We start from the raw sequence: 72089 nt of genomic DNA on the forward strand, positions 1-72089 counted from the left end.
ACAAGAGTTATGTGAAACCTAATTTCTGTGGGTGCTTCCTAAATACAAATATCGGTGTGAATGATATTACCCCTTATCCAATTCTTATATATCTAGATAGCCCATAGTATGTTTGTAACTCATAAACTTTCTATATATATGTACCGCAGATAAATATATCCTGTACTCTGATTCAATGCTTACAAGTTTAGGTAATTACACTGGCTTTTGAATAGGGAAATGCCGTAAGTCTTAGGTTTCTGGGTTATTCTATTCCAGAAGGATTCTGTTATTAGGTACACAAGTGAGACAGTATTAATATGAATAGCTCTATAATACTAAGTTGAACAACTGGTACCTACTGCCTGCAATTAAATAACTGATACCACAAAGCTATGGCTGCTGTCAGCGTAATAATCAACTTATATTGCCCCAACTACTGCCACGAAAATATTTTCCCGTTCTGCTAACAAATTGTTAATTATATAGTCTTAGTATCAGCTACCCGTCGAGCATAATATAGGTCAAAGTTTTGTAGCTATGTTATCGGGTTCGTTATTCCCCAAGTCATCTGCTAATTAAAAGTTTAGCTTACAGCTTAACAACTAAGCCCTGACATGTTTCGCCACCATCGTGGCTTTCTCAAAGGGTACAGGCACGCGTTCGGCGTGGTCTTTTAAAGACCCTCCTTCCTCCCCTTTGAATGACGTCATAGCCAATCGTGATTGGAGATGCTATGAACCAATCCCAATGACTTTCGCTAGTAAAGGGAATGTAATCTTATTGCTCATTGGAGGATTTGTCGGTTTCCAGCTCTAACCTCTTATTGAATATTATTTACTAACTTAAATCTTATAGTTAGTATCGATTGTTGAGATCTATCAGCATCAAGAATTCCATCCACATACTGCCCATATATAACGATGACTTCAAATGTCTAGCAGTGCATACCCTATGATGGAATCATCATTGTATATAATAAGGGAAATTAAGTGTGTATGCAGGTCCACTGATGGAATATATATGTGGATTTACAAAGGTAGTTTATTGCTTAAATATCTGCTGTTTGTCCATGAATAGCAGATCTTGTTTAGGAAATATTATCCAATATTATAAATCTTTATATGGATAATCCAATGATAGTGTGCTGCCTGGATAAACACTTTCTTATTCCTTGCAATATTAGGATATGCCCTAGGCATAATAATTCTAACATTAGGGTTGTGGGCCCAGAAATAATAATTCTGAAATTAGGGTTGTGGATGACTTTTGGGGGATCCCGGTATATATCATGTACCTGGTTGGTAACTCTATAATTAATGAGTCACTTCGATTTATTGTGACCTTTGAATAAAATCTATGCTTAAATGACTATACTTCCACTAATACAAGGGTAATGGTTTGTATATAAACTGATTGGGATATCCATAGTGCAGTCCAGTAAGGTTTTCAACGTGAACTTGTGACAATCTAAAAAACGAAAGAAATAGTGAGGAAAAATCTAACTTGCAAAACCCGTGAGTAGAATTGAAACAGTGAAAAAATGGATATACTACGCTGTGGCTGTAATCATAATAAAATTTAATAAAAAGTAAAAAGTGATATGTTAATCTGGTGTATGGTGGACGAGAGATGATAAGTAAAATATTACACATACCTAATATTGGTGAGATCACTCTAAGATCTGTGTGAAATATTGTGGCATGGCGTGACGTGTGCATACGTAATGCAACAACTAATTTATCTTGTGCTTACACTTACTATTCAGTACTTCGTGTTTACTGGACAGGTGCTAAACCTGTTAAATTAAATCCATTCCTTACTGTGATTATTCAATGGTAATCATACATATCTATTCTTGTGATAGGAGTATTGCTCCCATTTCTGGGGGGTTAAAGTGTATTATGCCCAGTTAATTTGTAGATGTTATCTACATAGAAGTATAGTATATATTCGCTAGGTACTAATTGGTAATTATTGATATATACACATAACAAGAAATTGTATTTAACCATAATTCATTCTATTGGATTCACTTTGGACTGATCATAATTCTTTCACGTCCAGTGGTTATCCTAACTGGAGTTTGATTGGATTTTGATGTACATTTCTATTCTCAATGCTCCATATATAACCTGTGGGGTTTTGCTCTATTCTTCTATTTATAGGTATGAAACAAAATTATTATGTTCATTTAACCCATTTGGTTGAATAGCATTTAAAAAATAGATCCACCTGCTTTCATATTGTAGTAGTAATTTTTCTTTATCTCCACCTCTTATGTCAAAATTAATTTTTTGTACACCAAAGCATTGGAGGTGGTTGGTTTTACCCTGATGGAATTTGTAAAAATGTTGTGCCACTAATGTGATAGTTTTTTTGTTCTGTAAGTCCTTAGCCGCATTTTTGATATTGCGTACATGTTCCTGCAACCGAGTATGCAGTTTACGTGTCGTCATCCCAGCGTAAACTTTCGGGCAACTACATCTTAAGACATATATTACTCCCATGGTTTTGCAGCTGATAAAAGATTTGATATGATGAATCTTGTTGAATCTGTCTTTCACTGTAGTCGTCTTTTTCAGAAATTTGCAGCTTGTGCAGGAACCGCAGGCATATGATCCATTAGGTATATTGCTTCTCTTTGTCTTTTTCTTTTTTTGAACAAACTAAGGAGATCTTTTAAATTCTTTGTCCTTCTGTAGCTCACCTCTATTTTGGGCCCTATTATTTTTTCCCATATATTGTCAGATTATAGAATATGCCAATGTTTTTTGATGATTTTGATTATGTCTTGGCTCTGGGCATTGTATGTTAATACAAGTCTTGTTTTCCCGTCCTTTTGTCATAATTTTGGTTTTAATAGATCCTGTCGATTGGTAATTTTTGCTGTATATTTTGCTTTTTTGATAGAGGCTCTGCTGTACCCTCTCTGGCTGAGACGGCTGGCTACTTCTTTTTTGATACAATTCATCTTCCAAACAATTCCTCCTGGTCCTTAGGAATTCACCCACTGGAAGGGATTTTATTGTGCATGGAGCATGAGCACTTGTACTAAATAGTATTGTGTTGGTGGCCGTCTCTTTTCTAAACAGATCTGTACCAAGCATCCCATTTGCTTTCTTGAACACTCTTAAATCTAAGAATGTTATTTCTGTTTGGCTGCATTCGTATGTTAGTTTGATATTGAGGTTGTTTTTATTTGGGATGTCAAGGAATCTGTTTAGTGTATCTTTCGGTCCCTCCCATATCATCAGAATATCATCTATGTATCTCAGCCAGAGAGGGATATATTTAGTGAATTTGTCATTATCTGCTGAGAAGACTGTATTATGTTCCCACCAGCCTAAGAATAGTTTGTCGTAAGTGGGCGCACAGGCGGTTCCCATAGCCGTTCCTCTACACTGCAAATAAAATTGGTTATTGAACACGAAGTAGTTCTTTTTGAGTATGAATTCTAATAATTTTAGAATAAAAGTATTGTGGTTTTGATCCTCTTCCTTCGTCATGTTCAAATAATATTGTACTGCCTCAAGGCCCAGATCATGAATGCTTGTGTAGACGGCTTCTACATCGGCAGTTACAAGCCACACAGAAGGTCCGAGTTGGATATCTTGGAGTTGTTAAGCTGTAAGCTAAACTTTTAATTAGCAGATGACTTGGGGAATAAATAACCCGATAACATAGCTACAAAACTTTGACCTATATTATGCTCGGCGGGTAGCTGATACTAAGACTATATAATTAACAATTTGTTAGCAAAACGGGGAAAATATTTTCATGGCAGTAGTTGGGGCAATATAAGTTGATTATTACGCTGACAGCAGCCATAGCTTTGTGGTATCAGTTATTTAATTGCAGGCAGTAGGTACCAGTTGCTCAACTTAGTATTATAGAGCTATTCATATTAATACTGTCTCACTTGTGTACCTAATAACAGAATCCTTCTGGAATAGAATAACCCAGAGACCTAAGACTTACGGCATTTCCCTATTCAAAAGCCAGTGTAATTACCTAAACTTGTAAGCATTGAATCAGAGTACAGGATATATTTATCTGTGGCACATATATATATATAGAAAGTTTATGAGTTACAAACATACTAGGGGCTATCTAGATATATAAGAATTGGATAAGGGGTAATATCATTCACACCGATATTTGTATTTAGGAAGCACCCACAGAAATTAGGTTTCACATAACTCTTGTGTCAGCAACAATATATATGATAGTTGTGAATTAAAGTAGAGCTTACCTGATGAAGTTGAATACCCTATATCTATGACAGCGTTACGAGCACATTTGTTACTAATAATATAGTAACCCATCTGACACCTGGCTCTCTAACTAATGTGAATAAATTACCTAAGTAAACTGGAACTTTGATTGTAATCTATAAACACTATCAAGGTATATTACTAACGACAGTAAGCTGAATAATGTGTTCAGTCGCACCAAGCACTTGCATTTACATTCGTTAACACTGCATAGCATGTATCCCATTGTTGGTATTTTTCCACTTTAACTTAGTAATCACACTATTAGTAGAAGTCTGTATTACTATTAATATTAGTAAAAGTTTTACTATAATGCATGTTAAAAACTTGCTGCAAAATAAACAAGATATAAGTACACTCAGGTTTATTTAACTTACAAGAATTAACCCATTATAAGGCTATATTGCAAACACTAATACAAGCCTCCCTAATACAAAAATTGGCTTTATGAACATTTGCATCAGCCTAAACACGTATAATAACCGTGTGTTTTATTATAGAATTCAAGGAGGACTGGAATATTCTTTGTAATCAGCATAGTAACAGATGTATCAATGACATCAATAGCAACTTTCAATTAAAAAGAGAATACAGGGGGGCGGAGCCTACAGTTGCAGAGACAGGACGTGTTTTGTGGGAGCTCCTGATTCCACTGCAGTGTTTCACACAATATTTTATTGTTTTTATTTACAAAAGTTTCTAACCCTGTAGATGGGGGCCGGAGGGATACTACAAGATTCAAGAAATTGACAGTCCTGGGGGAAACTCTCTGGATTGACCGCTCTGTCTATGTTTTGCAGCTAGGCCTCAAGGCTGCCGCATCTATAGCGTGTCTGGCAGTTTTTGGAGCCGGGGCTTTCGCATATTCCCCCCCCTGGGAGACTGGGGTTACGAGTAGTACTACTTACTACACAACATTCAGTGCATAGCCACTGCTAATTCTAAAAGAAACAAAAGGAGAATAACCTGATACATATCTCCTGACACTGGAAATACTACAATCTAAAGGGAAAAGAGACATAACGTATCTGCACAGAACTCACGCACTGTTCTTTCAATATGGCGCTGGAACCTAAACTGATCGGCCGAGACGTTACAGCCATTCTGGAATCCCACTTCAGTAAGCTGTGCACAATGCTGGGTGGGGAATTTGCCTCCCTAAAAGGCATATGTGCAAGATTTAAGGGAGAGTTGCATGTGCCGCAGGAGTTACAAGCCAAATCCCTAAGGCACCCGATCCAAACGCCTGCTGGGATTTTAACTACCAAGCACCCGCTAAGCTCACTCCATGCTGAAAACTTCCCAAACAGTGACATAACCACTGTGTGTCAGCCGCCCGGCGAACTGATGGGGAACCCGATTAGTTTGGAGAAGAGACCCACATCCCTAAATGGAGTCGAGAGGAGGGGGGAGAACGCTGCGGAGGATTTTATGAGGTCGGCATCGCAGCAGAGTGTGAGCTGCAGCCTAGACCCACAAGCAATCTTACTGTCCGGTATCATCAAGGGACCTGTTTTCAACACTTGCGACCAGAAACCGGCAAATATACACTTCCAGCCATGTTTCACTACTCCGGAGGTTCCAGCTGTGACCTATGGGTCTCCCTCACGAGAGACAGCTTCGCATGGGAAGGTACTTACGCTGATGAGGCTTAGCAGTGAAGGCTGCATTTTTCAAACTTCTGGAAGGAGATTAATTAAAGTTACGTTCCTAACCCCTCTGCAGCGTTACCCCTACTTGCTCACTATCATGCCGGTAAGACTTTATATCTCTTTCACCATGAGGGGGGGACATCGACTAAATATGCTGGTACGACTATTTATTTCACCAGGGAGAGTGGGCATAGGCTAGAGAGCCGGTACTAGCTGTTACTCTCTTTCTGTAAGGGGAAAGAAGGTATGAAGTGTGTAAAAGAAGATGCCCCTTGCAAACTCTTGATGCTGCCCGCTGAGCCTCATAATGGAGCTACCCCATTAACCTGAAAACTCTATACCAGGGGCTCTAATGCGTGGCCGTAATTTATGGCTATCTGATCCCTAATCACCTTGATTCTTAAATGGGTCTGCTCTAGAGTTGTCATCTGGACTTTTCTGAGACTGTATCGAGTGGAGTCATCGGCAACTGTATGTGCCGAGATACCATGAGCAAACTATCTTATTTGGTTCTAAGGGATAGCTGGACTCTCCTTAAGTTAAGGATCTTATACAGAGACTGTATTAAAATAGTTGGTTTTGTATGTTTTTTGCTGCCTAAAGTCTAAGCACTTAACTGTGATGATTCTTGTCATATGGGGGATTGATACGCTTGAAAACTTGGGTGCGGTAGCATAGGTCTCATATATATATGTATATATATGTATGTGTATATATATATGTATATATACACACTACCTTGGGGATGTCCAACTAGATAAGAAATAAAAATGTTGTTCCTTGTGCACTTGAGGTTTCGGGATGGTTCATATGGCAACGTTGTTTAATAGTGTTTACCTTAATTTTTATGCACCTAAACTCCCATAGCTCCATAAGCACAATAGGTGGCTAGAGTAAAGCAGACTATAAATCAATTTACACTCTCAGATTGAGCCCAAAGATCAGCTTGCATGAATGAGAAGTCTGTCATTCACAGGGGGTTACCCATTACTTTTCTAAACTGCAGCATTGAAAGCTTTATATTTTCTACTTTATTTTATCAAGCCATAATAGGGAGTTTTGTAAATCTATACTACAATTGTTTAATGGTTAATAGACTGTGTCAAGGCATTAAGTTTATATATCAGGTCTAGCTCTGGTCCCAGCGTTGGGACCATAACTTACTTATATCACACTTGTAATGTTCTTTTATGTAAGATATTGATTTCCTTTGTCCTTATATTATCATATCTCCTGGACTTTAACTAATTCACTTGAAAGGTCCAAGAGTGACCTAACATATCAAATATGGAGCAGACAAATGAGGTCTTTAAATCAAACTATTTTCAATTGGTGTGATCAGAAGATATTATCTTGTATGTTATCTATAACTGTTGTATGTTTTTTGTCCTTAATAAAAAATTAAAAAAAAAAAAAATAAAAAAAAAAAAAAAAAAAAAAAAGAGAATACAACAGTGTATCAGCTATTTAAACCTTTATTCAAGAACACTCAGTTGCTGTAGAATATAAGGAGGATTGGATCTTCCTTCTCATCCAGCTCTGCAATAGATGTATCAATAATACTAACAGCTACTGTTTGCCTAATACATGATATCAAAAGTAAGAACACAGTAGTATACTAACTATTGGAACTCCCATTAAAGAGTAGTTGGTTGCCTCAACAGACTTGAATACTACATATTAGGTGGATGGCACACCTTAGGAATCCTAAGGTACCATACACTATTTCCTCACGGTGGGAACATATTCTGGACTAGGGATCATTCTTCCTAGGTTTATGAATTAAAAACAGCAATAACACTTTACGTCAAAAACACACTGCACACGATACTCCCCATTTCATCTGTGTTTTTAATTTAAGTATTTATGTTTGTTCTTGGACTATTATTTTAATATAAATCTTAATAAAGGTTAAATTTTAATTTATTATGGCTCAGACCGCCCCTCTCCACACCTGAGAACCTGTGTTCCTACTTAGAGCCCCCCTATCTCAGGCAAGAGTGCTTCCTAAGTGTACAATATTTTCAATCCTAGGATTGAAATTTCCTTCTCTTTTTGTGAAACTACAAAGTACACAGCACCAGACTCTACCAGTATTTGTAAAGAGATTCATACAATCTCAATTGACCACAGAGTATCCTGAGTTGATTCAATAGTAGTGCCATTAGTTTTGTTTCTTTCTTGTGTTGAGTTTAAAAATCTTGTAATTATGTTTTTATTTTCTGTAATTTAGTGTTTGTTTTAGTGTTTGTTTTTTTCGTACTTTAGTTTATTTTATTTAATTGTAGTTAGTTTATGTAATTAATTTAATGATAGTGTAGTGTTAGGTGGAATTGTAATTTAGGTTAGGATTTATTTTACAGGTAAATTTGTAGTTATTTTAACTAGGTAGCTATTAAATAGTTAATAACTATTTAATAACTATTTTACCTAGTTAAAATAAATACAAAGTTGCCTGTAAAATAAAAATAAATCCGAAGCTAGCTACAAATGTAACTATTAGTTATATTTTAGCGTTTATTTTATAGGTATTTAGTTTTAAATAGGATTAATTTATTTAATTGTAGTAATTTTATTTCGTTTTATTTAAATTATATTTAAGTTAGAGGGGGGTTAGACTTAGGGTTAGACTTAGGTTTAGGGGTTAATAAATTTAATATAGTAGCGGCGACATTGGGGAGGCAGATTAGGGGTTAATAAATGTAGATAGGTGTCGGCGATGTTAGGGATGGCAGATTAGGGGTTAATAAAATGTAACTAATGTTTGCGAGGTGGGAGTGCTGCAGTTTAGGGGTTAATATATTTATTACAGTGGCGGCGGTCAGCAGATTAGGGGTTAAAAACTTTATTTAAGTGTTTGCGATGTGGGGGGGCCTCGGTTTAGGGGTTAATAGGTAGTTTATGGGTGTTAGTGTACTTTTTAGCACTTTAGTTAAGAGTTTTATTTTACGGCGTTAGCCCATAAAACTATTAACTACTGACTTTTAAATGCCGTAGGAGTCTGGACAGGAGAGGGTCTACCGCTCACTTCTTCCAAGACTCGTAATACTGGCGTTAGGCAAATCCCATGGAAAAGATAGGATACGCAATTGACGAAAGGGGATTTGCTGTAAGCTCGAGTTGCGGAAGAAAAGTGAGCGGTATACCTGTACCTGTCAGACTCGTAATACCAGCGGGCGTTAAAAAGCAGCGTTGGACCTCTCAACGCTGCTTTTTAAGGCTAACGCAAGACTCGTAATCTAGCAGTTTGTCTTTTGTTTCTTTTCTGTTCATGAAAAATTTGTTGTCATATCATGATTATTACTAGAAACCCAAAAGTTCTCAGCCAGATGGGAGAAATATTCTCCTTTAGTTTTGATGTCTCATTTAACCCTTCCTGACACATAAAGTGGAAACTGTATTGTTGGTTTGTTTTTTGTCATTTTTCTTTTTAATTATATTTTTATTTTTAGCCAACTGTACCCAGAGTCCAAAGAGGGGAAGTAGGAAATGTTGACAAACTTGCCTAACCTAGCTCCTTATAAAGAAAACTATTATGGGTAGAGACACTCAAAAAGACCTCATTATTCTTACCCAAAACACAAAAGGTTTTTTTTTTGTTGTTTTTTTTTTGTTGTTTTTTTTTGTTTAAATAGTTTTTTATTGAGGTTTATGATAAAATGACATGCAAATACAAATACAAGCGAAACTCATGTAACAACGGGAAACATCATCATACAATAAGAGCTCAGTAGCTATCAGTTACAGGTCACTAGTAGCATATTTATACAATAGTTTCCAATGACAGGATAAAAGTAGACAATATTATGTCATGCGTAGAGTTCCAAAATTAGGCAAACCTCATACATTTTTTTACTTTTGTAGCACTTAACACAATGGTTCATTAACAGTCAATAGACAACGATATATAATATAGACATAAATTAACGAGTTGTTTATTAATATCAAGCGAGAAAAAGAGCAACTCAGAAATGTATAGCAAGTAGTATAAGGAAAGGGAAGAGGGGAAGGAAGGGAAAGACAAAAAAAAAAAAAGGGGGGGGGAGGGGGAAGGGTGGAGGGTGAGAGGGGTAGGTGAGGGGTGACTCCCACCTCTGGTTCTAATTGTCCCTATATCTTTGAATCTCTACAGGTAAACACAAAAGGTTTAAACTGCCCAAATAAACGTAGAATGGCTATACTAGACTTACAAAGGAAGGGAGGACATATTCTTATGTTACAAGAGACGCATTTCAAGACTAAACATATACCTAAATTTTTCTCATCGAATTATCCACAACACTTCCACAGCTCTAACTCTTCCAAGAAAATAAATGGTGTTAATATATTAATACATAAATCCATTCCTTTCACTAAAACACATGTAGAACACGATAGAGACGGGAGATTCTTTTGCATCACAGGTCTCCTTTTTGGCAAACCAATTACACTAGTGAATGTATACACTCCAAATAAATTTCAAAGCAAATGTATTAATTCTATTACCAATACCATCATTGCCCACACTAAAGGCGCCTTGATTCTGGCAGGTGACCTTAACATCCCTCTTAACCCCTTAATTGATTGCACCAACCCAGATACAAGACATAAAGTACCCAATATTCAAAACATCTGGCAAAATCTTAAATTGCTAGGGATCCATGACACATGGAGATACTTAAATCCTCAAAGGAAAGATTTTACCTTTTTCTCAAATCCAAATAGATGCTACTCTAGACTAGATTATATTTTTGTGGATCATTTGGTCCTTTCCTATTTGAAAGCAGCTGACATCTCACATGCCACCTGGTCAGATCATTCACTAGCCTCTTGTAGGATTACCTGGCCCTCAGCCCCTTTTAAAACTTTTCAATGGAGAATGGATGAGTCACTACTAAAAGGGAAAAAAACTGGTAAAAATCTTAGATAAACAAATAAAATTCCGATTATCCTAGTATGTGAAGGTATAATCTAGATTTTATTAAAGACACAGAGACGAGTATTTTTTTTATGCATTACTCTTTCTTTACTACTCAATGCAGCCTTTTAAAGAACAAGATATATAAGATAATATAACATACACATAATAAGAACATAACATAGACTTATTATAGTGAGAAAAAACAGCCAATCAGCACAGAGCATAGACTATAAACAGAGCACCCAATTAGCATACTTCCTCTTTCTAGTTGATGCTCAAAAGGAATAAAATATTAAACATCATAAGAAAACCAAAAAGTCCAAAACAACAGAGGGTAATAAATGCCAACTTCTTGTAGAAATGATGGACGAAATCCCATATAAGATAACGTAGATGTCCAGGATTCAGTGAATGAAGGTTGAGATTTCTGAATTGACGGGAAGAATCCAGAGGATGAGAAAGGATTGGATTCACATGGATACTGTTAAAAAATATAAGAGTTAGTAACATATAATGACGGTTATTAGGGTGGGAAAAAACACCATTATCTATGTGAGGAGGGAAAATACTCGTCTCTGTGTCTTTAATAAAATCTAGATTATACCTTCACATACTAGGATAATCGGAATTTTATTACAAGACCAGAGACTCCTATTTTTATGCAAGTTTAAAGTAGTTAGGAGAATAAATTAAGCGAGGCATGTTGAATGGGTCTGAAATAAAATTGTTTGAAGATGGAATCTGAAGACCAGTCTGCAGCATTTAAAATCTGTTGGAGAGGAGCCGCTTTTAAAAAGGCTTTCGAAGCAGCGGAACCTCTGACAGAATGAGCTGTGAAAGAAATGTTAATACCGGCTTCTTTCATGACCCATTTAACCCACCTAGCGATAGAGGTAGAAGTGATAGGAGCATAGGGGGGAACAAAAGAAATAAGCAGTTGATTATGGATAGGTTTCCTAAATATCAGAGTTCTAGATTCGTATGACTTTAAGCATTCGACCACACACAAAGAGGGTTCAGAAGACAGATAAGGATAAAAGATGGAAGTAGATAAAGTTTTTGTTCTGCGAGAAAGGAAGAAGGTGACTCCTTCAGGGGAGAAACGTTTAGAGTTCCAATCTAATGCTTTTACATCCGATACCCTTCTGAAAGAAATAAGGCATAGAAGGGTAGCGAGTTTAGCGGAAAGTTGTTTTAGAGTCAACAAGTTATTGGCTGGCCAGGATTTGAAAAGAGAGAAAACTAAGTCTACATCCCAGAAAAATTCGTGTTTGGGAACAGGAGGACGTTTTAATCTAATGGCTTTAAGAACTCTACAAACTAAAGGGTGTTTACCGATAGGTGAATTATTGATTAGACTATGTCTGGCAGAGATAGCCGATCTATGGACATTAATTGTTCTGTAAGCAAGGCCTGAATCAAAGAGATGTGACAGATAATTAATGATTTCAGTTAAATCCGCAGAAAAGGGATCCAAATCCCTTTGCAAGCACCAGCTAGACCATTTTGACCATGCGGCAAAATAACATCTGCGGGTACCTGGAGCCCAAGAGTCTTGAATGAGGGATCTAGCTCTCTCCGAAAGGCCTCGGAGAGACCAGGGTCCCCTGAAATTGTCCAAGCTATCAGAAAAAGAGAGCCTTGGAGAATTAGACTGTGAAATTCGCCCTCCGGATTGACTAATAGGTGAGGAAGTGGAGGAAGAAGAATTGGAAGACTGGTGGACATCTCCAAGAGGGAGGGATACCAAGATTGGGTTGGCCAAAGGGGAGTCACTATAGTTAGACATAGGAGATCCCTGCGGACTGTTGAAATTGTCCTCGGGATCATAGAGAAAGGAGGGAAGGCATAAGCTTTCTTGGGGGGCCATGGTTGCAGGAAAGCATCTATGGCCGCAGCTTCTGGATCTGGGCGCCAGCTGAAGTATGGATAAATCTGGAAGTTGGTCCTGGATGCAAAAAGATCCAGGCAAAAGGGACCTCTGAGAGATTGGAGGATTAAAAACATTTTCCTGTCTAATTTCCAATCGCTCGAATCTGTCAGATGACGAGATCCCCAATCTGCAGCTGTATTTGATAGACCTGGAATATATTCTGCTTTGATAGAAATATTCCTGTCTAAGCAAAGGTGAATAAACTCCTTGGTAATGTTGGACAAATTCCTTGATTTGGTGCCTCCTAAACGATTGAGATATCGTACTGCTGAAATATTGTCCATGCGAAGGAGAATAGAAACTGGAGAAGAAAATTTGGCAAAACTTTTGACTGCAAACGAGCCAGCCAATAATTCCAAACAATTGATGTGGAAACGTTTCTCCTCCAGTGTCCATTTGCCACCGGTGATGGAAGGACCGCAGCGTGCACCCCAGCCTGATAGACTGGCATCGGATTCTATAATGAAATCCGGAGTTCTGCCAAAGATGGCTCTCCCATTCCAGGCTTCTAAATGAGAGATCCACCAAGACAATTCTTCTTTGGCTTCTAGGGACAAAGGAATCAAATGAGAATAAGAAAAACCTTTCCTCAAATGAAGAATATTTAGTCTCTGAAGTTCTCGGTAGTGTAAAGGGGCAGGAAAAATAGCCTGAATAGAGGATGATAGTAACCCTACTATTCTGGCTATGGTTCTGATGGGAACTAAATCTTTGGATAAAGTTTTGGTAATTTCTTTTTTGATATTCTTTACCTTGTCTGAAGGAAGACTCAGAGTAGAGAGTATTGAGTTGATTTTGAAGCCTAAGAAAATCAAAGACTTTGTGGGTAAGAGAACTGATTTCTGTTTGTTCACAATAAAACCTAATGATTCTAATAAAGAAATTGTGGTAAATAGATGATTCTGAAGGGATTGGAAATCTTGGTCCATAATCAAAATATCGTCCAAATAAATTATTAGACGAATTCCTCGGAGTCTCAGCCAGGCCACTACAGGTTTCAGTAGCTTGGTGAAAATCCAAGGAGCAGAGGACAGATCAAAGGGAAGGCAAGTGAAATTCCAAAACTGGTCTTCCCAACGGAAAGTCAAGAATTTCCAATGTTCTTGGGCGATTGGAACGGTTAGATAGGCGTCTGTGAGATCCAATCGAACCAACCAATCGTTTCCTCTTAGACATTCTCTTAATAAGTGAATACCTTCCATTTTGAAATGATGGTAAACTTTTTTTTTTTTTTTTATGTTGGGGATAGTAATGAGACCTGGATAAGAAGGTTTGGCGGCCGGGAAAGCGGCCTCTGCCTCTCCCGGCCCTGTCGGAGAAACCCTGGTTGGGGTAAAAAAATTTCTTAACGGATGTTTTCACTTTATTTAGGTTAGAGAAAGTATTTACGTATTGGCTTAAGTCCTTTAAGTAAGAGTCTCCAAACAAAAGACCCTTGTTGTCTGAAGCAATATTACTTGAGGAAAAATCAGAAATTTTCGGGTCTATTTTCCTCAAGATATTACGTCTTCTTTCTCCAGACATTGCGCAATTCGTATTCCCAATAAAACACAGGAGTCTTTGAACCCATTCTCTGACCACATAGGGGTCCAAAGGGCAATTTTCGGCTACGCCTTGTTCAGATAATTCGAATAACTTAGTGAGGGGACCAATTGAATCTAAAAGTTTATCTTGGCAAATTTTCCAGGACCTATCTATTCCTTTTTTCAATTTATATCCTGGAGAACCAATGAATTTTAAAATTTTGGGGTCAACTTCAGGGGTGATGGAAGCGTTCTTTGGTAACAGGGGACGAGGACATTCGGCTTTCATTTTGTTGCGGGTTTGCTTTTTTAGGGGTTTACGTAATTGGTGGTCAATAAATTTAGCTAAATCCAGGGGGGGACACCACTCGGCGGACCGGGGATGGTGTAAGTCGTCAGGTTTAAACCTAGGGTTACCCAAACAATCTAAAAAGTCCTCTTCATCCTCACTGTATTCAAAAGATTTTCTAGCTTTCTTTTTTGTTTTTTTAGCGGCCGGGGAGCCATCGGAATTATCCGAATCATTGAGATTGTCTGAATTGATATCAGTGTATTCGTCACCATCTGATTCCTCAGAATCTGAAGATGGATTATCAATATTAGCTTTTGACTTAAATTTTATTTTTTTGCATACATGAGTATCCCCTGTTTGGTTACCCTCAGGGTGCAGGGTTCTACTAACAGCGGTTTTTCTTCCTTTGCTGTGAGGAATATTAGTCTCAGTTAAACATTGGCGAGACTTTTCGATAAGTTTTTTGCTTGCTTTATAAGCAATAGATGGGTTCTTTCTTTTTAAAGATATTTTTCTTTGTTTCTCTCCCATCAAAGAGGTCATTTTATTAAATAAATTATTCATAGAGGAGTCAATCATCGATTGTACTGTATGTAAGGTCAAGGGAGGTTATTTAGATTGAGCTTCAGACATTGTTTATAATGTTTTGTGAAAAAACAATGTGAAGTAAAATTACAAATATTAAATAAATTGAATATCAAATCTCCCTTATAAGTAAAATTTATGTATAAACTTTGAAATATATATAATTGAAAGGGCCTGGCAAAACAGACTATTGAGAAGGCAAGCAAAATATTTTTTCCTGAGGTAAAATATTTGGTTCAATTAGTTAACCTTAGTACGTTTAGTACAGAAAATATACAATGTAATTGTAATGTATAATAACTGCCAGAAGATGGCCACAGAAGCTGAGGAGAAAACTTCTATAGTAAAATGCAGGAAATGTCAGGACCGAGTGGAAAAGATACAAAGTTACCACTCGGTTCACAGAGTGTACCTCTCGGTTCGCAGAGGTACAGCTGACAGGAGGCAGGTTTATTACGTCGGCGGTAGTGGGCGGGAGGGACGGCCCACAAAATGGCGAACGGACTGGGAGAAGAAAAACATGCAGATGGGGAGGAAAACACTGAGCGAACAACGGAGAAGCAAGTTTGAAGCAGAATGACAGTAGGTGATAAGTTAAAGGCTCAATAGAGGTATAAAATATAAGTAAAAGGGAAAAAGAAAAACCGGAAGAAAATACACATGTAAGGGAAAAGTTATAGTTACAAAAGGAGTAAACAGAAAAACGGAAAAATGATAAAGGGATAAAATATCTATAAAGACAATAATGATAACGTTTATTAATAATATTATGACTGCACTACTTATCTGAGTGAGCAGCAAAAAGAAAGAGGCAGTATGCTAATTGGGTGCTCTGTTTATAGTCTATGCTCTGTGCTGATTGGCTGTTTTTTCTCACTATAATAAGTCTATGTTATGTTCTTATTATGTGTATGTTATATTATCTTATATATCTTGTTCTTTAAAAGGCTGCATTGAGTAGTAAAGAAAGAGTAATGCATAAAAAAAATAGGAGTCTCTGGTCTTGTAATAAAATCCTACTTCGCTTTAAACAACACCCCTGATGTTCATGTTACAACCTTGTGGGAAGCTCACAAAAGCACAATTAGGGGAGAACTTATTAAAGCTCAAAAATATACAAGATGTCAGTTGCTGCAATTAAAATAAAAAGTCTCTTTATTTAGAAATATTTAAAATACAGAGGGAACATACCCTACTAGAAAAGAAAACAACAGACTAACATGTTTCGGCTTGCGCCGTACTCATAGTCCTAAAACATCATACAGACACTCCTGCTTAAGAACCCTATACTAGGGTTTGATTGGTAGAAATCTTAATTATCAATTAGGGTTTTTAAAGGTGCAGTACATAGTACTCTTTTTTAGCAATGGGATAGATTATATATACACATCAATTCATACAATTTAGAGTATACACTTGTACAGTACCCTAAGTTCACACATATCTAACATTTACTTTGTGCCTCAATCTCATATTTCTTTTGTTGGAGATGGATTAAACTGAAAATGGAAATCTTACATTTTGAATTTCAAACTTTAAATTTTACATTTTAAAGTTTTAAATGGGAAAAAGTAGAGTTGAGTAACATATACAAAACAGTAAGTGCACTGAGTATACAGATATGTGGTGGGCTTTAAGAGAGGAAAGACTGATTTTTTTTATATATAGATTTCATATCAAATTTTATACAACTTTTCATATAGATTTTATCTCTAAAGGGGCTGCAATGATTTACCTAATTCTTGTAGTAAAAACTATAGAAGCTTAATAGTAGATTAAACCTTGTAATGGATTAAGTAAAAGGACAAATGGATGTAACATATAACGTATAACTTATATGTTTTTGTGTAACTCTAAGTGTGTTATCTCCATAACCAAGGTTAGGAAAAAATATATTTTTATATATATACTAGTCATCTACACACATAAGTGCTGTTGACCAATATATAATTGGGAACTTACATGAGACAATTATTTATTGGTGTCTAGGTTTCAAGGGCCTTTGGAAGCTCTAAGGCTTTAAAACTTTAAAAAGCCTTCAAAGGGACCTGAAGGAGGGGGGATGACGTAATCAATTCCAATGATTGATAAAGTCATACTCAGAGTTCAGACCAAAAGGAACCTTGGTCTGAAGTCTGAATATCCAGTACATCTCCTGTCTGGATAGAATTTGGAATTTATCTCCACCCCTCCCTCGGGCCTGAACTTTCTCAATTACCATCCATCTGAGGCTTGCACAATCTTTATCGTGTGTATTAACAAAATGATTAACTACGGGGGTGGTGCTCTTACCTACTCTAATGGTTGATAAATGCTCACGTATCCGTGAGCGTACCTCTCTTGTTGTTAAACCTATGTATTGGAGGTTACAAACTGTGCACCACAAGAGATAGATGCAATAGGTGGATCTACAGTTCACACAGGCTGCTACTTCAAAACTTTCCCCTGTGGTGCAGGATTGAAATGATGAGCCTATGTGGACATGTTCACATGCTTTGCATTGATTGTTCCCACATCTATATGTGCCCCTATGTCTAAGCCAGGAAGATTGTATAGCTGGAGCCGTTTTTTTAAGTTGTGAGGGAGACAGGATGCTACCCACAGATTTATTCCGCCGATAGGGTTATCTGAATAGCGCAAAATATATATATATAAAAAGTTAAAATATTAACGGAGGCGCTTGATAACCTATTGTTTATTGTCTATAGAGAGAGGGGAGCACAGCATACCATGCTTGTTATTACTGTCACTATTTTGAAGTAAAAAGTAAAAAGGAACTATAGCTCAAAGCCTGTTCGGACATTACTATATAGCAGTTACTTTGCTTTGTTGCAATAAACCATTTCTTTTTCTCATGAGAACTTATTAAAACCAAACCACATATAACAAAGATGAGAAGGGAAGAATTTACCTCACTGGCCAAAGAAATAACTGACCTGGACTACTTACATAAGCACTCTCCAGATAATGTCTTAATCCTAGAAAAACTTATTGCTAAAAAAGATCAATTAAATAGATTGCTCCAGATGAACACCCAAAGACAATTACTGTCCTTTCAGTAGACGTTCTACAGGGAGGAAAATAAACTTGGCAAATGGTTAGCAAAGCTTTAAAAAAGAGACAGCAACACACATATACACTTGGTTAAAAGCGAGTCAGGTAGACAGGTAGAAGATACTCATAAAATTGCTGAAGAATTTAAAGCCTTCTATCATAAACTTTATAATCTGTTCCCGGATAGGAACACCCAGGCCCACCTTTATAAATGTCAACAATATTTAGACCAAGTAAAAGTTCCACAATTAAGTGCAGAACAAAAAGAGATCCTAGATCAACCCTTCAACATCAAAGAGGTGATAGATGCAATAAATACTTTAAAACCGAACAAGGCGCCGGGTCCGGATGGATTTTCGGGCCTTTATTATAAAACTTTCTCAAAATACCTAGCCCCACATTTAACCTCTCTATTTAACTTTGTTGCGGAAAGTTCTACTTTCCCAGACACCATGCTGCAGGCTTTCATTACAGTATTAGAAAAAAACAGGCAAAATCCCAGATAAACCAGCCAATTTCAGACCAATTTCTTTGCTTAACACCGACTTGAAATTATATGCCAAGATTTTAGCTTCTCGAATAAATAAAATTCTCCCAAAATTAATTCACCAAGATCAGGCAGGCTTTGTACCTTCCAGGGAGGCAAAAGATAACACTGTAAAAGTTCTTAATCTTATAGACTATGTTTCCACGACAGATATCCCAGCCCTATTCCTATCCACCGACACTGAGAAGGCATTTGACAGACTTGACTGGACATACCTACAGACGGCCCTTAGACAGTACAATTTTCCCATTCAGTTCATACAAAAAATAATGGCTCTGTATGCTAACCCAACAGCACAGGTAAGAGTGAATGGATCATTATCTGGGGCTTTCGAAATAAGAAACGGGTCTAGGCAGAGATGCCCCCTTTCTCCCCTATTATTCATTTTATCCCTAGAACCTCTTGCAATTAAGATTAGGGCAAACCACCATATTCAAGGCATTCAAGTAGGACTCAGACATCATAAACTAGCTATTTATGCTGATGATTTATTACTGACATTGACTGACCCATGCCATGATGGAACTAACCTCTTTTGGAAAGGTTTCTAATTTTTCAGTTAACATGTCAAAATCAGAATTTTTGCCGGTTAAGGTACCACAACAGATGCTAGAAGACATTAGAGCTCATTGCCCTCTCAAAGCGCAAACCAAATATCTTAAATACCTGGGTACTTATCTAACACCAGGTAGACAATCCACGCGTAAGCATAATTATGGGAAGTTGATCAAAAAATTCCACTCTCTGACTTCCTCTTGGTTATTAAAAAACATCTCTTGGTTAGGCAGGATTCAGGCTGCTAAGATGGTGTTATTACCCAAAGCACTGTATATTCTTCAAACTGTACCCATTCAGCATATTTCCAGAGAGATAGACATTTTACAAAAGATAATGAACAGTTACATTTGGCGACGCGGACCACCAAGCATTAATAAAAGCATGATATATAAATTGCCAGCACAGGGGGGCCTGGGTGTGCCTCACCTTAGTTCATATAAGCTAGCTATATCTCTTCAAAGAGTACTGGATTGGTGTGGATACGAGGGAGAACAGTCTAAAGGGTGGGTGTGTATTTGTGTTTAATTTTTCAGTTAACATGTCAAAATCAGAATTTTTGCCGGTTAAGGTACCACAACAGATGCTAGAAGACATTAGAGCTCATTGCCCTCTCAAAGCGCAAACCAAATATCTTAAATACCTGGGTACTTATCTAACACCAGGTAGACAATCCACGCATAAGCATAATTATGGGGAGTTGATCAAAAAATTCCACTCTCTGACTTCCTCTTGGTTATTAAAAAACATCTCTTGGTTAGGCAGGATTCAGGCTGCTAAGATGGTGTTATTACCCAAAGCACTGTATATTCTTCAAACTGTACCCATTCAGCATATTTCCAGAGAGATAGACATTTTACAAAAGATAATGAACAGTTACATTTGGCGACGCGGACCACCAAGCATTAATAAAAGCATGATATATAAATTGCCAGCACAGGGGGGCCTGGGTGTGCCTCACCTTAGTTCATATAAGCTAGCTATATCTCTTCAAAGAGTACTGGATTGGTGTGGATACGAGGGAGAACAGTCTAAAGGGTGGGTGCAAATAGAAACATATCTGTCAGTCACAAATCACTTGGGCAATAAATGTTGGAACCCAATGGCCCTGAAAAACCCAATATTATCCCAATCATATATCACTAATGAAACTTGGAGGGACTGGTTGTTCGTTCTTAAGTCATATCGAAAAATTTCTACAAAATACTCCCCACTTACAAATTTATTATTAAACCCTGAATTCCCCCCAGGGCTTAAAGCAGAAAGGTGAGTAGACCCCTCTTTCTCATCTTTGATCCAGATACACACATTACTGGACAAAGACAAGCTAAAAACAAAACAGCGAATTGACTTATTGTCCTTCCCCTTTTTCGCCTCATGGTTTAATTATCACCAAGCTAGACATTTCATTCTCTCACACGGATGTAAAGCTGACCTTATACGTCCCCTCACACAGTTTGAGCAGGCATGCTTGAACAACTTGAAATCTCTCAAATCGGTTTCAACACTATATAAATTAGTACTAGAAAACAGATTTTCAAAATTACCATCTTACACGTTAGGTTGGGATAAGGAAATGGCCTCAAATACACCACCCAATGAATGGCTTGCCAGATTTAGAAGGCTAGCGCAGTCTGCTCACTCCTCAGGAGCAAAAAAAACAAATATTAAAATCTGCATGCGGTGGTATCTGACCACCGCAAAAATTAAACATATCTATAAAAGAAGCTCAGGCACATGTTGGAGAGGATGCGAACAGGTGGGGCATATGAAACATATCTGATGGGATTGTGCAACTATAAAAGATTTCTGGTTTGAGATCTTTAGGGATATCAACCTGGTATTACACACACAACTGAGTCCAAACCCGGAGCTGATTCTTCTCCAAAAGCCCCACAGATAGCGTGTAAAATACGTAGACAATTATTTCAAACACAGCAAAACAAATGATACCCAGACAATGGAAATCAACCAAAATACCCAACATTAGTGAATGGAGGAGACTAGTCAACTCAGATCTTATATTGGAAAGATTTCACTACCTCCAAGTAGGCAATTTAGACTTCTTTGACAATATGCTTTTGCTTTGGGAGTCCTTTAAATACAGGTTTCACCAAGATAGAATTCCTTAGGAACTGGATGGGCATAGCTTTAATACTTCTTTAATACTACTTCCCTACACAGTCGCATATGAGTTCAGTGGAAAACCCAACTTACGCCCGAGTACACTTGGTTTATGTGGTTTATATTTCTTTATACTCTAATAATTGGGACTTTGTTATTGTTATATTCTTTTGTATAGATTACTCCATGGAGTTTTGTGTATGTATTTTTTTTCATTTGCATTGTGGCGTTAAGGCTACAGTTATCTGTTCCATTGTTAAAGACTGGTATGTCTACAAATTACAGTCTTGCATTCAAAAGAATTGGCATCCAACATTAAGCGAACTGTAAGATTTACCCATAAGGAAGGATTGCAGAGGACTATAGCACAAATTAAAAGATTGTGCATCACATAGACTGGCCTCTTGTGTACTGGGAGTCATTGCAATTTTTAGCACTAACTCTGTATTTATCAACAAGTCTTTGAATTAATGTAAATGTGCCTTTTACCATTTTTGTTATGTAAAATTTAAATAAAAAGAAAATATATAAAAAAACAAAACAAAAAACATACCCCTCAATATTTACCATGCATGTATGTAATTATTTTTAAGATGGGGTGGTGGTGTAAGGGAGAGTGTCTTGGGGGTAATCACTATTCAATGTCCAATTAAGGACTGTGGCCTCTCCACAGCTCTGTCATTGCTATGTGTACTTCTACATTACCCCTTGGCATTTTTCCAATAACAAAAGGTCCATCACTTGGATGGGCCATTCATCAGGCGTGGGGGTGGTTGGGGTCTTTCATTTTTTAGGGATACGTTTCTTAGCACTATTGAGCATTATAGTTAACAGGGAATGTTTAATGTTATCTTTACTTTTTGGGAGGAATTGAAAGAAGAGGATTTCAGACGTGTTTGGGATGAGAACGCCCAGTTTGTCCGAGATCACTCCAATCACTTTGTTTCAATAGGTTTGAATTCTTGGACATGACCACCAGATATGCAGTAGATTTCCCTGCTCCCCACATCCTCTCCAGCAGCGATCGCTTACAGAGGGTAGCAATCTATTGCGTCTCTGCAGGGTGAGGTACCAGAGACATTGGAATTTTAGTAGCATCTCTTGTGTGACCGATGATGCTGATGCTTATTTTGTTATAACAAAGGTTTTCAACCAAGTCATGGTATCCTCAGTCGATCCCAGCTCCCTCTGGCATGTTTTTATGTATGTTGGTAAAGAAGTTTTGTTGGGGGCCAGGAGTATACTGTAAATGAGTGATATAATGTGCTTAGGGGTTATTGACATGGTGCATAATTGCTTGAATGGGGTCAAACTTCTATATATGGCTTTTTTATTCATTTGTTTGGAAAGAAAGTGGGAGAGCTGTTGGTACTTAAACCATGATAGTTCAAGGTCAGGGTGTAGCTCTTGTAGCTATTCCCGTGTGAGTAATTTATTCCCTTCTAGGGTGAAATGTAGGGAACCCGACAGAAGTGGATAACGGCTCCCGATGAAGGGTCTTAGTATTGGTATGGTAGTTTCGGGTGTTCTTTTATGGGGAGGAGTGGGGATGGTATTGATGAGACGTGTGTATTTGTGTTTAAGGTTTTATCCCATTATTGTTTTTGGGCAGGATTGAGGGGGAAGCTATGCTATTGTTCATGTTAAATATGTATGCATCAAGTCGATCCCAAGCTTTGTGCTCTGTATTGTGGCACCACTCCACCAGACATTGGAGTAATATGGCTCGTCTGTAAGAGGCTAGGTCTGGTACTCCCAGTCCGCCTTTATCCCTTGGGAGATACATAGTACATCTTTTGATTCTTGGTTTTGCCCTGGCCCAGATATAGTTGTCTATTAACTTTTGTAAGGAAGGTACATAGTCTGAGGGAAAATGTATTGGAACCGTTTGAAACATCTATAAGACTTGAGGGAGAATATTCATTTTAATTATGCCTATTCTACCTAGCCAATTTAAGGGTTTGTTTTTCCAGGAAGAGAGGCGATTTCTTCTCTCAATGTTATATAATTGTATTTATATATGTTGTGAGGGTTTGCTGTAAGGTGGATACCAAGATATTTCAGTTTATACAGTGCAATGGTGATGTTGTAATCTGATTTGAGTTTGTGAATGATATGTGGAGGGGCTGATATGTTCAATAGTTCTGATTTAGAAAGATTTAGGTGGAAGTTCGAAACCTGACATATTCTTCTAGTTCTTGAAGTAATTCCGGAACCAACAATTCAAGGTTGGTGAGGGTAAATAGAACGTTGTCCGCATATAAGTCCTGTTTAAATTTTATGATGAACGGAGATATATATAACAGCGCTTAGACTTAAAATACTTTTGCCTCTCTCTGTAAACCCCCTTCCTGGTCACGAATTTGAGATAATTTGTAGTTGAGAGTGGCGCTACTAAAAGCTAAAAAGTATTAAAAACTAGGAGAGAAAATTTATTTGTTACCTACTGAATATGTTTTATATAATATATACTTTAACTAAAATATATAGAAAATTAAATATCTATAGGAATAAGTATACCTCTATTGTTTTGATATACTGAAGTAAATCAAATCTTAAAATAACTGTTACTAGAATAATAGATAGGAATATAAATTGAGGATGAATAAATGTATTCTATTCATATAAATTTCAAATGCATTTTAATACAATCATAAGTATTTATTATATTACAATCATTTGAAGAGAAAAAAATATATAAAATTTACAGCTGTATATCTATACAGATAAAATATTTCACTAATGACTCACAAAATAAAAACAGATATTAATAAAATAAAATATTAATGCGAGAGCCCAGATGATTTTGAGTCTTTCCTAGTAAAGTAACGATGTCCACAAATATTACTAAGAAGTGTGGTCTGTATATTGAAACAACAAATTTGTTATATTGTTGGATAGATTCTCTTAGTAACAAAATTGTTTCAAACAGTTCATATAATATCCAAGTTCAATTGATAGAATACCAATGTTCAAATGGATGTAAAAAATCCAGTCTGTTTAGCAGAGCGACAATCTTGCTAGTGTGTTATTTGCAGTAAATTTAAATGGCACTTTTTGAGGTATATCTGACCCGCTATATAAGTGGTCTTACCTCCTTCTTCATGTGTTAACCCCGCTTCGTAGGTGGTCTTACCTCTTTTTGAATGCGGTTGAAGTCTCAAGGCTTACTGGTCTTTTAAGCTTGGGTAAACGTAGCGGTGCAGCGATTCGGTTTTCTTCAACTTGCGCAAGCTCTCCTATAAACCGATGGCTTCTTTACCTGCTCTTAGTACTCAGGTGTACGCAGGTGTAGATCTGTGTGAGGTCCGTCGGTATTCCTGCACTTAGTACTCCTTGTACGCAGGTTACAAACAGGTAACTGATTTCTTTAGCTCCGACCATTATAATAGTGAACCTTTTTGGAATGGGTTCCACAGTCTGGGTTGGCAAAGGGATTCCTTGCAATACAGCTTTCTATCACAGTTTCTACGCGTTTCACCCGCGTTCTCGGACTTCGATTCCAGTGATACTATTGTTCAATCTGACTTTATGGTCCAGCACTTCAATAGAAAGGGCAAAGAGTAGGGGAGACAAGGGGCACCCTTGTCGTGTCCCGTTGTGTATGGAAAAGGATTTTAATAGGACTCCATTAGTCCAAACTCTAGTGTTTGGGTGGGAATACAGGGAAAAGATTAGATTGATAAATATCTGGCCAAAGACCATTTTTTCTAGAGTCCGACACAGGAAGAACCAGTCGACCCTTCTCTGCGTTGGTCGAAAAGAGAGCCAATGGGAGGCCTCGTTGTTTTGCCAGTGTGATCAATTGAAGCACCTTTGTGGGGCTGTCCCTGGCTTCGCTGCCAGGGACAAACCCCACCTGGTATGTAGCTATTAGTTTAGGGAGTAGTCCACTCAGTCTGTTGGCCAGAACTTTTGTCAGTATCTTGACATCTGTATTTAGTAGTGATATGGGCCTATAATTACTGGTTTTAGTTACCAGTTTACCTGGTTTAGGGATCAAGACAACGTGGGCTTCCAGCATGTTTTTTTTTTATATATATTTTATTTATAACCAACACAAGGTACAATGGTAAACTGTGTATCTGTGAAACACCACGCAGGGTGTAATAAGAAATTACAAAGTTGATGAAGCAATATAGTAAAATGTGACTGCCTACAATATCAGATACATTAAAACTTGATGTTCACAGTTACAGTGGAGGCTGCAGCAATCTTCTACAGATAAGAGAACAGTCTAGTATATATGCATATGTACCTTAATATTGGGGTTTTATTATTTTGTAAACTAAAACAACTAAACTAAACATCTACAAAAACAAAATAGAGCTAAAACTAGTATACTCTCTCATAGGAATAGGCATCACTCTATAAGAAAAATATGGAGACCCTTTTTGATTTAGGTTAATGGGTTAGCAATAATGTGTCAATACCTTGGAGGTGTTAAGTATTATGGGTTTTAATGTGGCTTACGAAGGGAGGTTTGAATTAAATTAGAAGGTGTTAGTTGTATAGGGTAGCCAATCCTTGAGATAACATAGGTAGATTGTTATAGGAGCCTTCCTATTGCTAGGTTCACAGTCAGGCCAAGAGGATTGTTGTCTGAGCAAAGTGTCTCCATAGGTTAAGCAAAAGGCGGTAAGTCTTAGTGCAGAAAGTCATAGACTGAGGGTTACGCATGTAGAAGTACAATCCTAGGTAGAGTTGCTTATTTTAATCAATAATTCCCAAGGGGAGCTAGTAAAGTTTTAATCTATCAAGTTAATGGGAGACTATGAAGGAAATAAACACCAAACTCAACTTCTGCATGAGGTGTCTATCCCGTCTAACAGAGTTAGCAGTAGAACTATCCCAATATGAGTGATAATGTCACGGGTCAGAGTTCTCCAAACAGGCTAACTGAAGAATTAAACAAATAAAACAGAAAAACAAAAAAAACTCGGCTAATCTAAACTACGAAAACATAAACAGTATCTGTCCTGCTCTACATTTTCCAGTAGAGTTGGTGCGTTAGCTTGATCCCTCACCGCCATTAGAGACTGAGTATCATAGAAAGCATATCAGCAGTGACATAAAATAACCAAGTAAACCTTAGCTTAGGACAAGTGATACCATGATTTAAATATAAAGATTATACATTCTGCGGAATTAATACATGAAATCAAACAGTGTTAACACTTCATTGCGGTGTAGATCTTTTTTTAAAAACCAGCATGCTGTCTAGCATGCTGTCTATAAAATGAGCAGACCTAGAGAACAGAGTTAGCAGCATACTACTAATCAGGTATATAACAAGTTATAGAAGGATTACATATCGTTAGCTGTATTACTTGTGCTGTCGATTGTAGATATGATACAAGAAGATAGAAACAAACATATTAGTGCTAATATCAGGTCCAACAGACATCCAGACTCGGGCATATTGACATAACAATATTATATGCAGTCTATTTAGAGGATATATTCAAACCACAGAAATTAAATATTATTAGTGTTGTGCAACGATATACATAAACTTCTTTAGCTGAATTAGTGGGGCCTGACAATGCTGATACAAAGGAAAGGCTTAAAGTTCAGCCAATACTCGTAGCTAAGTGGTTCCTACACTGCTTCTAGCAGTGGTGCATCTTGTGAGTACAGCAACGAAGTGAACTCCGCCAGTCCGTGTCCTGCTTCTTAATTGTGAGTCTCTTGTCCACATTAACAGACCTGTCCAGTTTAAGTTTGATATCTAGCTGTGCAGGCATGATCTCAACACCAAATGTATGGTGATCATGTGAGTCCCCACATATAATGAAGCGCAAATATTGTGAGCTGAGAGATACCTCCTCCGCCACCGCTGGATTAAAGGTGATGTTGGCAGTTTTCTCTTCAATTCTGGATCTGAGGTCCACGTCTAGTGCAGTCGCCAGAGAAGACATGGGTATTATGACAGGCTCCAACAGATTCAAGCATGCGGGAGTTATCCCAGTCTCCGATGTCGTCGCCTCCTCACCATTCTGTGAGGGAGCTGAGGTCGTGAGGCTGTTGTCTGACCCCCCGGCATAGGATATGGTAGTGGTTGCCAAAAACTGTGAGGTAGGTCCATGCCGACTGGGTACAAATTTCTTGAGGCAGGAAGATTGCTCCAGTATCCTCACCATTGTGCAGAGATCCATGCAGGAGGATAGAAGTCTGTCCAGCTTGGGCAAGAGCATGACCTTTATTTCAGCAAGGATGTAGTTGTCGGCCCTTGCTTCTTTACTGATGGACAGTTCCATTGCGTAGGGTCAGGAAGGAGGATAATAATATGTGGATACAAAACTATATACAGCATGGCAGCAGAACACACGCCACGGCGCCAGATGGCCTTCTTAGTTTTATGCTGTGACCGGGGGCTAGTGCTGATGGAGCGCCCTACACAATTGAAGTATCAACTGGCGATGACCAGAGCAGGGTCTCCCAGTAAGATGTATGATGTGGGGGTGTGGATGGTCTCTGCTTCCAGCATGTTACTGGATAATGAGGGGGAGTCGCGTAACTAATTGAAGAGTTGTATGAGGTGTGGTATCAAGATGGTATGATAAAGTTTATAATATTTTGGGGTAAATCCATCTGGACCTGGCGATTTCCCAGCAGGAAGGATTTTGATAACAGTTTTAATCTCTTCTGCAGTAATGGGGGAGTCAATACTATCTGCTTCTTGTTTGGTTAGTGAAGGGAGTGTCATATTGTTAAAATATGAGTGTAGAAGTGATTTTTCAGAGTAATGTGTGTCTACAGAGTTTGTTTCAGGGTTTTGATTATGGATGTTATAAAGTAAGCCATAATAGTCATGGAACACGTTAGCTATTTGTTCGCTGTCTTTCAGTGGTTGGTTTTCATCAGTGGAGATGGTGTGAACGTGGATTCTCAGTTGTTTCTTGCATGTTGTTCTGGCAAGTAACTTGCCCGGTTTGTTTCCCTCTTAGTAATATTGCTGTTTGAGATATAAGGCCTGTCTTAAGTGTTTTTCTGTTAGATGTTGATGGAGGTCTAGTTTAGTTTGGTTTAGAGAATGTAGTATGTCTAGGTTCTGGGGGTGCTATTTGTGCTGTGTTTCTAACTCTTGGAGCTTTTGCATTATTGTGTTGTATTACTCCCTGTATTCTCTGTTTAGTTTAGACTTTTGCTTAATGAGCCCTCCTCTAATGACAATGTTGTGTGCTTCCCATATATTTGCTGTTGATGTGGTAAGAGAGTTATTAAGTGTGAAATATTCTTGTAAAGTATTTTGGATCTCTAATTTGAATAGTGGATGATCTAAAAGTGTATTATCTAATCTCCAGATGTAAGCTGATGGAGGTATATCTGGCCAATTGATTGAACATGTCACCGGAGCGACCAGGTTATGTTACCGATAGTGCAAAAGGGGATCAGCGACAGTGAATATGTAATCAAGGCTGGTGTGAGTCACATGGCAGTCATGCCACGATTATCCTGTTTTGCCGTTTTATGCAGCCTGTCTGTGAGTTACATGATGAACGCGCTGCAGTTATTCTGATGCTCCTCTCAGCCAGGTGTCTTAGAATGAGCTGTCTGTCCCACTGAGTGGTTTATCTGCTGCCGATCTGTCTCCTCTGAGCAGCGGGCTTCGATCTGCCCCTGAGTGCTGGCTGTGGGATGTCTGCCCTGAGGGCCTGTCTGTCTGGGGTGCTTTATTCAGTGAAGCTGAACTGTGAGTCAGGCGGCAATCATGCCATGATTATCCTGTTTCTTCTCTCGGCTGGGTGTTTGAGGTTGTGCCGTCCTCTCAACAGAGCAGTCTGACGAGCTGTCTGGGGAAGTTTGATGGGGGTGCCTGTATTTTCTGAGCCAAGGGTAGGGAATTGAGGGCTATATCATGCATTTTAGTATATAATAACTGTCTTGGGGATGAGGAGCTGTACTAGTGTGCGGTGATCTGCCAGCATGGCCAAACTCCGCCCCCCAAAATTTTATTTTAATCCATAAATACATAATGAAGGTTTACAATAAATGGCAATAATAAAAGAAAAAATAATAACAAATTACAAACAGGCAGCATCAGGCAGCATTGTCAATTATACATATAGATTGCAATAATAAGTATTTACTTGCAGTTTTTTGTATCAGAGTTTACAGGATTCAAATAATGTTATTGCTATGATTGAGAGAAGATTCATGTACTGTATATATGAGTTGTAGTGTTCTTTTAGGGAGTAAGTCTTTAATTTACGTATCTTCTATTAAAGTTTGTGTCTCATTGGTGATTAAGGGGTAATAGGCAATAATGTTGTAAAGGGTTATGTTACCTCAGATGTGAATTATGTGCTTTGGATGGGTTTATCCGTTCATATATTCCTCCCACAGGAAACATATAGAGTGGTATTCCTCCATGCATTTAGTCCGTGTGTATTGGTATTTTTCGAATAATTGAAGTGTGTGTGATACCGTGGATTTCCATATCGATATTGACGGAAGATCTACTTTTTTCCAATTTAGTGAGATTAGTTTTTTGGCCGAATTGAGCATAATGGTGAGCATTGCTACTCTCAGTTTGCTTTAATCTTAGGGACTCTCTTATAAAGAAATAGCCAATGATTAAAAGGGAGGTCTATGCTTAGGACGATTTCCATCTCTTTTTGTATGGAAATCCAATATGTTTTAACAATTGGGCATGTCCACCATATATGCAGGAGAGTTTCTATTTCACTACAATGTCTCCAACATTCTGCTGTGTTGGTAGGGAATAATTGGAGCAAGCCTGCTGGTGTATAATACCACCTGCTTAAAAGTTTGGTGTTCATTTCAAGTATCGAAATGGAAGGTATTGATTTAGCCATTTGTTTATATATTGTGTCCCATTCTTTATGGGTGAGTGAGTCGTTAATTTAGTTTTCCCATTTTTAGACATACTGTATCTAGGGGGTGTTGTATAGAGTGATTGTTGTATTTGTTTGTGAGTTATTGATAATATTCCTTTATTAGGATTCAGGTTGAAGCACAGGGATTCAAAACCTGTCAAGGGGCGTTTTAGTTGGGACCTGAAGGGGTGTGTTTGGAAATAATGTGTTAGTTGCATTTATGCGTACCAATTTTGGAATTTGGGTCCTAGTAGGGTTATGATTTCTTCATGTGTCTTAAATTTACCATCCTGATGTAGGATATAATATGGTAGAGAGGCCTGTATACTAGGTAGTGTTGGAGATGGAAGGAGGCTAAATGAAGGGTTACTTCCTAGGGGGGTCAGAGGTGAATATGGGGTGGAAATAGAAGGGTATTTTTTTAAATTTGTATTGCATATTTTTTTTTTTTATTATTTTTATTGATTGAAGGAATGCATGATGTAGCATTATTACAAAGACAGTTGTTTTCCTATTCACCATAGGAGAGGAGGTATATCAGTAATATGATATTTCTTATAAATTGGTATGATACATAGTTTCCAGTGATATACAGTAAGGAGGCTATATCTTTGAGTCTCATAGTAATGAAAAGGTATATATATCTGTTTTCCTTTCCACGCATCCCTCTGTACTTTTTTTTTTTTTACAAATGTTTAACACGTTAAACCATTAAATAAATATACTAACAGTAAATAATAACTTAGCAATCTAATGTGAATAACTTTAAATACAATAATTTAAAAATACAATATTCCATTCCCCCCTGAGCTGTGCCTCCATGAAGATCTCGTGGTGCTGAAAGGGCTTTAGTACCTGCTGCTGTTGACCCAGGGTAAGGCTCAGTATAAAGGTCTGCCATTTGTTTAGAAAGTGTCTCAGTCTACGTTTAGTGTCCAAGGTAGTGTCAAATTGTTCAATAAATAATTGTCTAGACATTCTATGTTTGAACTGGGTCAGGGTGGGTGGTTTTTTAGAAATCCACTGCGTTAGGATACACTGTCTTGCTATTAAAGTGCTGAGTGTAAGCATAGAACATAGTGATTTATTTTGTATTTCCCATGTAAGTAAAAATACAAGTTTAGGGTCAAAGCAAATATCCACCTGAAAGGTAAGTTTTACCCAATATTGTATGCGTTTCCAAAATTGGTTTACATATGGGCACTCATAGAAGTAGTGTTTAAGTGTGGGATTCAGTAGTGAACATTTAATGCATTGGTTTGGCAAACCCTGATTCCAATGAGAACGGCGTGCTGGTGTGATATAATCTTTATTGAGCATTCTGGGCTGCATTTCCCTAATCTGGACCGCACGACTAGTGGTTTTTGTTCTGTCTAAACTAGTTAGTATGTCATTAGATGATATCTCTCCCAACTCCTCCCTCTGTAATCTGGTTAAGACTCGTTCCACAGTACTCTGCGAGGCCTGCACTATCAATTGGCGATATATGGGTGACATAGAGAAATCTCCCATGGTGTAATCGACATGAGTTTGAGAAAAGGGGGAGAGCTGCCAGAAGTCAGTCTGCTGAGTCATTAGCGTATTTATATAATGCCGGACCTGGAGATATGCGTAGATTGGTTTGGTAGGTGATATTGACTCTTGAGGTCCTGATAAGTCCTGACCGTGTGTGACAGAGGGTCCAGAAGGGCACCCACCGATGTGTTTTCCCGTGACTTCCATTCCCGGAAAGGAGCCATTTCATCACCCGCCGGGAAGTTCTTATTTTCTATTAATGGGATGTGTTTGGGTGTAGGTGATCTGTTTCCCAAGAATTTAAATGCAAGCTTCCAAGCTCGCAGTGCATCTCTGTACATGAGGTTGCATTTAAGACTCGGGGGTAGGTCAGTAAGTGGCATATATGGCAAATAAGCCAATGAATGTGGAAAAACAACAGCCGTCTCCGGAACTGGATCATGAAAGTAGTTTGTGTTAAGTTGCCAGTCTATCACTAACCTGATCAAAGCTGCCCAATTGTAAAACTTAAAATTAGGGAGCGCCAGGCCCCCTCTAAGGTATGGTTGCTGCAGGGTTGTCGCTGATATACATGATTTCCTGCCATTCCAGATAAAAAGTGGAATTGCTCTATTAAGGTTTGCTAAGTCTGACTTAGTGAGCAGGAAGGGGAGCATCAGAAGTGGGTAGATAAGCTTAGGTAATATTGACATTTTAAGAAGGTTAATCCGCCCGGTTAGCCCCAGCGGGAGTTTAGCCCAGGCTTGTAATTGTAAGGGTAATTGTATACACTGTTTCGTGATGTTGAGTTCATATAGTTTATGGGGGTTTCTATGAATGATGATACCCAAGTAGGTTAGAGTATGAGGTTGCATAACAAAGGGGTAATCCATTTGGTCTGCATCATGATCAGCAAGCCAGAGGATTTCTGACTTAGCCATGTTTATTTTGTACCCTGAGACGTCTCCAGGGTATCAATGATTTTCAGGATATATAGGGCGGGGTTGCTGACGAAGAGTAGCATATCATCAGCATACAGGGCCATATGAATGCTGGCATCTCCCATGGTCATTCCAGGCAAAATTTGCTTCAGCTTTAGGGTGAGTGGTTCCAGGGCAAGATCAAATAATAAGGGGGAGAGTGGGCAGCCCTGACACGTGCCTCTCTCCAGGGGAAAATTTGGGGAGTGGAGACCATTGACCAAGATGCTTGTGGTGGGAGTATAGTATATTTTATGAATAAAGTCGAGGAATGGGCCCTCAAAATGGAATTGTTGCAGGGTATGAAAAAGGTGAGGCCATTTGACTTATTCCAGTAATGATTAAGGGCATGAAGAACCTTTCTCATATTAACTACAGATGATCTCCCTTGCACGAATCCCGATTGATCGGGATGCACCAGAAAGGGGAGAATTCCCTTCAGACGGTTAGCTAATATTTTTATAAGGAGCTTGTAGTCTATTTAATAGCGATATGGGGCGGTATGATTCAGGGAGGGCATGGTCCTTCCCTGGTTTTGGGATTAAGGTAATGTGGGCAGTTGTGAAGGATTCTGAGGGTCGCCCCTCACAGATAAACATATCATTGAATAAATGAAGGAGGGTTGGTGATACTTGAGATAGTAGTAACCGATAAAATTCTACGGGGAGGCCATCCAGGCCCGCTGCTTTCCCTAGGGACAGGAACTTAATAGTGCATTGGATTTCCTCTAAGGATATTGGGGCATTCAAGATATCAATTTGGTCCCAAGTAAGATAGGGGAGGGTAAGCAATTGCCAAAAGTTATGGAGGGAGTCTTGCACCCTTGGTGGTTGTTTCCTATATAAAGTCGAAAAATAGTATGACATGCAGTCAGCTACCTCTGAAGGTGTCCGGAATACCCTTCCTTTATATTTTAATGCAGCTATATCTCTCTTTGCTGTCCGTGCCTTCACCAACACGGCCAATAATTTGCCTGATTTGTTCCCAAAGCTGTAAAATTTACCAACTGACCTCAGAAGGCCAGTAGCTGCCTGTTGTTGGGTAAAAGTGTCTATTTCTGTTTTTGCAGACCTCATATGCAGGGCGGGTTTTTAAGGTACAATACTTAAAGTAAGCTTGTCCCAGGCTCTCCTGTAACCTATCATATCGGTATTGGAGATTACGTTTCAGGGTGGCCATGTAGGAGATTATATGTCCCGTAAGGACTGTCTTAGCAGTCTCCCAGAACAGCTGTGGGTTAGAGGAGTGCAGGAGGTTATCCGTGCAAAAGCCAGTCCAAGAATGGACAAGGTATTTCTGAAACGGTTCAGAGGTAAGGAGGTAGGAGAGGAAACGCAGGACATTTCTGTTTGGTTTTACAGGAGAGACCCCTACAACAAGCTCCACAGGCGCATGATCCGAGATGAATATGTTATGGATTTTGTCAGAGGAGACCTGGGAGACCAGCGCATCAGAGATAAGGAAAAGATCCAGTCTGGAGAGGAATGCATTAGATTTAGAGAGACATGTAAAATCCCTATCATCTGGGTGTCGTCTACGCCAAATGTCACACACGGCCAGGGTATCATAAAGAAGGCCAAAAACTTTTAGCTCAAACCTTCCTTTATAGCGAAGGATTCTTTTGTTAGGTCTTCAGATGGCCAAAATCTGTCCAGGGCTGGGTGCGGGGTAAGGTTAAATTTTCCTCCCAGAATAAATTTAGTGCCTATAAAAGGAGACAGGGCCTGAACCAGGGATTCCCAGTAAGGTAAATAATGGCTATTGGGAGCATATATGTTGCACAGTGTGGTGAACCTTATTGATAGAGACCTGTACCACCAAGAACTTACCATCAGGGTCTGAAACTGTATTCAGTATCTCTACTTGGAGTCTTTTGCCAAATAAGATGGCCAGTCCTCTACTATTGCTTTGGTAGGATAAGTAAGCAATGTGTCCCACCCAGTCACTACGTAATTTTTCATGTTCCACATCCGTTAGGTGAGTCTCCTGTAGCAGAGCAATATCTGCATTAAAGGTACACTCAGGTTAAATTAAATTTTCATGATTCAGATACAGCATGTAATTTTTTTTTTTTAATTTTATTTTTATTTATTTAACAGAAGAAAAAATAATTTCCAACAAAAATACACCGTACATACATTTTCCCATTTATGGTCTTACAATTTCGACCGCTACAAACTATTGCGTCACGCAGGACGCAGTTTAAATATTTTGAACAGTGGAAAAAAAAAAAAAATTATATTCATACTTGAACATTTTGTTAGTTTTGAACTTATACAACCTATCTGAGGTAAAAGATAATAAAAGAAGGGGAAAGAGAAGGGAAAAGAAAAGAAAGAAAAAAAAAAAAAAGGGGGGGGAAAGAGGGAATCCTCCTCCTTGACAAGTCACTCCCCCCGCCCATCCGGAGACTATGCTTGGCAAGATCTATGACAGGTGTCTCAAAAATAGAGTGGATCGACGTTCTCATCTGAGTTTCTACCAGGCCCCCAAGAGGACCAGTTCAGAGTTCCTGAATGGAAAAATTAGATCATTTATCTCCATGTCCGGGAGTGATCTAATGAATACTGACCATTTGTTGAAAAATTGTATAACATCATCTTCGTTATCTAAGTTGGTGTCTCTTTGTTCTAACAGGCATTGTTTTTTTAAACAGTTTTTAATCTCTGGGATGGATGGCGTTGCTCTTAGCTTCCATTTTTTCAAAATAAGATACCTGGTGGCTAATATGGAAAGGAGGACAATGTTATCATTTATTTGATGTTCAGAATGGTTTGGGAGCCCAAATACAATTTGTACCTGTGTAAGGCCTGTTATAGGGATTTTAAGAGTTTTGGTAAGCCAGAATTCTAGCTTCCACCACAGGTGTCTGATTTTAGGGCATTCCCATATCATATGGATTAAATTTGCTGCTGTCTGTGCGCATTTTGGACACTTATTAAACCCACAATTACGGATCCTATTCCCTTTGTTGGGGGTAAAGTAGGAATTGTGTATTAGTCTGATGTGTGACTCACGCCAGGTGGCTGACAAAGTGACCTGAGCTATTTTCTGGATTGATAAGCAAATTAATTTAGTGTCAATAGTGTGATGGAGGGTCATCTGGTTCCATAGTAGAGCAAGTTTCTGGGTCACCAAATCCGCTTTAATGGAATTGATTAGTTGATAGCATGGGGAAATGGATCTGTGATCACTTTTATACAGTGCTAGCCAGCCTTCCAGTTTTCCCAAAGACCATGTCCAGGCTGAGTCTGTCATAAGCCCTGTGGCAAAATGTCTACTTTGTAGATATGCGAAAAAATCCTTATTATTGATGTTGAATTCTCTTTTTAGTTCTTCAAATGATTTAACGCATTTTCTATCTGTATCTATTAGACTTATCACTGTATCCAGACCTTTATTATGCCAGATTTTAAATAAAGTTGACCTCATTCCTGCTGGGAATTTCGGATTGCCACGAAGTGGTAAATATTGTGAAACTTTACAGTTTAGAGATAGGAGTTCCCCTGCTTTCCACCATGCTTTTATTGGATTGGAAAGGGATTTAAACATTTTAATTTCTTTAGGTAGTTCTTTAGGAGGACAATGAATTAATGCTGACAAAATGTACGGATGACTTATGGCACCCTCTAATAGATTGTTAGTTACATAGTTACTGTTAGAGATCCAATCAGCTATTACTCGCATCAGGAAAGCATAATTGTAAAGACGAATATTAGGCAGGGCAAGGCCTCCATTTTCTTTTGAAAGTGATAGTTTCTTTAGGGATATCCTAGGTCTTCTCCCCTGCCAGACAAACTTGCTGAGTGCGCTGTTAAGTAGACGCACATCCCTCTCCAGTAATAATATTGGGGTATTCTGTAATACATAAAGGAGTTTTGGTAGTAAAACCATTTTAAAAAGAGCTATCCGACCAGACATAGATAATGGGAGGCCCTGCCAGTTTTTAAGTTATTTAGAATTGGGGTAATATTACGATCGTAGAGCTCCGTTGGATTCGAGGCAATAGAAATTCCCAGATAACGGAAGGAATCTGTTGCCAGGCTAAAAGGGATATTGGGAAGAGAGTTTTTATTCTTCCTTAGCCATAATAACTCAGATTTTGCTTGGTTAATCTTGTAGCCTGAGAAAGATCCAAATCTGATAGAGATATCTAAGAATTTTGGAATACTAAACTGGGTGTCTGAAAGATAAAGTAAAACATCGTCTGCATAAAGGGCTATTTTTATGACTTGATCACCAATTTTAATTCCGGGCAGTTGTTGTCTGACCATAATCGCCAAGGGCTCTATTGAGACGTCGAAGAGCAGGGGGGAAAGGGGGCACCCCTGTCGGGTCCCTCTTCCGAGGGTTATCTGTGGAGAGATATTGTTATTGACAATTAATCTTGTATATGGGTCTTTGTATAGATTTTTAATAAATCTTATAAATTCGCCCTTGAATCCAAATTTATCCAGGGAAGTGAAAAGATGATCAAAATGAATGGAGTCAAAGGCTTTCTCTGCGTCGATTGAAACAATAGCTAAGTCAGGAACCTCACTGTCCCCCCGGCCCTCCGACGTCCTGACTAATTTGAAATATTCAGTTACAACCAAATTAAAGCTTCTCTAATTTTTGCCGATGAATTTCTTTTAAATAAGAATCCGGCCTGGTCTGGATGTATAATTTTAGTGAGTGGTTGCTGTAGGCGATTGGCAAGAATAGAAGCTAGGATTTTATAGTCAACATTTAAGAGGGCTATCGGTCTATATGACTCTTTGAGTGAAGGATCCTTTCCCCCTTTCAAAATTAAGATTGTATTGGAAGCAGTGAAGGAAGTGGCAACTTGCTCTCCCTTAACATAGATACTATTATAAAGATTGTTAAGATAGGGGGCTAGCTTGTCTTTCATGATTTTGTAGAACTCATTGGGCAGGCCATCTGGACCTGGTGTTTTGTTAGGGGGGAGATCTGAGATAATTTTTACTATCTCAGACTCCTGTATTGGGGCATTGAGATTTTCAAGTAGATCAGATGTGATTTTAGGATAAGAGATTTTCTGCCAAAACTGCCTCTCATTAAGCTGATCCGAGCTCTTATGTGAGTAAAGGTCCTGGTAATAAGTAGTAAACGCTTGGGCAATTTCTTCAGGTTTCTTTAAAAGACTCCCTTCTTGTTGTATAGTTTCTATTCCAGATGATTTTTTTTCTTTTTTTACTAGATTGGCAAGCAGTTTGCCCGATTTGTTCCCAAATCTGTATAACCTGGCTTGGAGTTTTAGGTCCCTCTGTGTCTCCCGAAAGACAGCAAAGGCGTCGCCAGTGTTCTTGGCTCTAATATATTTTGCCCAATTCCTGGGCGAGTTATTCAAGAGATAAGAGTTGTAGGAATTAATTATTGAATTGGTGATTTCTTTTTCTCTCAATCTTATTTTCCTCACTCTCATTGCACTGTAAGCTATTATTTCACCTCTGAGGACTGCCTTAGCTGCCTCCCAGAAGAGCAGAGGGGAGTCCATACAATAGGAATTATGTTGGACATATTCGTCGAATTTAGTTTTAAGCCAATTTTTAAATTTTAAGTCCGTTGTGAGGAATGAGGGAAAAATAAAGCGAATAGGTTTGTTTGTAAACTGACTCAGTTGAAACTCCAATTGTGTTGGACCATGATCTGAAAGAAAGATGGGGAGGATGCCTGTTTTTACTTCAAATTTACATAGAGAATCGCTAATAAGAAATAGGTCAATTCTGGACATAGTCTTGTAGGCTCTGGAGAGGCAGGTAAAATTTCTAACATCTGGGTTTTGACATCTCCAAATGTCCTTTACTGCGAGGTTCTGCTTAATTGATTTAAAAAATTTTGCTTCTAGATTATCTCTTTTTTGTTTGAGCAGTTTTGTTGGGTGTCTCATTCTATCCAACGGGCAGTCAGGAGCCATATTGAAGTCTCCACCCAGAACCAGATGACCCTCTTGCACGGAAAGAATCTTGGCCTGTATTTTAGACCAGAAAGCTGGGGCCAGTTTGTTGGGGGCATAAATGTTGCAAAGAGTAAAAATCTCTTTACCAATCTTTATCTTTAACAGAACAAACCTGCCCTGAGAGTCAGCCTCATTGTAAATGACCTCTAAATCTATTTGTTTTCCGATTAATATAGCCACCCCTCTCCTCCTTCGAACACCTGGGGAAAAAAAGATTTCCCTCACCCACGTGGATTTGAGTTTTAAGGACTCTTCTGGAGTCAGGTGGGTCTCTTGAAGGAATGCTATGTTGGTTTTTAATTTTCTCAAGTGCGTAAGGATGGATTTTCTTTTAATGGGGGTGGAAATCCCACCCACATTCCATGACACCAAATTAAAATTTGCCATTAAAGTTTAGGAAGGTAAAATGCTGCCTACAAAAGGTGGGCGAGGAGAGTGAAGATGCGAAGGGGAGGAAGCAAGACGGGGAGAGAGAGAGAGAGAGAGAGGGAAAAAAAAAAAAAAAAAGAAAATTTTTTTTTTTCTCTTCTCTTTTCTCCTCCTTCAACAGTCCAATTACTATTGGTACAGAGAGAAAAAGGAAGAGGAGAAGGAAACCAAAAAGGAAAAAGAAATAAAACATCACAGCACATAAGTTAATTTTAGAAGGAGCTATTGAGCTACTTTACTCAGATGATTGTTTATCTAACAGGTTTGATTCTTTCAAGAAATGTTCAGCCTCTGGTAAAGAATTAAAGACATGGGTATTTGTGCCTAGTGTCAATTTTAATTTTGCTGGGTAGATAATAGTGGCCTGATATCCTTGCTGAATAAGTTTGGAGCATGTTGGGGCAAGGGCTCTCCTCCTGGAGGACGTCTCAAAAGAGAAGTCCTGGAAGAGGAGAATCGCCGATTCATTAAAGGATATAGGTTGGTTTTTACGAAAAAGTTGTAGCAATGTGACTTTATCCTGAAAATTCAGGAGTTTCGCTATTACCGGCCTAGGCCTGTCATTCCCTTTGTTGTCTAGCCTGAGCTTACCTAGCCTATGGACTCTTTCAACTATGATCCTTGGGTAATTTGGTGGGAGTGAGAAGTTGTGGCATTGTTTCTGAAACAAACATAGCTAGGTCCTCGTGAGGCCCGTTCTCTGGTATGCCAATTATCCTTATATTATTCCTACGGGCACGGTTCTCAAGGTCTTCTAATTTAGTTTGCATTGTGGTGATAGATCGGTTTACTGCATCTAAGTTAGTGGTATGTAGTGTAGTTAAGTCTTCCAAATCTGAGACCCTCTGTTCAACTTCGCCGATTCTGATGGCGAATTGCCTGATTTCTTGTGAGAGTGATGCAAGGTCTTGCTTAATCTCAGCCTTAAGTAGATCAAAGTTTGGCGCCAGCGCCTCTAAGATTTTGGTGACCAGAGTTTGCATGTTGTAGGTGTCAGGTACAGGAGGTGATATGGCGGATGCTTGAGACTCAGGCAGAGTGTCTGCGGTATTTTTTGCTTTTCTGTCTCTTTGTCTTGCTGCCATCGTTGGCGAGGGAGTCTTAGGGTGAAGGTGAAAAAATTTATCCATGTGCCAATATGTGCGCAAGAAAAGGGAAAATAGTGAAGGAGGGGGAGAGTGATATTAGGGAGGTTCCTGCCCGTGTCTATTATGTGAATGTTATCATAGGGAAGTGAAAGTGAGAAGTGAGGGAAGTGAAACAGTGATATCAGTGAAACAATCTCTTATCAGTGTGCAAGGGGAGAGAGAGAAAAAAAAAAAAAAAAAAAAAAGGGGGGGGGTGAATTAGGGGGGCTAGCCCAGTGAAGTGAATATGGCTCGGTCGCACAAGCGATGGCGGCGGAAAGAAAAGAGGGGCAGAGTCAAGGAGTTGTTTTAAATCAATATAGAGCCTGAGAAAAGATAAAGCCCAGAAAACCCATAAATGCAAACTATGCATCGATCACCGTCTATAGCAGGAAAGAGAGAAAAAAGAAAAAGAATGCTTTTCTCTTTCCCTTCCCTCCCCCTCCTCGTTTAGCCGAACTCCCTGCTGTTTTAGGTAGATAAGCTAAGTTTGTCTAATGGCCTCTATTGGGCGGGAGACCAAGAGTGAGGCTTCCCTTAGTCCTAAAACGTAGAATTTATAGGTTTTACCCTAAGATTAGTAAGTGTAGTAATAACAAAAAATAAAGTAGGATTGAGGTGAGAGCCGTTTGTGGCAAATAGATTGTGTAATAGATTATATACAAGTGAAAGACATATTTAGTCAGTATAGTAAGTGGCCTGATTTATTCTAGGAGGGCCATATACAATATGTGATGAGGAAAATTATTAAAGATTGAGAATCGAAGGGTAGAGGGTTTCAAGAAGTGTGGTTTGACTGAATTCTAAGTTTATGCTTGTTGGAGGGGGTGAAAATATTTGAAGTTAATCTGAGAAGTCCAGAATTTAACAGAGAGCTTTGAATAACTTCGTCAGAAGATAGATATGTTGTAGGCAGTCAAAAGGTACTTTAAATATAAATCCTCTTTCTTAACCTGCTCATGCTCAAATGTACCCTTTCTCAATTTACTTCCACTTCGCTCCCTCCTCTCGCCTTCCACTTTCCCTTTAATAAGGGCTTTAAATTGCCCAGTAAGTTAAACCTTAGTACAAATATGTTAAATAGACCTTTGGAACATCAGTTGTTCCAACAGAACAATAATAACAAGCGCTGGGGGTGTGAAGGAGAGAAAAAAACAGGGAATAATTGTCAGAAGTACAATAAAGACAATAATATTTTGGAAGCCAGCAATATTCAGACAAAAAAGAGAATCTGTAACAGGAGAATTGGGTCAAAACAGGTAAGGAGGCTTTTTCCAAGGACCTCTGAACTTAATGGCTGAAAAAATAAACATCAGTTCATCCAGGCTTCTAAATCTGCAACCAGAAAATTAGGTCAAAACAGGTAAGGAGGCTTTTTCCAAGGGCCTCGGAACTTAATGGCTGAAAAAATAAACAACAGTTCATCCAGGCTTCTAATAATTAGCCTTTGACAGTCTTTACGTTTTAACTGATAATGATCCTTATATGAATAAAGGATAAGTTGTCTCTTAGTTTACTGAGAAGGCCCTTATTACTGTCAGTACCTGCTTCCCAATCACTTATTTCATTTAGCTCTTCGTCAGGCAGGCTGACTCAAACTCACCCCCTCCTGCAGTAGCTTTAGGTTGGTCTCGCTCCGTGTGTGCTTCCCACTTGCTGTGTTTGCTGAACCAGGCCAGCAAAGACGTCATCCGATGAAAACGACCTCCAGGTCAAGAGCCGCGCTCAGCTCCCCCCTCGCAGCACCGGTGGGGGGGGAGTGGGCGGCGCCGCGCCGAGCGGCCGTCACAACGCGAGGAAAAGATGCACAGCTGGGCCACACAGGTATACAAGCCCGTCTCCCCCGCGCAGCACCGGTGGGGAGGGAGAGGGACAAGCTCGCCACTACAAGACCCGCCGAGCGGGCCGCGGCCAAAGGCAGACAGACCGATACGTTGCTCGCTGGGAGAGGTAACAGAGAGGTGCAGAGAGGGGGGAGGGTCAAAAGTCCGTTAGAGTTCTTGGTACTGCAGACGGAAGCAGGCTGACAGAGTAGGGCTGTCCGTAGGAAAATATAGAATTGGGTCTATTAATGAGTAAGCAGACACCAAGTTAGTGCTTATGTGAGACAAGAAAAAGTAAGAGTAAAAAAAAAAAAAAAGAAAGTAGCTTAGGATTAAAGCGGTGGGATGGTAGACCACTGCTTAGGGTTCCGGAGTAGGTGATGTGACTGTCAAAGGTAAACCCCAAAGCAGGGGGTTAGCGCGAAGGAATCACCGCCAATTTCCAACAGACTGGAGAACCAAACTGAGCTACTGCTGTGTAGCTCCTCCTCCACCGGAACCGGATCAGGGCATGTCAGAGCCTACAGCATGTAATTTTAAACAACTTTCCAATTTACTTCCATTAAAAAAAATATGCACAGTCTTTTATATTTACAATATTTGAGTCACCAGATCCTACTGAGCATGTGCAAGAATTCACAGACTATACGTATATGCATTTGTGATTGGCTGATTGCTATCACATGGTACAAGGGGAGTGGAAATAGACATAACTTTGAAATTTGTTATAAAAAAATCTACTACTCATTTGAAGTTCAGACTAAGTGCTATTGCATTGTATTGTTATCTTGCATTTGTTGATTATGCAAATCTAATGTGTTGACTGGTCCTTTAAGTCTACGAAGGTGAGTCAGGATGGATTTCCATTTAATGGGGGAAATAACTCCTCCCACATTCCAAGCAAACAGTCTAAGGGTCATCGGTGTTCCCTATGGGGGTCTGAACACAGTGGACAACATGAATGTACTTGAAAATATAGGGTGTGTTACCTAGGTGGCTTTTAGAATGATACTGTGCTAGTGTCAGATTGTATCCAGTCCCAACAAAACGAGATCCCCGCAGTACAAGAGTAGAACAGACATATATAGTGATGGGACTTAAGGTCACTGATATGGTAAAAAGCAGATGAGTAAAGTTTTGGTACAGGGTGGTAATTTCCGCTAAAGCAAGAATATCACAAAACATGTTAAGGCTAGACCAATATTCTAGGTGTGCTAAGAAATAGACATTGTGAGGCCCACACATTGCGACAACCCTAGTCAAAAGCATCAACAACCCATATATGAGCACATAGATCGTTCCCATATCACCTCCCCCCTCAACTCCACAACAGCAGGCATGGTCAGTTCCATGTGTAAAGCACAATGGGTAGGATATGAGGGAGTCTGGATATTGTTGGTATTTAAATGGGGGATGGATAGGTAAAGCTAACCATACATAATGTTTACAGCCCCAGCGTGCCTGGTGTTTGTAGTCAAAAAGATAATAATTTATAATTATGGGTTTTTGGGGTAGGGGCTGTAGGAGACATGTAACAATTCAATTCAAATACCCCAGCAGACTAGAAATACAAATAGGGTTCTTGGTCCTTGTTAAGTTACTCGGGGAGTGTGGGCAATATCCAGGGGGACTGGGTAATAAGAACTTCAGTTGTCTGATACCTAATGTATTAATTGTAGACATGAGAAGTTGATCGCTAGGTTCTAAATAAACAACTTTCATAACATTAAGAACAAATAAACAAACTAAAACAATGATCAGTTTTGTTACTTCCATAAGGTAGGTAGGGGGCAAGATCTTAAAGGGCCAGAAGGTGGAGAGCTCCACTGGTTAAAACCCCCATGTTAATTCTAGACGATGGAAAGTAATCGTCAGTCCTAAGGTTAGTGCTGCGGAATCTGTTGGCGCTCTACAAATAACCGATAATAATAATAATAATAAGGTGGGCAACATTCATAACATTTAACATCATTAAACAATTAAGAACAATAACTGGTTTCTTCTTCAACCTGTAAAGGGTAGTAGACATTACATTTAACATCATTAAACAATTAAGAATAATAACTGGTTTCTTCTTCAACCTGTAAAGGGTAGTAGACATTAATGCACCAACAAAAAACATAATAAGAGTAATGGCTGTTTTCTTCTTCAACCTGTAAAGGGTAGTAGACATTAATGCATCAACAAAAAACATCAATTTTATCACAAACATGGTATACATATCTGTCCATGTAGCCTGGAGTGTCCACAGGATAGGGCAAAGTCCCAAGATGTAGTGTCTTCAGACACTCAAGTGACTGCAGGGTTCTTTTTCTGCAGACAAGTAGGCTTCCAGTGCCTGTGGGGAGCTAAAATATTTGGGGCCAGAGGCTGTTATCAGCCAGAGCTTGGCCGGATATAGCAAAGTCACTTGCCTACCCTGTTCATGTAGCCTCATACAGTGCGGAGCAAAGTCCTTACGCCTTTTGATGACTTCCATCAAGTAGTCTTGGAACAGGAACAGGCGTTGGGAGTCATATTTCACCTCCTTTTGTGTGCGGTAGGCTTGGAGTATCAGGATCTTCACTTGGAAATTTAAGCATTTGAAAATTACTTGTCTAGGATTGCTACTGGTGTTTGGGAGGGTTTCAGGGCCTACCCTGTGGGCTCTCTCCACATCTATAGGGAGACGGTCAGCGTGGACTCCTAGCAGTTTGGGGAAGGTCAGGGCCATGAATTTCATGAGAGCTTTGCCTTTAATCATTTCGGGGATGCAAACAATATGGAGATTATTGCAGAAGCTCCGATTCTCAAGGTCTTCAACCCTGTCCAGTAGATGTTGGTTTTGCCTAAGAAGTTGTTTAATTGAGACATCCGCACTAGACTGTTGGTCTTCCACATCTGAAATGTGATTCTCTGCAGCTGTAAGGCGGGAGGAGAAGTGTCTCACCTCACTGGTTAGATTGTCCACCCCTGCCTGCAAGGAGTCTATCTTGGGTAGGAAAAAGGATTTTAAGTCTTGCATAAGGCCTGAGTGGTCCACACCTTGCGAGCTAGAGGGGTCAGGATATTGGGAGATTTCTGAGTGTATTTCCGCCGTGTGGCAGGTTCTTTTGTCCACTGCTTTAGATTTGTGGGTCATTTTATTATCTCGGGTGGTATGTAGCTTCTGATCCACTTTCATGTGATTGGTAGAGATAGGAGATGACGCTACTCTGAGTAGCCCCACTGAAAGTATATTAGTGACGTGTGCATAGGCTAAAGAGGTGCTTTAGTAGTGTTAATAAAGATCAAGCTATATGCAGGTATTATATGTACAGTTCAAGTATCATGTAATAACAACAGCGGCCCACACAGAGCAATGTAACATATATCTTGCCTTATAGTGGTGGCACTAAATGGGTGGCTGTCAGCAGTATCCAGGCTATCTGATGTACTCCCACTAGTATTTGAAGTCACTGTATAATTGTATGTCTGGTCTTGTCTGGCACACTTTCGGGTAGTAATACATTACCTTATCAATGTCCACATGGCAGCATTCTGCAGCCCGCAAGGCCTGTCAGGTGGGATTGTAGAAGGTGTTCCTCAAGCAAGCCCTGGTATTGCTGCGTGTTGAGTGAGATCAGTTATTTCTAATGCTCCAAGATTCCAGAGGGGTTTCAGACCGCGTTGCAGCCCTGTCGCCACCCACGTGGCTAGTAGAGATAGTTATTAGCCAGGGCCTGATACCATACAGCGCAGGCAGTATTAGCCAGGGTCTGATACCATACAGCGCAGGCAGTAACTTTTTTGTGTTAGTAAAGTATTGTTCAGGCCGGAAACAGGGGCCGGCGTTTGTGTAAGGCAGGCTGAGCAGCTGCCTTAGGGTGCCTCAGCAAAGCAGCTTGATTAGTGAAAAATGTATGTGCACACAACGCACGGCACACTGTTCATTGACTGTCACTCAGGACACTGTCCAGACACTTCACACTTCACTTGCAGAAGTTCCAGGCAGCATTATGCATGGGCAGGGTCAGGAGGGCGTGTGTGGGCATTGGGCAGTTTAGAGAGCTCACTTGCGCATCGGCACAGCACTCTGCGTAACGGCCGTATATCTGGGGTCTGACTGTGCGTCACTCATATTTACAGAGTCTGTCTCTGTCAGTCAGTAAGTGTGGTGAGAGGCTGGAAGTGGAGGCGGCGAACAGCGGTGGAACTGTGAGAGGGAAACAAACGTGAGGATGCTGGCGCCTTATGACTGTTGTCACACTATGCGATTTTGACATTGAGTCTGAACCACAGACCTGAGGGACGCCCACCCCCAGATGGCCAGAGAGACCGGTGCCACTGCACTGTACTGAAGACAGTGAGAGAGGTTGACGTAGGTGGGTTGGCGTCTTATTTAATTTATAGGAATTCCTGGCTGTGGTGTGGCTGTATTATTATTTTGAATCATTACCATATTAAAGCTAATGCTATATAACACAGACCAGCCACAGTTTCCTTTTTTATATATATATATATATATATTTAATTTTAAAATCTAACAGCACCACTTTTTTCCCAACAACACTAGCACTTCTACACATCAGTCTGAGTCCCTATAGAACCTATGCATAATGCACATGATCACCTATGTGAAGAAGAACCCAGGTGTAATTTCTGGGTGGGGGGAGTGAGCTGCTATGGCTATGGTTGCTGCTTGCTGCTGGGAAAAAACATCAGTTCTGCATTAAATCATGGAGTGACATGGATTATGGTTAATACATTAAATAACAACTATAATATATATATATATATATATATATATATATATATATATATATATATATATATATATATATATATATATATATATATATATATATATATATATATATATATATATATACAGGAACAACAAAAAATGAAGACTTTCAGGATCGATTTCAACCAAGTGGTTTATTCAGGCATGGGTGATAGAACACTCAGTGGTATACAAGTTGAGGTGTTATTGACCTGACGCGTTTCGCGCATGTGCAATGCGCTTCATCAGAGATCATAGAGGTGTGTTCCACAGGTAAGGTAATAAACATTGTGTTGACCAATCAGGAGCATTTAAAATACATTTGACCAGGTGCTAGTGCTATTAAGCATATTTTTTGTGACAAGTAAATAAATAAAGTGGTTTAGTTTGTGCTAAAGTGCAAATATTTGGAATATTGTTTTCAAAGTGCATACTTATTAATACCAGCTTACATAACATTCCTTATCAAAAAATGATAATCTAAGAAAGAAAATATATATATATATATAAATTGTGAAAAAATGTAAAGAAAACAACCTAATAGGAATATGAATTAAGAAAAAATGGCGTAGATGTCTCTAATAGTGCCGCTGGGGTAAAGATTAAATATTTGAAAGTAAATAAATAACTGACTTAAAAATAAACAATAATGAAAAGTAAAATTGTTAATTAATATTAGTAACAATGACTAAGGGCTAATAGTAAATGTCAATCTTAATAGTTGGTAATGGGAGAAAAAGTTTACTATTTGAAGGCGGCCTATGCATAATGCACATGATCACCTATGTGAAGAAGAACCCAGGTGTAATTTCTGGGTGGGGGGAGTGAGCTGCTATGGCTATGGTTGCTGCTTGCTGCTGGGAAAAAACATCAGTTCTGCATTAAATCATGGAGTGACATGGATTATGGTTAATATATTAAATAACAACTATATACATATATAATATATATATATATATATATATATATATATATATATATATATATATATATATATATATGTATTATATATATATATATATATATATATGTATATATATATAAATTATATATATATATATATATATATATATATATATATATATATATATAGTACATATATATACTATGTGTGTATGTATGTGGGTATGTATGTCGGGTGGTATTGTCGGGGGTTTTTAAGGTGTCGCGGTGCAGCTTCGCCTGTGTAGACAAAAATCCTTGCACCGGCCCTGGCCTGAAAGATTCTTCAGCAACTTTAATGAAGTTCAAGTTCTCTGCCGTTATCTTATATATAGTTCAGGTACCATGCAGCAATAGAAGCCAATATCTAACAGCATAATACCAGCATCGCCTGTCTGGGTTGTCGATATTTAATTGATGGTGTGTAGTTATCGGCACTGTATGAATGGCGGTTGTATTCCCATTAAGATATGAGTCTATTATGTAATCTGTACAGTACCTCGTGGACGTCTAGTCTTAGACACCCTGCAGTCTATGATACAAGATTAGACAGGCTTGCAAGATATGTGTCTCTGTACTGTATCATCGAGTAAGTCCATGTAGTACTATGAGTAGAGCGAGGTCAGTCACTCCGCCTGCCTGCAGGTTCCGGAGAGGGTTTTAGGCCATGCTGCGGTCCTGCTGCCATCCACATGGCCAGTAAAGGTAATTATTATCCCAGACCCGCCACCGGGCAGCCCAAGCCATTACCTCTTGTCCCTCACAGAGGTAAATATTGAATACTCTCTTGTAGTAGCATAGCAGGAACTTGGTTGAGTCTCTTGCGGCGTGGCAGCCGCATGGTCAGTAAGTCGCATTGTACAACTGGGGACTAGGGTGGATGGAGAGCCCTTTACAGCAAGTGTGTCGGCTAGCGATGACCAGGTGTGTCTCCTAGCAAGACGGTGATCTGTGGGGGGCTGACTGGCAGTGGGATTGAGTGAAAAAATAACTTTTAGTTAGTAGAAGGCACGGAGCTCTTGCTATCCACCGCCAGTCAGCTGTCCCGCCCACCGGAAGTCATCTGTATCACATATTTTTAATGTTTCTGTAGTAGTTAGAGAAGTTGTGATGGAGAGAAGTCTTTGATTTAGTGGAATCCAACAACTACCTCCTAGACTGTTGTTGTGTGAAAGTGAGTGTTCCAGTAGTACCCATTCTTGATTTGATGTGTGTTTACACCAGTCTACAATTCTTGTGAGAAAAGTAGCCTGTCTGTAGTTTAGCAAGTTAGGGGCTCCTATACCTCTCATTTCCTTAGGGCGATATAGAGTGTTTGTGGCTACTCTAGGTCTTTTATGTGACCATATATGAAGGAGTTTAGCAATTTTTGTAAGCTAAGTACAGTATTGTCTGGGAGGAGAATAGGTAATGTTTGAAAATGTATAAGATCTTTGGGAGTAGGATCATTTTGATCGCTTTGACTTTCCTTAACCATGAAATCGGTTTAGATCCCCAAGTCCGTATCATGTTTTGTACAATGTTTTTTAGTGAAGTGTAATTTAGGGAAATTTTATCTTCCAAGGCAGGTGAAACATGTACCACCAGGTATTTAATGGATTTAGTTTGGGTACGGAAGCAGGATTTACATTGGATTGATTCCATTATATGAGATGGGAGGTTAATGCTTAGTAATTCTTATTTGTCAATATTAATGCTAAAATTAGATAGATTTCCATAGATTGACCTGTTGGGGACTTGGGGTTAGTCAGAGTCAAGAAGATATCATCAGCATATAACGAAATTTTATGTTCCCTGGGACCGATTTTGAAGCCTGAAATCTCAGTATTGTGTCTAACCTATGAGACTAGCGTTTCCATCACCATCATGAATAACAGGGGTGATAAGGGACAGCCCTGCCTTGTACCGTTGGCAATAGTAAACGCATCTGAGATGGAATCATTTAATCTAATTTTTGCTGTAGGGTTACTATATAGAGGGTAGATTTTACCTGTAGAGAATGTTGTAAAAATTGCCAGTCCAATCTATCAAAGGCTTTTTCTGTGTCCGTTGATAGGAACATGGAGGGGATTTGTTGGTTTTGTGCATATTCCATAAGGGTGATAATTTTCGTGGTGCTGTCTAAGGTGTCTCTTGATTTTGTGAATCTAGCTTGATTTATATGTATGATCGAGGGAAGAATGAAATTCATGCAAGATACCAATATTTTTGCGAATAGTTTGATGTCAACGTTTAAAAGGGAAATGGGACGAAAGTTGGCAGGGGTGGTAGATGGTTTGCCTGGTTTGGGGAGCACCACTACATGTGCCTCCAACATTGATGGAGGAAATGGTTTATCGTTAGATGCTTCATTAAATATTTGTGTAAGATGAGGAGCTAGTATAGTAGAAAATATGTGGTAGTATTTGATCATTAGTCCGTCTGGGCCCGGGCTCTTACCATTTTTTAAGGTCTTAATAGCTGATACCGTCTCTCTCAGGGATATTGATTCATTCAAGGAATCTGACTGTTCTGTGGATAAAGTGAGTAGTTGACATTCGTCAATATATTTTATTAAGTTATTTAAGTGTTCTGGTGTGTGAAGATTAGTTCTGAGGTTATATAGCGTTGTATAGTATTCATGGAACAATTTGAGTATATCTTTTGTAGTGTTCAGGGGTTTATTGTTTTGTTGACGCAGTTCTTATATGTAGGATTTAAATCTTTTTTTCTTTAGTGCACAAGCTTATAGTTTCCCGGCCCTATTGTTTTCGAAATAAAACATGCTATTTGTCTTTTAGCGAATAGCTTTGAGTTTGATCAGTTCTCCTCTTAGAACACATTTGTGTGCTTCCCATATTGTGCTGTTGTTGGTAAAGGAATGGGCATTCAGATCAAAATATTCTTTGATGGTATTGGACAATTTAAGTATTGTGTCAGGGTGGTCTAAAAGGGAGTCATCTAATTCCCATATGTATGGAGATAAAGGTGTGTCTGGCCAAGAGAACTTAAGTTTGACAGCCGAGTGGTCTGACCATGGAGTTGGGGAGATATCACATTGATGAATGTATGAAAGGACTTTTTGGTCTGTAAAGATGTAGTCTAATCTGCTATAGGATTTATTGAGATGGGAGAAGAAGGTGAAGTCTTTACTGTCAGGGTGTATGAACTTCCATGTATCATATAGATTGAGATCTCTCAATCCATTCCATTGTATCGTGGTGTTTTTTTGGGGGGACTTGGATTTTTGGATTCATACTGTATTTTTTAGGGGTTACCAGTGTGTTAAAGTCTCCTGCTAGATACATTGTCCTTTGGCTAGATCTAGGATTTTTTTGAACATGGATTGGAAGAATTGGGTCTGGGTGGTGTTGGGAGCATAAATATGAATTTGTGTTATGGGTCTGCCAAATAGTAGGCCTGGTAAACCTAAGAATATTCCCTCTTTGTCTGTAAGACAGTGGTGTAGAGTGAAAAGAAGCGATTTCTTAATTAATATACTCACACTGTTTTTCTTTGTTGGGCCAGAGCTGTGGTAGTGGGTTGTATATATTTTACCGAAATATCTAGGCTCTTTATGGCATTTAAAATGTGTCTCCTGTAGGAAGAGTATATCAGCCTGTCATTTTGTTAGGTCTGATATGGCCTTGGATGTTTTTTGGGGTGAGTTTAATCCTTTTGCGTTTTGAGTTATCAGAATTAAGTGTCTTTCATTGGTTAGTTTAGTGTACGTCGTAAAAAAGTGTAGGTTTTAGCTAGTAATGGTGGTGAAGAGTGAGAATTGTTATATATATACTAGTTACAAGGATAAATTACTGGCACTAGTCTTGAGGTAATAGGAATTAATGGAATAGTGTTGTTAAACACTTTCCGGTGCTACCCCCCAAAAAATATGATTAAAACGGGGATTTAGGGAAGAACCTGAAGTGGGGGTTTAATATTAGCACTCTTCCTATGTGATAAGTTAAAAAGTAACTTACTTTATTTAGCTTTAATAGTAAAATAGGAGAATAACAAATCCTTAAAGTACCAAAATTAGTCAAACAATTAGTACTTATAAATTATTATGTTATATCACCCCCCTGTTTCCTGGCCGATATCAGCAGGCCTCGGCTTCAGATGACAGGGGTGACTAACATATACATTTTAAAACAGTGCTAAAAGCACTATAGACACAAATGCGTTTCGGATGACTATGCAGCCTTTCTCAATGTGAAAATACAGACAAACCGAAGCCTTTGTGCTGCCCCTTTATATACATTTGACCTAAAAAATTACTATCCAATAAGATCTTTACATTCACTCAACGCCCCTAGTGTGGCTAATCATCGCCATGTTATGCGTCACTAGATGGGCGTGTAGTTCAGTCGACCATTGATTGGATATCGGCTTGTGACGTATTCTGTTTATGTTTATCCCGGGGTGGATTGACTGATTAGCGATCTAGCCGTAGCTGTCAAAGTTTTATATCCCGGTTAATGTGAATACATCTCACATTAGTGTAGATTGATGTTATGTCTAAGTCATCTTATAATACTTAGGTGGTCTACAATAATAGTGTTCAATGTGTACAACATCTATCTGTTGGATCATACGATCGCTATGTACCCTCGTATAGATATGCTTGTGGGTCAAACGCTCATTACATCTCAACATGTAGATATGCTTGCGACTGCCTTAATCGCTTTAGCATATATAATGGCCAGTAGTTAACTGTAATTGGTAGATAATGATTGTATCATACTCTAAATACAAGGTAAGACATCATGTAATAGGTTGATCTCTGCAACATTTGCGGCATCACTTTAACATATATGATGGCCAGTAGATAACTGTAATTGATAGATGATGATTATATCATATTCTACATGCAAGGTTAGATGTCATGTGACAGGTTGATCTCTTCGACATTTGTATTTTATAGTGGGTAATTACACTTGCCGTTTAATAAATTGCAACTAGGATACATAACGATTGGGGCGATTTTCTTTATTATCTTTACTTTGTGACATATATATAGCCCAAATAGTTCAATATGTACTAACTATTCATCCTATGACTTAGCCTTGCCCTCCTAGAGCAAAATTGATTCCAATAATGTTGTTAATTAACCCCATTATATCTTACCTGCAACTTAAACATGGAACGTGAATGCAATATTTGTCCACAATAACTGTGGTCTAATACAGGATGCTTGTGTATTCATTATTGTTTATGGGCAGAACATTAGTGGTGAATCTATGAATTATATACTGTGCTCCGTAATGTAATCATATATACCCATGTTGTAAAATTTGTGTATATAGGGCTGGAATTTAAAGATTAGTATTTCCAATTCAAGTCAACCCCAGTAATTCTGGTACAGATCGAAAAGAGTTAAAGATGAGAGATTAAAATCAATTCCACATACTCAACAAATTACAACTTTTATTAAATCATACCCATTGTTCCTCAGTGATTTATTACATTGTATGTCCAATTTGGTCTGGTTTTGTCAGTCGCTGATAATGAATATTGGTATTATAGGACAAAGCTATTCCAATATCTGGGTATTTTTTGGGTTATTCAGTAATATAGGTAAAACAGAATGATTTACTTATGCTATTGAGGTAAATATATCTTAAGCACTACTATTTCCAATACAGGTTCTAGTAAAAAGAAAGAACTTAGTTTATTTAATTATTCTTAAGAAAATCCTCTAAATCTAGCTTAGTCAAATTTAGCCTAAATTAGGCTGGTATACATGTGCGTTCCTCATTACTTGCATTAGTACACCACATCAAAGATACAAAATATTTATATTCTCTCCGATTAAAGTTCTTCCAATGATAGAAACACTTTTTTATAGATAGACCCAATAGTTATTTGCTTCATTCATTCCATTGGGCATAACTGTGTTAAGTTTAAAATTCCAATTAGTCTCTTTTTGGAGTAAGGTTTTTTCACAGTTACCTCCTCTGCTTAACAGAGGACCTAAGTAACATTCGTAATGCACAAAAAGATGTAGACAAAGGGAAACAGATAACCAGCATGGCCAGACACTTCCTTAAGTACCACGCAAGCAAAACAACATCCCTTAAATGTTGGGGTTTAGAGCAAGCTAGGTCAGGAATCAGAGGAGGTAACTGTGAAAAAACCTTACTCCAAAAAGAAACTAATTGGATTTTTAAACTTAACACAGTTATGCCCAATGGAATGAATGAAGCAAATAACTATTGGGTCTATCTATAAAAGAGTGTTTCTATCATTGGAATAAATTGAGCATATGAGTTGGTTGTTTGCACAAATAATATATATAATTTCTGATGTTTTAAATTAGAGTTATATAGGATCAATTGTAGGCTAAGTAGTTTAGTTGTACTGGTCTGAAAGTTAGTGGCTCATACTTTGATTTGGGAGATTATTGTGAGTAAAGTTAATTGTAAAGGTATATTTGATTTGCTTTGTAAAGAATATTGTAACAACATAAGTGTGTATCATTTGATTCATAATCTGGTTTCTATAAATATAATTCAATGTGTCTATAACTTTAACTTATTGTAAAGAACCTAGAAATAAATATTGTTTAATTGTTTCGTATATGCATTTTAATTGGAGGTTATTTTAAAGAATAAATTATTAAGTAAATTGTATCATAACCTAGCCATATACTGACAACCCAGGCCTCGGTTTGCCTGTACTTTCACATTGAGAAAGGCTGCATAGTCAGCCGAAAGACGTTTGTGTCTATAGTGCTTTTAGCGCTGTTTTAAAATTTATATGTTAGTCACCCCTGTCACCTGAAGCCGAGGCCTGCTGATATCGGCCAGGAAACAGGGGGTGATATAACATAATAATTTATAAGTACTAATTGTTTGGCTAATTTGGGTACTTTAAGGAGTTGTTATTCTCCTATTTTACTAATTAAACTAAATAAAGTAAGTTACTTTTTAATTGATCACATAGGAAGAGTGCTAATATTAAACCCCCACTTCAGGTTCTTCCCCAAATCCCATTTAGAGTGAGAATTGTTGCAATTTGGTGAAAGGTAATAAGTATATGTACATATGCCTGTATATGATTTTACAATGCTAAACACAAAGTGTAACATATAATAACAAAATTCTAATTCTAACAAAGAAAACAAGAACAACAAGTAATGCTAGAAAATCAGAAAGGAGACTCTCATCCTAACATAGGGCATATTGAGAGCATTGATGGGGATATGAAAATAGCAAACCCTATTAAAGTAAACATTTGTTTTTACCTAAATGAAAACAGAATAACTACCGCCTATCACAGAATCTAAAGGCCATTAGGAGAAACATACTGGCATAACTGGCCTTGGTTGTTTAATTGTTTCCTTTTGAACCTATAGATGAGAAAACCTAAGAAGTCTAGGCAACATTTTTGTATATGTATAATAACTTCAAAAGTTAGTAAATAGGGTTGTTGGTTCAGGGGGTGTTACCAGTTCAGAAGTCCTGGGGAGTTGAATGTTCATTCTGGAGATGCAGGTGCTATTAGGCTAGTTATAATGTCCTTTGATGGAGATGCATCATCGGTTTTATTATTATTTGTATGAGTGACAGTGGCTGTTGAGTTTTTAGGTTTTTGAGGTTGTGGAGATGAAGTGTTGACTTGTTTTCGGTCCATGGATGGTGGGTCAAGTCCTAGAGAGGTGCAAAAATAAGGAATGTCCTGAGGTGATTTGCAGTACAGGCGAGCATTGTTTCTGAGGACCTAGATTTGTGATGGGAATCCCCATCTGTATGGAACTGTTTTATTACACAGAAGTGAAGTTAGGGGGAAAGCTCTTTCCTCCTTTGCAGGGTTTGAAAAGAGAGGTCCTGATAAAACTGGAGAACATTTCCCCTAAAGTGAATAGGTTGATTCAGGAGCATTTCCTTCTCTAAAAAGTTTTTGAAGCGTATAATAATGTCTCTGGGTGGAGTGTTTTGGGTCGGAGGGATCTGTGGACCCAAACCCATAGGATTCCATTGTAATATGCTGGTTCTTTGAGTTGTTGGAAGAGGGCTTGGAGGTATACTGGAAATTCTTTAGGCAAGATATCCTCAGGGACTCCTCTGATTTTTTTTTTTTTTATGCCTGCTGCGGTTTTTCAAGTTCTGACATTTTTCTTGTAATATTGAGATGAGGTTGTGCTGTGATGTAACTTGATCTGACAAGGATTATTGTTCTTCCTTAAAGGGAAATGAAACCCAAATTTTTTCTTTCATGATTTAGAAAGAGCATGTGATTTTAAACAACTTTCTAATGTACTTCTATTATCTAATTAGCTTCATTCTCTTGATATTCTTTGCTGAAAAGCATATCTAGATATGCTCAGTAGCTGCTGATTTGTAGATGCACATAGATGTCTCGTGTGATTAGCTCACACATGTGCATTGCTATTTCTTCAACAAAGGATATCTAAAGAATGAAGCAAATGCGATAATAGAAATCAATTGGAATGTTATTTAAAATTGTATTCTCTACCTGCATCATTAAAGAAAATGTTTTGGTTTAGTGTCCCTTTAATCTCACCTTGGTTATTTTCTAGGGATTCAACTTGAAATCCCAGGGTGTGAATGTCCTGCTTCATGTCAGCTAATTCTTCTCTGTTGCATGTACGGACTATGTCCGCTATTTCCTGTTTGGAAGGCAGGTTATGGAGAATAGAGCTAGGCAGATGTGTTTATACCATTTCTGAGTTAGATTCATTGCACGCCTGTGAACTTGTAGAGAGTAGCTTGTCCCTAGCCTCAGGGGATTCCTGAGTGTGTAGATAGGACAATATAGTATGAGATTTCCCTGTGGAAGGCTTATTAGTTTTGTCATTTTCAGGGTTCTTCTTGTAGCCATGATAAATTACAAGTGGTGTATAAATTTCTCTGAATTAATGCCAGATATGTGCTGAAATATGCTGTATCGATTTTCAAAAGTTACTTATTACAGGATATAAGTGGTAAATAAGTTCAGTACAGTAGCCGTGTGGCTTAAGCCAGAAGCGTTTTAGTTTTGCTTTGGGCCCTGTTCTTACTGTTGGGTACTGAAAAGGATATGTCCTAGGTTTGCTTGTTATCCAGCTACATAGGCCTGTGTCTGTTATGGTGGTATAAATGGAAAGCCGTATATGTTCCACCTATGGATTGGATTTAGTAGAAGTCTGCAGTGGGTTGTGGAGGTGCGGTGTAATTGTGGTTATGCTTACTGCCCTGTTGGTATTTTGTACCTTCAGATGTAGGCTCCGTGTGAATGTACTGCCTCAGCGACAGTGTCTCACTCTTTGTCTGGAGGACTGCATTCATATGGTAATGTTCGGGTTCGTCGATGTCCGGTAACAGCCTAGTCCCAACTTCTTCTTTCGAGTGTGGTGCAGCTAAATTACGTGGCCAGTGGAGATTTCGCTATATAGGTATTTGCGGTCTTCCGTTGTGATGCTGTTGCTGGTCTTATGTTTCCCTACCGAGAGGGTTGCATCGTTATAGGTAGGATAAGATGCTGATAATCGGGTTGCTGTTACGGAGCTCCGGATTTACGAGCTACATACACACACCTGGTAGTTCAGCACTGTATTGCTTCTTTTAAGAAATATGGATTAGATACAGTTTTTTACAATTGTGCTGTTATTTTATGAAAATTTTCAAAAAGTAACTATTTTTAAATTTTGGAACTGTTGAGTGCAAGGTCCAGTTAAGTAATGTTTGTGTTAATATGGCATGTTTTTTGTAATGACCCACTACTTGTTACTATTATTATGAACTTTTATCTGCTGCAGTTTTGTTTGGTATTCCTGCAAAGAGGGATGTTTTAGACACTAGTGAATTCACCTGTTGTACCTATTGAGTAAAAGGATCTGTTCAGTAATGTATGTGGTAACATTAATTTTTTTTTTTTTTACTATTCTAAAAATATTTTAAAGTTACTAGTGACACTTATGTCTGCAGTAGTTTTCTTTGTTTAGACAAATGTCTTTATTACATGTTTGCCTAAAATGGAATACAGTGTTTTGGTTGTCTTGGATTGAATTTCATAATAATCAAAACAAATTAAAACTGAATGTAATGTGTCCCTTTAACAGTGTCACACTACTCTCAACCCTGTCACATTAATATTTTTGGAAAATAAAATAGGGAAGACAATAAAAAATTTAAGGATTTCTTGCTGAGAACCACCTGACGTTAAAGGCTAACAGAATAAAGTTGTGGTTTTAGTTACAAATCTAAATTAATAACATTTTTTTAAAAAAAATAAGGAGACCACAGACACACAGTTTGTCTATTTGTAACTTCCATCACACAAAAATGTGAGAATGATCATAAATGTTACATTTGTAGTCATTAAATTATTATGAGGGACACATGAGCAATAGTTAGATGTTTGTTTTATTACAAGTTTTGTGTAAAAGCCTTTCAAAACCAATACCATTTTGTCCGTTGCAGGGTTGAGAATAAAAGATTTCCAAATCAGAAAAAAACTGAAAATAATAAAAGGGCTTTATTGACAAAGGTAGGAAAATATTATTTATTTAAGGTTTGATATGTACCTAATGATGTGGGGTATTTAGAAAATGAGTCTAATATAGTTGAAAAATAAAAAAATTCAAGTTGAAATATTATCGAATCCCAGGAATGACCCACTGACCTTTAGCGTGCTGGAGAGTCGCACTTATCTGCTCCACTTCTTCACAGAGCCCCAGCTGCTCTAATAAGAGGATTAGCGCAGCAGCTCCCAGGGCGTGCACTAACGGACCTTCCACTTTAGTGAAGGCCCTGGGAACCACTGCGCTAAGCAGGGCTGCCATCAGGGGGTGACAGGGGTAACTCCTGTCAGGGGCCCATGAGGCAAGAACTAAAAAAAAAAAAAAATTTTTTTTTCAATTTTGGCAGCCACCAGTGGGTACTACAGCAGAGTGCTAATTAAGCATGGGAAATGTTATTACAAGGAGTAAAGTATTAGCATTTGAGAGGATTTCTGAGTGTGCACTAAACCACTATACACAGTGTGAGACAGACTTAGCACTTTGTTTGTACAGTGTGTGCCTGAGTCAGACGGCAGATCACTTTCATTTGCAGAGGAGGTAGGACTTACTTAGCAAATGTTTTTTATTTGTGCAATTTCGGATTGTAACTTCAGTGTGGTAGTAGTTGTATGGTGGGGCCAGGGGTCCATAAAAACACGTTTTTTTTAGCAGCAGTGTATTTATGATTATTTGACAATGCTGTAGAAATTCTATATTTAAAACCATGCAGAAATGTTTCCTCCTCAATACACAAATGGTAGGTGCCCTTTTGTTACATACCAACAAGCCTAAATCCTGCATTTAACCAGATCTAATGGTATGAGTACCACAGCTTATGGTTCCACTAAGACCATATAGAGTACAGCATTTTCAAAATCCATAAGTACAGCTGACAGATGGGAAAATTTGTACACTATATTTGAAGTGGTGCTCTTGGTTGGGGAAAATGGGGGGAAAAAAACAAACAAACATATGTCAACCTTTTAAAAGTACTTTTCTTCATCTAGCCATCTACCCAGATCATTAATGTACAATTTTGAATTCACAGAATTATTTTTGTTTACACGTTTACAAATATGATTCTTTAAAAAGTGATCTCTTAATTTCTGCAATTTTTTTTATCATGCATGTCACACACTGTTGATTTAGGGGATACAAGGTGCATAAATGTTTCCTCCTGTGAGTGTTTCTGTGTGTGTCTGTGTTAATGTCTTTGTGCTTTGGTTTATGTCTCTATGAGTGTGTATGTATTTTTTTTCTGTGGGTCTCTCTGTGAGGGTGGGTGTGTATGTCTTTGTGCATTTTTTGTGGATGTCTGTGAGGGAGTGTGCATATGTCTTTGAGCTTTTTCTATGGGTGTCTCTGCGAGGGTGTGTGTATGTTTGCCTTTGTGTATTTTCTCTGGATGCCTCTAAGAGGGTGGGTGTATATGTCTGTTTTCTGTGGATGTCTCTGTGAGGGTGTGTGCTTTCTGTGGGTGTCTCTGTGAGGGTGTGTATGTCTTTGTGTGTTTTCTGTGGATGTCTCAGTGAGGGTGTGTGTATGTATGTCTTTCTGTGTTTTATGTGGTTGTCTCAAGTTTGAGTTTGTGTGTGTGTGTGTCTATTGTCTGTTCCTTTTTAGGACATTTTGACCTTACTAGTGATTATTCACATCTTTCTTCAGACTTTGAGACCTTTACGGAAGTCACCAATCCACCATTTAACCTTTAAATTATTGTTTAGGCAGTTCAGGGCCCTTCCTTTCAGCCACTGCATGCTGTTGTCATCATTTAGTTGGCATCTTCCTTTACAAAAAGATAATCAGAACTCCATATTTTGTTTTCTAAATCTCCCTTTTTTTTACAGAACTGTAGTCTACCTCATTACTTGTCAGGTCAATGTAATCAAGTGCTGAGTGTCTGTGTCTGAGTGCGTTTGTGTGTTCCTTTACGTGTCTGCTAGAGTGTCTATATGTGAATCCTTATGTGTGAGTGTGTGTGTGTTTCAGCGTATGAGTGTGTCTGTGTGTTTGTATGTTTGTATGTTACTACCTTTACAACATTTCCAAGTTCAAATAGACACTTTAGAAAAAAGTGCATATACGTTTTAGTCACTTGGTCAAAAATTGTACATGTCAAGGGGGGGGGGGGCTGATCAATGGTTAAGTCAGGGGCCCCAAAATTTCTAGTGGCAGCCCTGGCACTAAGCCTCCTATTAGTGTGGCCGGGGCTCTGGGAACAAGAGGAGCGGGTTAACAAGGCTCTCCAGCTTGCTAAAAGCATTTAACCCCTTGAAGGTAATTTCAAGAAAACTAATGAATACTGACAAATTTCCTAAGTATTTTTATTCTCCTTAAATTTTGCTGGTGCATTTATTTGGATATTCATTTATTTCAAATTAAATTAATATCCATCTTTGATATGAATTTAAATTTGTAACAAAACAAATGCACATCTCTATTATATACAGTATATATATATATTATGTTTTATTTTTTTGCCAGGAGCTGCCACAGCCAATGTCTTGGCTTAATGTAAGCTATTTGTGTCAGTGGTATAAAAGACCGATAGGTTTATATGGAACTGAGATTGCAGCTTACTATCACTATTATGCTTATCCATTTTTACCAAATCTCAAAATAAAGAAATGATAATAGTTGTATTCACATTACATTTTTAAAGATGTATGTATAATTTATACACAATGTAAATACTGTTTATTTCCAACTTTTATAAATAAAGCTTTGGCTTTCTGATCATTTTCCATTACCTGCTCTTCTATTTAAAGCCCTATTTAATTTACCACAATAACCCCTTTGTATTATTGTTTATATGCTGCTTGAACTGTTTTGGGCTGGCAATATCTCCATATATTTTCTTTCTACTACATCTGGAATTCTTGTACCAATATTGAACTCTGTCAGACAATAAAGATGTTTTTCTTACCTCATTTTGTTACTTTTGATTTTATGAGAAGTGAACCCAGTGGCATAAATATATAGAGTAAAAAGTAAAAAAAATATTAAGAGAACAAAGAATCACAGTGAGATGCTGTATATAAGATGTGATACCAAGTTGGAACTGCTAAAATTAGATTAATAGTATTTAGTGCACAAATCAATAGTAGAGAATAAAAATCCTGTTGAGCAACTTATAACTCAAAAATCATTGTTCATAGTCCATGGATTTAAAGTTTTGACTCAAGCTTAGTGTGGCATAAAACAGTATAGAGCAGTATGCAAAATATTCTATCGGTCACTGAAAATTCTTGCTGGCATTGATAGATACATTTCATTTTAATAAAATTAATAAGAATATGTCTCTCATTTGCTTCTTCAGAATTACTTATTATTTATCTGGACTCTACCCAGATACACTCAACAAATCTATGAATTTATTGTCTTTCTTACTTTTAGATGAATGTGAGATAATACAAACTGATGATCATAGATACCCAAGACAACAATGTTAATACTCAATTGTTGCTCGAGTAAAAGACTAACAATGTCAATAAAAATTCTGGCTCATAAAAGAAAACCTACAAAATTTCTTATATTTAGTAGAAATACTGTAATTTCTACCTGGCATTTACTGTATTGGAAATGGTGGAAATGTAGGCAAAAAAATGTATTTGGGTCAAAGTTAACAGTTCTGAGATACATCAAATTATATAGTTTGTTGGTGCACAGCTGAATATCAATTTCCTCATTTCTAAATAGGTACACTGTGAATTTGTCCCCATAAATAGTTATGCATTACTGATGAGGCCCAATATAGATTTAGTGTTGGCTGTTTACATTGTTCATATTAAAAACACTTGGGCCTAGATTTGGAGTTTTGTCGGTAACGACCCGAAAAACTAACGCCAGCTTTTTTCTGGCCGCACCATAAAAATAACTCTGGTATCGAGAGTCCACATAAAGGCTGCGTTAGGCTCCAAAAAAGGAGCGTAGAGCATTTTTAACGCAGCTTCAACTCTCGATACCAGAGTTGCTTACGGACGCGGCCAGCCCCAAAAACGTGCTCGTGCACGATTCCCCCATAGGAAACAATGGGGCTGTTTGAGCTGAAAAAAAACCAAACACCTGCAAAAAAGCCGCGTTCAGCTCCTAACGCAGCCCCATTGTTTGCTATGCGGTAACCCTTCCTACGTCTGCACTTAACACTCTAACATGTACCCCAAGTCTAAACACCCCTAACCTTACACTTATTAACCCCTAATCTGTCGCCCCCGCTATCGCTGACCCCTGCATATTATTATTAACCCCTAATCTTCCGCTCCGTAAACCGCCGCTACTTACATTATCCCTATGTACCCCTAATCTGCTGCCCCTAACACCGCCGACCCCTATATTATATTTATTAACCCCTAATCTGCCCCCCACAACGTCGCCTCCACCTGCCTACACTTATTAACCCCTAATCTGCCGACCGGACCTGAGCGCTACTATAATAAAGTTATTAACCCCTAATCCGCCTCACTAACCCTATCATAAATAGTATTAACCCCTAATCTGCCCTCCCTAACATTGCCGACACCTAACTTCAATTATTAACCCCTAATCTGCCGACCGAATCTCGCCGCTATTCTAATAAATATATTAACCCCTAAAGCTAAGTCTAACCCTAATACTAACACCCCCCTAAGTTAAATATAATTTAAATCTAACGAAATTAATTAACTCTTATTAAATAAATTATTCCTATTTAAAGCTAAATACTTACCTGTAAAATAAATCCTAATATAGCTACAATATAAATTATAATTATATTATAGCTATTTTAGGATTAATATTTATTTTACAGGTAACTTTGTATTTATTTTAACCAGGTACAATAGCTATTAAATAGTTAAGAACTATTTAATAGCTAAAATAGTTAAAATAATTACAAATTTACCTGTAAAAGAAATCCTAACCTAAGTTACAAATAAACCTAACACTAGACTATCAATAAATTAATTAAATAAACTACCTACAATTACCTACAATTAACCTAACACTACACTATCAATAAATTAATTAAATACAATTGCTACAAAGAAATACAATTAAATAAACTAGCTAAAGTACAAAAAATAAAAAAGAACTAAGTTACAAAAAATAAAAAATTATTTACAAACATAAGAAAAATATTACAACAATTTTAAACTAATTACACCTACTCAAAATAAAAAAGCCCCCCAAAATAAAAAAATGCCCTACCCTATTCTAAATTACTAAAGTTCAAAGCTCTTTTACCTTACCAGCCCTGAACAGGGCCCTTTGCGGGGCATGCCCCAAGAAATTCAGCTCTTTTGCCTGTAAAAAAAAACATACAATACCCCCCCCAACATTACAACCCACCACCCACATACCCCTAATCTAACCCAAACCCCCCTTAAATAAACCTAACACTAAGCCCCTGAAGATCATCCTACCTTGTCTTCACCATACCAGGTTCACCGATCGGTCCAGAAGAGCTCCTCCGATGTCCTGATCCAAGCCCAAGCGGGGGGCTGAAGAGGTCCATGATCCGGCTGAAGTCTTCATCCAAGCGGGCCAGAAGAGGTCTTCCATCCGATTGAAGTCTTTATCCAAGCGGCATCCATCCGGAGCGAAGCGGCAGCATCCTGAAGACCTCCACCGCGGAACATCCATCCTGGCCGACGACTGAACGACGAATGACGGTTCCTTTAAATGACGTCATCCAAGATGGCATCCCTCGAATTCCGATTGGCTGATAGGATTCTATCAGCCAATCGGAATTAAGGTAGGAATATTCTGATTGGCTGATGGAATCAGCCAATCAGAATCAAGTTCAATCCGATTGGCTGATCCAATCAGCCAATCAGATTGAGCTTGCATTCTATTGGCTGATCGGAACATTCTTTTCAATCAGACGAGCCGAGTCAGGAGCCAAAGCGAATAGTCAGACGAGCCGGAATCAGGAACAAGGAAAACAGCAGAGCCAGTAACAAGCCAGGGATCAGGAACCAGGAAGGACGTCAGGCAGCCAGGTAATACACAGGAACTCTCACAAACAGGTCTGAGACAACGCAAAGGCAAAGCATACTGAACAAGAGGCCCTTTAAATAATAAGTGATGACATCACAATTCTGAGACTGCATCCTGTCTCACATGGATGATGCACACCAGTCTGGCCATAAAAGGAAGTGAAGGAATTGAGCAGCATCCCCCACAATGCACCATAGTCAGGAAGAAAGGTGAGTAAAATGGCTGCCAGCAGCACATGGCAAACAAAACAGGGAAAAAACCCTGACAGTACCCTCCCCTCAACGACCCCTCCCCCGCGGGAGGACAAAAGGCTTATTGGGGAAACGGGCATGGAAGGCACGGAGGAGGGCGGGAGCATGAAAATCAGAGGAGGGAACCCAAGAACGCTCCTCCGGACCGTAGCCTCTCCAGTGAACCAAATACTGTACACGGCCCCTGGACATACGAGAGTCAATAATGCTGCTGACCTCACACTCCTCATGGTTGTCAACAAAGATAGGACGGGATGAGGCAACACAGTGGTAAACCGATTATAAACCAATGGTTTCAAGAGGGAGACATGAAAAACATTGGAGATGCGCATAGCAGGAGGAAGGTCAAGAGCATAGGCCACAGGATTAACCCGACGGAGTATTCGAAAAGGACCAACATAACGGGGAGCCAATTTATTGGAAGGAACACGAAGGTTCAAGTTGCGGGAGGACAGCCAAACTCTCTCATCAACCTGGTAGGAAGGTGCGGTCAGACGCTTACGATCAGCCTGGAACTTTTGGCGCTGCATAGAACGATGAAGGCAATCCTGAATCTGCATCCACGTGGAACGGAGTTGCTGGAGATGCTCCTCCAAAGCCGGAATACCCTGAGACATAAATGAATCGGGCAACACGGGGATATCTTGGAGGAAGCATTAATAGCACTATTACGAGCAAACTCTGCCCAAGGTAACAGTTCAGACCAATTATTGTGGTGATCTGAGACATAGTAATGGAGGAACTGTTCCAGAACTTGATTAGACCGTTCCGCAGCCCCATTGGATTGAGAGTGATATGCAGGGGAGAAGGAAAGCTGGATCCTCATTTGAGCACAAAAGGAACGCCAAAATCTGGAGACAAACTGGCTACCCGGGTCCGACACTATCTCCTTGGGTAACCCATGTAAACGGAAGACCTCCCGGGCAAAAATTGAAGCAAGCTCCTGAGCGGTAGGCAGCTTCTTCAAGGGAATGCAATGTGACATTTTAGAAAAACGGTCAACCACCATAAGGATAACAGTATTGCCATTGGAAACAGGGAGCTCGACAATGAAGTCCATGGAAAGATGTGTCCAAGGACACTCACCATTAGCAATAGGTTGAAGAAGACCCACAGGAAGACGTCGAGGAGTCTTATTCTGTGCACAAACTGAGCAGGAGGCAACATACGCAGCAACATCAGAACGAAGACCTGGCCACCAGAATTGTCAAGTGACAGACCAAATCATTTGGTTCTTGCCTGGATGACCTGCGGCTTTAGGATAGTGGTAAGTGTGCAAAAGTTTAGTTCAAAGATTCTCAGGAACAAAACACTTACCACTAGGTTTCTCAGGCGGTGCATTGGTTTGTGCAGCCAGAATCTACTCCAACAAGGGAAAAGTCAAATTAGTACGTATGGTAGCCAAAATATGGTCAGGAGGTATAACATGAGTAGGAACAGACTCCTCCTTGGACAGAGGCGAAAATTGTCGAGAGGGCATCAGCCCTAACATTCTTACTACCAGGCAGGTAGGAAACCACATAATTAAACCGAGACAAAATAGCGCCCATCTGGTCTGTCAGGGCGACAAACGTTTTGCTTCAGATAGATAAGTTAAATTCTTGTGGTCAGTAAGAATGAGCACTGGCAGGCTAGTACCCTTGAGAAGATGCCTCCATTCTTTAAGTGCCAAAATTATGGCCAGTAATTCCCTGTCACCAATTTCATAATTGCACTCCGCTGGAGACAATTTCTTAGAGAAGAAACCACATGGATGCAAGGAACCATCAGGCATATGACGTTGAGACAAGAGGGCACCTACTCCAGTCTCAGATGGATCAACCTCAAGAATGAAAGGCAGGACAGGGTAAGGATGAGCCAGAACTGGAGCAGCAGTAAAGACAGTCTTAAAATTATCAAAGGCCTTAATGGCAGTAGGTGACCAATGGAGTGGATTATTCTCTTTACGGATCATGTCTGTGATAGGTTTGACCAAGGAAGAAAAGTTTTTAATAAACTTTCTATAGTAATTGGCGAACCCCAAAAAACGTTGAATAGACCGAAGACCAACTGGGCGAGGCCACTGCAGAACTGCAGATAACTTATCAGGATCCAAGGAGAACCCTGCAACGGAGAGAACATAACCTAGGAAGGTTACTTGAGTCTGATGGAACTCACATTTTTCGAGTTTACAAAACAGGCCGTTCTCACGTAGTCTCTGAAGAACCCATGTAACATCAGAACGATGAGCCTCAAGTGTGGGTGAGTGTATGAGGATGTCGTCTAAGTACACCACAACACACTGTTGCAACATATCTCGTAGGACATCATTAATAAATTCCTGAAAAACAGCAGGAGCATTACATAGGTCAAAGGGCATTACAAGATACTCATAATGCCCGCTCCTGGTGTTAAATGCTGTTTTCCATTCGTGGCCCTCCTTGATCCTAACGAGATTGTATGCTCCTCTCAAATCAAGTTTAGTAAAGACCGTAGCTCCCTAGAGGCGGTCAAAGAGTTCCGTAATAAGAGGAATATTGTAAGCATTCTTAATGGTAAGATGATTAAGACCCCTATAATCGATACATGGTCTTAACTCGCCACCCTTTTTCTTCACAAAGAAGAAGCCAGCCCCTGCAGGAGAGCAGGATTTGCGGATGATCCCCCGTGACAGAGTATCGGCAACATACTCCTCCATAGCACAATTCTCTGCAACAGACAGAGGGTACACCCGGCCCCGAGGAGGAATGGCTCTGGGTTGCAGGTCTATGGCACAATCGTAAGACCGGTGAGGAGGCAACGTACCGGCACGCACCTTGTCAAACACGTCTAGGAACTCTCGGTACTCCGCTGGCAATTGAGAAACCGAAGAAGTGCACAAGACTTTAACTGGTTTCCGAAGACAAGTGGAAATACATTGCGGGGACCACAACAAAATTTCGGCCCTGCGCCAGTCGAGTCTGGGATTGTGCTTTTGGAGCCAGGGATAACCCAGAACAACCGGAAAATGCGGAGAGTTTATCACCTGGAACTGGAGGGTTTCTGTCAGGAATACTGCTCCACCTTAAGAACTGTATCTGCTCTCTGAGAATACCACCTTTAGTTCTTTGTTCCACCCTCCTAACCTATTTAAGTTTCACTCTGACGTCAGCCAGGTGCTTAGTGATTGAGAATTTTCCTGACTACTGAGCTGTTCATAAGAATTATCCTGCAACAGTTAGTACCTTATTGCTGTGTCCTGAGAAACTGGATTTAACCTTGTGCATTCTCATTTGCACTATCACCGTATCCAGCCTGTCACACATCAATTGAACTTTCACAGTGCTGCCCTGCATGCACCTGTTTCACTTGTGGTGGCGTAATGAGAAACCGCATACGTGGTATAGAGCTTACTTGGGGACACAGACTTTACCTACCGTGAGTAACCGCTGCTGTAATCTTTGCGGCACTGAACCGTGTTCCGAAATCCGGAGGTTTCCAAGTGATCTCCGCTGCCTACGCTGACCATGATTCACGGAACTACTTGCGGAGGAATTTACTCAGCCGTCACTCTCACGGAGCGCTCTCTTGCAGCTTACCTGTCTGGCACACACTGAACGGAACCATTCTGTGTTCTCAGACTACTGCAGAAGTTGTTACTTAACCTATCTATCTTACCTAAAACTTACCAGTAATACATCTGGGGATTCTACCATATCACAAGTTCAGTTTATACTCATATATCTATATTGCAAGGCTGCTGGTATTACGGGTTGTTTGTTTAAGGACATACTGACCACATATATATCTATTCAGTGAAGAGTTAACTGAATAGTTTATTAATTCACTCTGAGCCTCAGGGGTTAACGTTCACATACGTTGACTCAAAGCTAAGTGATACAAATTAACATCCACAGTTGTTGATCCATAAAACAGTTTAACAGATACAAAAGGTTACATCCTTACAGAATCACTAAGCCTTTAAAATAAAATGGATCCAGTGGATTTACCACAGATAGTCTATGAACTTTCACAGAAAGTAGACCAACTTGGTCAGGCTATGAATAACCTACAAGTGGAGAACGAAACACTAAGGAAGGTTATTAGGGATTCGTTAACTCATAAGCTACCAGCACAAGAGTTGCTACCTGAACCACACATTTCCAGTCCAGACTTATTCTCAGGGGATAGATGGTTATATCGTCAATTTAAGAATGCCTGTCTGCTCAACTTCACTTTAAACCCAAAGACCTATCCTACTGACCATCTCAAAGTCTTAAATATCATTTCATATTTACGTGGTGAACCGAGGATCTGGGCGGATTCTTACTATGAATCTAATAACCCTATACTGTTCTCCCTGACAGAATTCCTCGCAGCCATGGATGAATTGTACCTTGACGTTAATTCACAGATTGTTGCTGAAACAAAAATGAGAGCTTTGAGACAGGGTTCTAAACAAGTTGAACTGTATATTACTGAGTTCAAACAATACTCATCTGATTCACAGTGGAGCAGAGTGGCTTTGAAGAATCAATTCAGACTGGGACTCTCTGAAAATATAAAGGACGAGCTCGCTAGAGTTCAATTACCTGACACCCTGGAGGCATTGATGAAATTGTCTATACAAATAGACAGACATTTGAGAGAAAGGAAGAGCGAACGTCAGGGGTCAGAGACCACCTACAGGAAGGCCTCCTCATCCTCACCACCAGCTATCGCTGGAGGTCAGAGCCACGAACCAATGGAGATAGGAGTTCTGAGAGGTCCTGAGAGGTCCTCTGTCCACTGTCCAGGAGAAACAAAGACGAAAGAGAGAGTTCTTATGTCTTTACTGCTCAAGTCCAGCACATGCAGTGAAAGACTGTCCAACTCTACTGAGAAACAAGAAAAGTAAGTTGATATTGACTAACTCCTCTGTCTCTCTGCAGCATAAACCTATTTATTGTATCATCTCTCTCTCTTTGCAGTGGGACCGTAGACGTCTGACATCAGAGGCCATTCTCGACACTGGGGCTTATGGGAATTATATAGATTTAGAGGTTGTTAAGGCAAATAAAATACCACTTGAAAAGAAAACTTCTCCTGTTTCAATCCGTGTAGTAGATGGTTCCTATATTTCTAGCGGTCCCATTACACATCACACAGTTCCTTTGATGGTAACCACACACAATAGTCATTTTGAATATGTCTCCTTTGATGTTCTACCTTCCCCGCTTTTCCCTATTGTCTTGGGAATTAAGTGGATACGTCTCCACCAACCTACTATTGACTGGAAGACATTGAAAGTCACTCTAGACTCTTCTTACTGTAAGTCTAGTTGCTACCATTTACCGGTTAGCATATCCTTAACTAACCAAGAGGTTACTTTTCCTAAAGAATATGCACAATACACAGAAGTATTTAGCAAAAGGGAGGCATCGACGCTACCCCCACACCGCAGTTATGACTGCCCAATAGATCTTAAACCAGGGGCAGTTATCCCTCATGGACATCTATACCCATTAAGCCAGCCAGAGCTAGTTCACCTAAAAACATATATCGATGAAAACCTAAAAAAAGGTTTTATCAGGCCATCAGTTTCTCCTGCTGCTGCTGGTATGTTTTTAGTTAGGAATAAAGATCAATCCTTACGCCTTATAATTCATTATAGAGAGCTTAATAAGTTTACTGTTAAAAATAGATACCCCCTCCCTCTGATCCCGGAGCTCATTGAGCGGCTTACTCATGCTAAAATATTCACAAAACTGGACCTCCGGGGGGCCTACAATCTCATCCTTATAAGAGAGGGAGATGAGTGGTTGACTGCATTTAGAACGAGATAAGGTCTTTATGAATATTTAGTGATGCCTTTTGGTTTGTGCAATGCTCCAGCTACTTTTCAGCATTACATAAATGATGTGTTCAGAGATCTCCTTGACACATCTGTAGTGGTCTATCTGGATGACATCCTGATCTATTCCCAAAATTTGCAAGACCACATTAGACACGTTGGTTGGGTTCTTTCTAGACTCCAGACACATCGATTGTATGCCAAGGCTGAAAAATGTATATTCCATACAGAGAAGATTTCCTTCCTGGGATACAACATCTCCTCTAAAGGTGTTCAAATGCAACAGGAAAAGGTAGAAGCTTTAAAGAATTGGCCCACACCAAAAAACCGTAAAGATCTACAACGGTTTTTAGGCTTTAGTAATTATTACAGAAAATTCATCAAAGGGTACTCTGCTATAGCTAAGCCATTGACCACCCTCACTGGTAGTACATCAACATTTCTTTGGAACAATAAGGCCACACAGGCTTTTGAGCTTCTGAAAAGTTCTTTTACTTTAGCTCCAATCCTCCGGCATCCAAATCCTGACTTCCAATATTTCCTTGAAGTAGATTCGTCGGATAATGCACTAGGTGCAGTTTTGTCTCAGAGGGAAAGCTTAAAACACCCCTTACATCCTATTGCCTTTTTCTCCAAGGTCATGTCCTCTGCCGAGAGGAATTACCCCATTGGGGAGAAGGAACTCTTATCCATCAAAAGAGCTTTCGAGACTTGGAGACATCTACTGGAAGGAACTCGCCTACTAATTATAGTCTATACGGATTACAGGAATTTGGAATACTTACAACGGAACAATACCCTCTCTGCGAGACAAGTCAGATGTAGTTTATACTTCAGTAGATTCCAGTTCCAGATTGTATACAGACCGGCTTCCCAAAACGGTAAGGCCGGCGCTCTCTCTCGGAGAGACCCTAAACCACCTCACAATGAGAACCCAACAGCCATGATCCCTCATAAGAACTTCATTGGAAGCATCTCCACTCTAACTACCAGATACAGAAAAGCCTTACTAACCGAACATGAGTATCCAGCTGACCTACAGAAAGGAACCGATGGGTTCTACTATAAACAAAACAAATTATACGTACCTAAGATCTTAAGACAAGAGCTGATCAAAGGACATCATGACAACCCCCTATCTGGACATCCTGGATTCCGTAGAACGCTTGAATTACTGAGAAGAGCTTATTGGTGGCCACATATGACATCTGACATTCGAGAACACATCCAGGCCTGTACCACTTGTATCATATCAAAGGCCAACAAAAAACCTCCATATGGCTTATTAATGCCTATATCTGTTCCAGGAAGACCATGGATGTATTTAGGTCTAGACTTCATTGTTGAACTACCTACCTCAGCCGGTATGAACACTGTCTTGGTTGTAGTGGACCTTTTCTCCAAGATGGCACATTTTATACCGTATCACAAACTCCCATCATCTGCTGAAACAGCTCAATTATTCATAGATCACGTCATCAAGCTTCATGGGATTCCGGAGATTCTCACCACTGACAGAGGGACACAGTTCACTTCACGTTTCTGGAAGTCTCTTTGTCTAAAACTACATATTGACCACCGTTACACTACCGCTTATCACCCCCAAACCAATGGGCAAACAGAGCGATTGAACCAAAGCTTGGAACATTACATGAGATGCTACTGTGCTTACCAACAGGAAGATTGGAGAAAATACCTCTCACTTGCCGAATTTGCATACAACAATACACTGAACTCCTCCAGCAAAATTACTCCCTTCTATGCCAATTATGCTTATCATCCTAAGATGACCTTAACATCAAGAGAATCGTGCCTCAATCCAAATG

This window comes from Bombina bombina, chromosome 2 (assembly GCF_027579735.1).
Source record: "Bombina bombina isolate aBomBom1 chromosome 2, aBomBom1.pri, whole genome shotgun sequence".
Lineage (NCBI taxonomy): Eukaryota > Metazoa > Chordata > Amphibia > Anura > Bombinatoridae > Bombina > Bombina bombina.